This window comes from Calliopsis andreniformis, unplaced genomic scaffold (assembly GCF_051401765.1).
Source record: "Calliopsis andreniformis isolate RMS-2024a unplaced genomic scaffold, iyCalAndr_principal scaffold0041, whole genome shotgun sequence".
In the NCBI taxonomy this organism is placed as follows: Eukaryota; Metazoa; Arthropoda; class Insecta; order Hymenoptera; family Andrenidae; genus Calliopsis; species Calliopsis andreniformis.
Window position 1 is genome coordinate 5,057,982 of NW_027480450.1, and position 72,089 is coordinate 5,130,070.

Sequence of the window (72,089 nt, forward strand, 5' to 3'; positions counted from 1 at the left end):
CCTTCAATCCTCAATCCTCAATCCTCAATTCTCAATCCTCAATCCTCAATCCTCAGACCTCAAACATCAATACTCAACCCTCAGTCCTCGTCCTCAATCCACAACCCTCAATCCTCAGTCCTCAATCTTCAATCATCAATATTCAATCTTCAATCCTCAATCCTCAACCCTCAATCCTCAATTATCAATCCTCAACGTTCAATCCGCAATACACAATCCTCAATCTTCAATCTTCAATCCTCAATCCTGAATCCTCAATCCTCAATCCTCAATCCTCAATACTCAATCCTCAATCCTCAGCCCTCAAACCTCATCCTCAATTCTCAATTCTCAATCCTCAATCCTCAACCCTCAATCTTCAATCCTCAATACTCAATCCTCAATCTTCAAACCTCAGTCCCCAATCCTCAATTTTCAATCCTCCATCCTCAATCCTCAATACTCAATCCTCAATCTTCAATCCTCAATCCCCAGTCCTCAATCTTTAATCCTCAATGCTCAATCCTCCATCCTAAATCCTCAGTCCTCAATCCTCAATCCTCAAACCTCAAACATCAAACCTCAACCGTCAGTCCTCGTCCTCAATCCTCAACACTAAATTCTCAAACCTCAATCTTCAATCATCAATACTCAATCTTCAATCCTCAATCCTCAATCTTCAATCCTCAATCCTCAATTCTCAATCCTCAATACTCAATCCTCAATCGTCAATCCTCAATCCCCAATCCTCAATCTTCAATCCTCACTCCTCAATCCTCAATCCTCAATCCCCAATCTTCAATCCTCAATACTCAATGTTCAATCCTCATTCCTCAATCCTCAATCCTCAATCCTCAATCCTCAATCCTCAATCCTCAGTCTTCAATCCTCAATACTCAAACCTCAACCCTCAATCCTCAGTCTTCAATCCTCAATACTCAATCTGCAATCCTCAATCCCCAATCCTCAATCCTCAATACTCATTCTTCAATCCCCAATACCCAATCCTCAATCCTCAATCATCAATCCTCAATCATCAATACTCAATCCTCAATATTCAGTCTTCAGCCCTCAGTCCCCAACAATCAGTTGTCAATCCTCAATCGTCAATAGAATATCCTCAGTTCAGAGTTTTCAATACGCAATCCTCAATCTTCAATCCTCAATCCTCAATTCTCAATCCTCAATACTCAATCCTCAATCGTCAATCCTCAATCCCCAATGCTCAATCTTCAATCCTCACTCCTCAATCCTCAATCCTCAATCCCCAATCTTCAATCCTCAATACTCAATGTTCAATCCTCATTCCTGAATCCTCAATCCTCAATCCTCAATCCTCAATCCTCAATCCTCAGTCTTCAATCCTCAATACTCAATCTGCAATCCTCAATCCTCAATCTTCAATCCTCAATGATCAATCTCCAATCCTAGATCATCAATCCCCAATACTCAATCCTTAATCCTCAGTCTTCAATCCTCAATCCCCAGTACTCAATCTTCAATCCTCAATGCTGAATCCTCAATACTCAATCCTCAGTTCTCAATCCTCAATCCTCAATCCTCAAACCTCAATTCTCAACCGTCAGTCCTCGTCCTCAAACCTCAACCCTCAATCCCCAATCCTCAATCTTCAATCATCAATACTCAATCCTCAATCCTCATCCCTCAATCATCAGTCCTCAAACATCAATCCCGAATCCTCAATCCTGAATCCTCAATCTTCAGCCCTCAGTCCTCAATAATCAAATGTCAATCCACATTCCTCAATAGAATAAACTCAATTCACAGTTTTCAATACTCAATCTCCATTCTTCAATCTTTAAATCTCAATCCACAAACATCAATTCTCATCACTCAACCCTCAACACTCAGTCCTCAATCTTCAATCTTCAATCCTCAATCCTCAATCTTCAATCCTCAATACTCAATCTTCAATCCTCAATGCTCAATTCTCAATCATCAATCCTCAATCCTCAATCCTCAATCCTCAATCGTCAATCCTCAACCCCAATTCTCAATCTTCAATCCTCAACCCTCAATCCTCAATGCTCAATCGTCAATCTTCAATCCTCAATACTCAATCTTCAATCCTCAATCCTCAATCCTCAATTCTGATTCCTCAATCCTCAATCTTCAATCCTCAATCCTCAATCCTCAATGCTCAATCCTCAATCTTCGACCCTCAATACTCAATCTTCAATCCTCAATCCTCAATCCTCAATTCTCAATCCTCAATCCTCAATCCTCAATCTTCAATCCTCAATACTCAATCTGCAATCCTCAATCCTCAATCCTCAATCCTCAATCCTCATTCTTCAATCCTCAATACCGAATCCTCACTCTTCAATACTCAATCCTCAATCCTCAATTCTCAATCCTCAATCCTCAATCCTCAATGCTCAATCCTCAATGCTCAATCCTCAATCCGCAGTCCTCAGCCCTCAATCCTCAATCCTCAACCCTCAGCCCTCATCCTCCATCCTCAATCCTCAATCCTCAATCCTCAATCCTGAATCCTCAATCCTCAATCTTCAATCCTCAATACTCAATCTTCAATCATCAATCCTCAATCCTCAATCCTCAATTCTCAATCCTCAATCATCAATCCTTAATCTTCAATACTCAATCCACAATCATCAATCCTCAATCCTCAATCCTCAATTCTCAATCCTCAATCATCAATCCTCCATCTTCAATTCTCAATCCTCAATCCTCAACCCTCAATCTTCAATCCTCAATCCCCAGTCCTCAATCTTCAATCCTCAATCCTCAATCCTCAATCCTCAATCCTCAGTCCTCAATCCTCAATCCTCAAGCCTCAAACATCAATCCTCAACCGTCAGGCCTCGTCCTCAACCCTCAAACCTCAATCCTCAATCCTCAGTCTTCAATCATTAATACTCAATCTTCAATCCTCAATCCTCAATCCTAAATCCTCAATCCCCAATCCTCAATATTCAACATACAACCCTCAACCATCAATCCTCAATAATCAACCATCAATCCTCAATTCTCAATACTTAATAGAATATCCTGAATTCTCATGGTTCAATACTAAATCCACAATATTCAATAATCAAATCTCAATCCTCAAACATCAATTCTCATTACTCAATTCTCAACACTCAGCCCTCTCTCTTCAATCCTCCATCCTCAATCCTCAATCCTCAAGCGTCAATCCTCAATCCTCAATGCTCAACCCTCAAACCTCAGTCCTCAAACCTCAATCCCGAATCCTCAATCCTGAATCCTCAATCTTCAGCACTCAGTCCTCAACAATCAATTGTCAATCCTCAATCCTCAATAGAATATCCTCAATTCACAGTTTTCGATACTCAATACCCAATCTTCAATCTTCAAATCTCAATTCACAAACATCAATCCTCATCACTCAACCCTCAACACTCTGTCCTCAATCTTCAATCCTCAATCCTCAATCCTCAATCCTCAATCCTCAATCCTCAATTCTCAATCCTCAATCCTCAATCCTCAGACTTCAAACATCAATACTCAACCCTCAGTCCTCGACCTCAACCCTCAGTCCTTATCCTCAATTCTCAATTCTCAATCCTCAATCCTCAACCCTCAATCTTCAATCCTCAATCCCCAGTCCTCAATCTTCAATCCTCAATCCTCAATCCTCAATCCTCAATCCTCAGTCCTCAATCCTCAATCCTCAAACCTCAAACATCAATCCTCAACCGTCAGTCCTCGTCCTCAACCCTCAAACCTCAATCCTCAATCCTCAGTCTTCAATCATCAATACTCAATCTTCAATCCTCAATCCTCAATCCTAAATCCTCAATCCCCAATCCTCAATATTCAACATACAACCCTCAACCATCAATCCTCAATAATCAACCATCAATCCCCAATTCTCAATACTTAATAGAATATCCTGAATTCTCATGGTTCAATACTAAATCCACAATATTCAATAATCAAATCTCAATCCTCAAACATCAATTCTCAGCACTCAATTCTCAACACTCAGCCCTCTCTCTTCAATCCTCCATCCTCAATCCTCAATCCTCAAGCGTCAATCCTCAATCCTCAATCCTCAACCCTCAAACCTCAGTCCTCAAACCTCAATCCCGAATCCTCAATCCTGAATCCTCAATCTTCAGCACTCAGTCCTCAACAATCAATTGTGAATCCTCAATCCTCAATAGAATATCCTCAATTCACAGTTTTCAATACTCAATCCCCAATCTTCAATCTTCAAATCTCAATTCACAAACATCAATCCTCATCACTCAACCCTCAACACTCAGTCCTCAATCTTCAATTCTCAATCCTCTATCCTCAATCTTCAATCCTCAATACTCAATCTTCAATCCTCAGTCCTCAATTTTCAATCCTCAATCCTCAATCCTCAATCCTCAATCCTCATTCCTCAAACCTCAATCCTCAACCCTCAGTCCTCATCCTCAATTCTCAATTCTCAATCCTCAATCCTCAACCCTCAATCTTCAATCCTCAATCCCCAGTCCTCAATCTTCAATCCTCAATGCGCAATCCTCAATCCTCAATCCTCAGTCCTCAATCCTCAATCCTCAATCCTCAATCCACAATCCTCAGTCCACAATCCTAAATCCTCAATCCTCAGTCCTCTAACCTCAACCCTCAACCGTCAGTCCTCGTCCTCAAACCTCAACCCTCAATCCTCAATCCTCAATCTTCAATCATCAATACTCAATCTTCAATCCTCAGTCCTCAATTCTCAATCCTCAATCCTCAATCCTCAATCCTCTATCCTCAATGCTCAATCCTCAATCCTGAATCCTCAGTCCACAATCCTCAATCTTCAAACCTCAGTCCCCAATCCTCAAGTTTCAATCCTCCATCCTCAATCCTCAATACACAATCCTCAATCTTCAATCCTCAATCCCCAGTCCTCAATCTTTAATCCTCAATGCTCAATCCTCCATCCTAAATCCTCAGTCCTCAATCCTCAATCCTCAAACCTCAAACATCAATCCTCAACCGTCAGTCCTCGTCCTCAATCCTCAACACTCAATTCTCAAACCTCAATCTTCAATCATCAATACTCAATCTTCAATCCTCAATCCTCAATCTTCAATCCTCAATCCTCAATTCTCAATCCTCAATACTCAATCCTCAATCGTCAATCCTCAATCCCCAATCCTCAATCTTCAATCCTCACTCCTCAATCCTCAATCCTCAATCCCCAATCTTCAATCCTCAATACTCAATGTTCAATCCTCATTCCTCAATCCTCAATCCTCAATCCTCAATCCTCAATCCTCAATCCTCAGTCTTCAATCCTCAATACTCAATCTGCAATCCTCAATCCTCAATCCTCAATCCTCAATACTCATTCTTCAATCCCCAATACCCAATCCTCAATCTTCAATCCTCAATCCTCAATCATCAATTCTCAATCCTCAATCCTCAATCCTCAGACCTCAAACATCAATATTCAGCACTCAGTCCTCGTCCACAATCCACAACCCTCAATCCTCAACCCTCAATCTTCAATCATCAATATTCAATCTTCAATCCTCAATCCTCAATCCTCAATCCTCAATCCTCAATCCTCAATCCTCAATCTTCAATCCTCAATCCTCAATCCTCAATCCTCAATCATCAATCCTCCATCTTCAATTCTCAATCCTCAATCCTCAACCCTCAATCTTCAATCCTCAATCCCCAGTCCTCAATCTTCAATCCTCAATCCTCAATCCTCAATCCTCAATCCTCAGTCCTCAATCCTCAATCCTCAAACCTCAAACATCAATCCTCAACCGTCAGTCCTCGTCCTCAACCCTCAAACCTCAATCCTCAATCCTCAGTCTTCAATCATCAATACTCAATCTTCAATCCTCAATCCTCAATCCTAAATCCTCAATCCCCAATCCTCAATATTCAACATACAACCCTCAACCATCAATCCTCAATAATCAACCATCAATCCTCAATTCTCAATACTTAATAGAATATCCTGAATTCTCATGGTTCAATACTAAATCCACAATATTCAATAATCAAATCTCAATCCTCAAACATCAATTCTCAGCACTCAATTCTCAACACTCAGCCCTCTCTCTTCAATCCTCCATCCTCAATCCTCAATCCTCAAGCGTCAATCCTCAATCCTCAATCCTCAACCCTCAAACCTCAGTCCTCAAACCTCAATCCCGAATCCTCAATCCTGAATCCTCAATCTTCAGCACTCAGTCCTCAACAATCAATTGTGAATCCTCAATCCTCAATAGAATATCCTCAATTCACAGTTTTCAATACTCAATCCCCAATCTTCAATCTTCAAATCTCAATTCACAAACATCAATCCTCATCACTCAACCCTCAACACTCAGTCCTCAATCTTCAATTCTCAATCCTCTATCCTCAATCTTCAATCCTCAATACTCAATCTTCAATCCTCAGTCCTCAATTTTCAATCCTCAATCCTCAATCCTCAATCCTCAATCCTCATTCCTCAAACCTCAACCCTCAACCGTCAGTCCTCGTCCTCAAACCTCAACCCTCAATCCTCAATCCTCAATCTTCAATCATCAATACTCAATCTTCAATCCTCAGTCCTCAATTCTCAATCCTCAATCCTCAATCCTCAATCCTCTATCCTCAATGCTCAATCCTCAATCCTGAATCCTCAGTCCACAATCCTCAATCTTCAAACCTCAGTCCCCAATCCTCAAGTTTCAATCCTCCATCCTCAATCCTCAATACACAATCCTCAATCTTCAATCCTCAATCCCCAGTCCTCAATCTTTAATCCTCAATGCTCAATCCTCCATCCTAAATCCTCAGTCCTCAATCCTCAATCCTCAAACCTCAAACATCAATCCTCAACCGTCAGTCCTCGTCCTCAATCCTCAACACTCAATTCTCAAACCTCAATCTTCAATCATCAATACTCAATCTTCAATCCTCAATCCTCAATCTTCAATCCTCAATCCTCAATTCTCAATCCTCAATACTCAATCCTCAATCGTCAATCCTCAATCCCCAATCCTCAATCTTCAATCCTCACTCCTCAATCCTCAATCCTCAATCCCGAATCTTCAATCCTCAATACTCAATGTTCAATCCTCATTCCTCAATCCTCAATCCTCAATCCTCAATCCTCAATCCTCAATCCTCAGTCTTCAATCCTCAATACTCAATCTGCAATCCTCAATCCCCAATCCTCAATCCTCAATACTCATTCTTCAATCCCCAATACCCAATCCTCAATCCTCAATCATCAATCCTCAATCATCAATACTCAATCCTCAATATTCAGTCTTCAGCCCTCAGTCCCCAACAATCAGTTGTCAATCCTCAATCGTCAATAGAATATCCTCAGTTCAGAGTTTTCAATACGCAATACTCAATCTGCAATCTTCAAATCTCTATTCACAAACATCAACACTCATCACTCAACCCTCAACACTCAGTCCCCAATCCTGAATCTTCAATCCTCAATCCTCAGTCCTCAATCCTCAATCCTCAATTTTGAATCCTCAATACTCAATCTTCAATACTCAATCCTCAATCCTCAAACCTCAATCTTCAATCCTCAATCCTCAATCCTCAATCCTCAATCCTCAATCCTCATTCTTCAATCATCAATACCCAATCCTCAGTCTTCAATCCTCAATCCTCAATCCTCAGTTCTCAATCCTCAACCCTCAGTCCTCAGTCCTCAAACCTCAATCCTCAACCCTCAGTCTTCAATCATCAATACTCAACCTTCAATACTCAATCCTCAATCCTCAATCCTCAATCCTCAATCCTCAATATTCAACACACAACCCTCAACCATCAATCCTCAAACGTCAGCCATCAATCCTCAATTCTCAATACTCAATAGAATATGCTGAATTCTCATGGTTCAATACTCAATCCACAATATTCAATAATCAAATCTCAATCCTCAAACATCAATTCTCAATCTTCAATACTCAATACTGTATCTTCAATCCTCAACCCTCAATTCTCAATCCTCTATCCTCAATCGTGAATCTTCAATCCTCAGTCCCCAATTCTCAGCCTTCGATCCTCATTCCTCAATCCTCAATCCTCAATCCTCAATCCTCAATCCTCAGTCATCAGTACTCAATCTTCAATCCTCAATCCCCAGTCCTCAATCTTCCATCCTCAATGCTCCATCCTCCATCCTCAATCATCAGTCCTCAGTCCGCAACCCTCAATCCTCAAACTTCAATCCACAAACGTCAGTCCTCGTCCTCAACCCTCAACCCTCAATCCTCAATCCTCAATCTTCAATCCTCAATACTCAATCCTCAATATTCAACACACAACCCTCAACCATCATTCCTCAATACTCAACCATCAATCCTCATTTCTCAATACTCAATAGAATATCCTGAATTCTCATGGTTCAATACTCAATCCACAATATTCAATGATCAAATCTCAATTCTCAAACATCAATTCTCAACACTCAATCCTCAACACTCAAACCTCAGTCCTCAAACCTCAATCCCGAAACCTCAATCTTCAATCCTCAATACTCAATCTTCAATCCTCAGTCCTCAACCCTCAATCTTCAATCCTCAATCCCCAGTCCTCAATCTTCAATCCTCAATGCGCAATCCTCAATCCTCAATCCTCAGTCCTCGATCCTCGATCCTCAATCCTCAATCCACAATCCTCAGTCCACAATCCTCAATCCTCAATCCTCAGTCCTCTAACCTCAACCCTCAACCGTCAGTCCTCGGCCTCAAACCTCAACCCTCAATCCTCAATCCTCAATATTCAATCATCAATACCCAATCTTCAATCCTCAGTCCTCAATTCTCAACCCTCAATCCTCAATCCTCAAATCTCTATACTCAATGCTCAACCCTCAATCCTGAATCCTCAGTCCACAATCCTCAATCCTCAACTGTCAGTCCTCGGCCTCAAACCTCAACCCTCAATCCTCAATCCTCAGTCTTCAACCATCAATACTCAATCCTCAATCCTCTACCCTCAGCCCTCATCCTCAATCCTCAGTCATCAAACCACAATCCCGAATCCTCAATCCTGAATCCTCAATCTACTGCCCTCAGTCCTCAATAATCAATTGTCAGTCCTCAATCCTCAATAGAATATCCTCAATTCACAGTTTTCAATACTCAATCCCCATTCTTCAATCTTCAAATCTCAATCCACAAACATCAATTCTCATCACTCAGCCCTCAACTCTCAGTCCTCAATCCTCAATCCTCACTCCTCAGTCCTCAACCTTCAATCCTCATTACTCAATCAGCAATCCTAAATCCTCAATCCTCAATCCTCAATCCTCTATTCTCAATCCTCAATCCTCAATCCTCAGACCTCAAACATCAATACTCAAACCTCAGTCCTCGTCCTGAATCAACAACCCTCAATCCTCAATCCTCAATCTTCAATCATCAATATTCAATCTTCAATCGTCCATCCTCAGTCCTCAATCCTCAATCCTCAATCCTCAATCCACAATCCTCAGTCCTCAATCCTCAATCCTCAATCCTCTAACTTCAGTCCTCAACAGTCAGTCCTCGTCCTCAAACCTCAACCCTCAATCCACAATCCTCAATCCTCAATACCCAATCCTCAATCTTCAATCCTCAGTCCTCAATCCTCAATCATCAATCCTCAATCCTCAATCCTCAATCTTCAATCATCAGTCCCAAATCCTCAAACTTCAATCCACAATCCTCAACACTCAACCTTCAATCCTCAATACTCAATATTCAATCCTCAATCCTCAATCATCAATCCTCGATCCTCATTCTTCAATCCTCAATACCCAATCCTCAACCTTCAATCCTCAATCCTCAATCCTCAATTCTCAATCCTCAATCCTCAATCCTCAGACCTCAAACATCAATACTCAACCCTCAGTCCTCGTCCTCAATCCACAACCCTCAATCCTCAGTCCTCAATCTTCAATCATCAATATTCAATCTTCAATCCTCAATCCTCAACCCTCAATCCTCAATTATCAATCCTCAACGTTCAATCCGCAATACACAATCCTCAATCTTCAATCTTCAATCCTCAATCCTGAATCCTCAATCCTCAATCCTCAATCCTCAATACTCAATCCTCAATCCTCAGCCCTCAAACCTCATCCTCAATTCTCAATTCTCAATCCTCAATCCTCAACCCTCAATCTTCAATCCTCAATACTCAATCCTCAATCTTCAAACCTCAGTCCCCAATCCTCAATTTTCAATCCTCCATCCTCAATCCTCAATACTCAATCCTCAATCTTCAATCCTCAATCCCCAGTCCTCAATCTTTAATCCTCAATGCTCAATCCTCCATCCTAAATCCTCAGTCCTCAATCCTCAATCCTCAAACCTCAAACATCAATCCTCAACCGTCAGTCCTCGTCCTCAATCCTCAACACTAAATTCTCAAACCTCAATCTTCAATCATCAATACTCAATCTTCAATCCTCAATCCTCAATCTTCAATCCTCAATCCTCAATTATCAATCCTCAATACTCAATCCTCAATCGTCAATCCTCAATCCCCAATCCTCAATCTTCAATCCTCACTCCTCAATCCTCAATCCTCAATCCCCAATCTTCAATCCTCAATACTCAATGTTCAATCCTCATTCCTCAATCCTCAATCCTCAATCCTCAATCCTCAATCCTCAATCCTCAGTCTTCAATCCTCAATACTCAATCTGCAATCCTCAATCCTCAATCCTCAATCCTCAATACTCATTCTTCAATCCCCAATACCCAATCCTCAATCTTCAATCCTCAATCCTCAATCATCAATTCTCAATCCTCAATCCTCAATCCTCAGACCTCAAACATCAATATTCAGCACTCAGTCCTCGTCCACAATCCACAACCCTCAATCCTCAACCCTCAATCTTCAATCATCAATATTCAATCTTCAATCCTCAATCCTCAATCCTCAATCCTCAATCCTCAATCCTCAATCCTCAATCTTCAATCCTCAATCCTCAATCCTCAATCCTCATTCCTCAAACCTCAATCCTCAACCCTCAGTCCTCATCCTCAGTTCTCAATTCTCAATCCTCAATCCTCAACCCTCAATCTTCAATCCTCAATGATCAATTTCCAATCCTAGATCATCAATCCCCAATACTCAATCCTTAATCCTCAGTCTTCAATCCTCAATCCCCAGTACTCAATCTTCAATCCTCAATGCTGAATCCTCAATACTCAATCCTCAGTTCTCAATCCTCAATCCTCAATCCTCAAACCTCAATTCTCAACCGTCAGTCCTCGTCCTCAAACCTCAACCCTCAATCCCCAATCCTCAATCTTCAATCATCAATACTCAATCCTCAATCCTCATCCCTCAATCATCAGTCCTCAAACCTCAATCCCGAATCCACAATCCTGAATCCTCAATCTTCAGCCCTCAGTCCTCAATAATCAAATGTCAATCCACATTCCTCAATAGAATAAACTCAATTCACAGTTTTCAATACTCAATCCCCATTCTTCAATCTTCAAATCTCAATCCACAAACATCAATTCTCATCACTCAACCCTCAACACTCAGTCCTCAATCCTCAATCCTCAATCCTCAATCTTCAATCCTCAATACTCAACCTTCAACCCTCAATCCTCAATCCTCAATCCTCAATCCTCATTCTTCAATCCTCAATACCCAATCCTCAATCTTCAGTCCTCAATCCTCAATCCTCAATTCTCATTCCTCAATCCTCAGTCCTCAAACCTCAATCCTCAAACCTGAGCCCTCATACTCAATCCTCAATCCTCATTCCTCAATCCTGAACCTTCAGTTCTCAATACTCAATCTTCAATCTTCAATCCTCAATTCTTAATCCTCGATCCTCATTCTTGAATCCTCAATACCCAATCGTCAACATTCAACCCCCAATCCTGAATCCTCAATTCTCAATCCTCAATCTTCAATCCTCAATACTGAATCTACAATCCTCAATCCTTAACCCTCAGTCCTCAACTCTCATTCCAGAATCTTCAATCCTCAGTCCCCAATCCTCAATCTTCAATCCTCAATCCTCAATCATCAATCCTCAATCCTCAGTCCTCAGTCCTCAGTCCTCAAACCTCAATCCTCAATCCTCAATCCCCAATCCTCAATCCTCAATCCTCAATCATCGATCCTCAATCTTCAATACTCAATCCTTAATATTCAATCTTCAGCCCTCAGTCCTCAACAATCAGTTGTCAATCCTCAATCCTCAATAGAATATCCTCAGTTCAGAGTTTTCAATACGCAGTACTCAACCTGCAATCTTCAAATCTCTATCCACAAACATCAACTCTCATCACTCAACCCTCAACACTCAGTCCCCAATCCTCAATCTTCAATCCTCAATCCTCAGTCCTCAATCCCCAATCCTCAATTTTGAATCCTCAATACTCAATCTTCAATGCTCAATCCTCAATCCTCAAACCTCAATCTTCAATCCTCAATCCTCAATCCTCAATCCTCAATCCTCAATCCTTATTCTTCAATCATCAATACACAATTCTCGGTCTTCAATCCTCAATCCTCAATCCTCAATTCTCAATCCTCAACCCTCAGTCCTCAGTCCTCAAACCTCAATCCTCAACCCTCAATCTTCAATCATCAATACTCAATCTTCAATCCTCAATCCTCAATCCTCAATCCTCAATCCTCAATCCTCAATATTCAACACACAACCCTCAACCATCAATCCTCAATAGTCAGACATCAATCCTCAATTCTCAATACTCAATAGAATATCCTGAATTCTCATGGTTCAATACTCAATCCACAATACTCAATAATCAAATCTCAATCCTCAAACACCAATTCTCAATCTTCAATCCTCAATACTGTATCTTCAATCCTCAACCCTCAGTTCTCAATCCTCTATCCTCAATCGTGAATCTTCAATCCTCAGCCTCAATCCTCAGCCTTCAATCCTCAATCCTCAATCCACAATCCTCAATCCTCAGTCATCAGTACTCAATCTTCAGTCCTCAATCCCCAGTACTCAATCTTCAATCCTCAATGCTCCATCCTCCATCCTCAATCATCAGTCCTCAGTCCTCAACCCTCAATCCTCAAACTTCAATCCTCAACCGTCAGTTCTCGTCCTCAACCCTCAACACTCAATCCTCAATCCTCAATCCTCAATCCTCAATACTCAATCCTCAATATTCAACACACAACACTCAACCATCAATCCTCAATACTCAACCATCAATCCTCATTTCTCAATACTCAATAGAATATTTTGAATTCTCATGGTTCAGTACTCAATCCACAATATTCAATAATCAAATCTCAATCCTCAAACATCAATTCGCAGCACTCAATCCTCAACACTCAGCACTCTCTCTTCAATCCCCCATCCTCAATAATCAATCCTCAATCTTCAATCCTCAATACTCAATCTCCAATCCTCAATCCTCAGTCCTCAATCCTCAATTCTGAGTCCTCAATCCTGAATCCTCAATCTTCAGCCCTCAGTTCTCAACAATCAGTTGTCCATCCTCAATCCTCAATAGAATATCCTCAATTCACACTATTCAATACTCGATACTCAATATGCAATCTACAAATCTCTATCCACAAACATCAATTCTCATCACTCAACCCTCAACACTCAGTCCCCAATCCTCAATCTTCAATCCTGAATCTTCAATCCTCAATCCTCAATCCCAATACTCAATCCTCAATCTTCAATCCTCAATCCTCAATCCTCAATTCTCAATCCTCAATCCTCAGACCTCAGTCCTCAAACCTCAATCCTCAACCCTCAGCCCTCATACTCAATCCTTAATCCTCATTCCTCAATCCTGAACCTTCAATTCTCAATACTCTATCTTCGTTTCTCAATCCTCTATCATCAATCCTCAATCCTCAATCCTCAATCCTCAATCCTCAAACCACAGTCCTCAGTCCTCAAACCTCAATCCTCATCCCTCAGCCCTCATACTCAATCCACAACCCTCATTCCTCAATCCTCAATCTTCAATTCTCAATCCTCAATCTTCAATCCTCAATACTGAATCTTCAATACTCAATCCTTAATCCTCAGTCCTCAGTCCTCAGTCCTCAAACCTCAATCCTCAATCCTCAATCCCCAATCCTCAATCCTCAATCCTCAATCATCAATCCTCAATCATCAATACTCAATCCTCAATATTCAGTCTTCAGCCCTCAGTCCTCAACAATCAGTTGTCAATCCTCAATCGTCAATAGAATATCCCCAGTTCAGAGTTTTCAATACGCAATACTCAATCTGCAATCTTCAAATCTCTATTCACAAACATCAACACTCATCACTCAACCCTCAACACTCAATCCCCAATCCTGAATCTTCAATACTCAATCCTCAGTCCTCAATCCTCAATCCTCAATTTTGAATCCTCAATACTCAATCTTGAATACTCAATCCTCAATCCTCAAACCTCAATCTTCAATCCTCAATCCTCAATCCTCAATCCTCAATCCTCAATCCTCATTCTTCAATCATCAATACCCAATCCTCAGTCTTCAATCCTCAATCCTCAATCCTTAGTTCTCAATCCTCAACCCTCAGTCCTCAGTCCTCAAACCTCAATCCTCAACCCTCAGTCTTCAATCATCAATACTCAACCTTCAATCCTCAATCCTCAATCCTCAATCCTCAATCCTCAATCCTCAATATTCAACACACAACCCTCAACCATCAATCCTCAATCGTCAGCCATCAATCCTCAATTCTCAATAATCAATAGAATATGCTGAATTCTCATGGTTCAATAATCAATCCACAATATTCAATAATCAAATCTCAATCCTCAAACATCAATTCTCAATCTTCAATACTCAATACTGTATCTTCAATCCTCAACCCTCAATTCTCAATCCTCTATCCTCAATCGTGAATCTTCAATCCTCAGTCCCCAATTCTCAGCCTTCGATCCTCATTCCTCAATCCTCAATCCTCAATCCTCAATCCTCAATCCTCAGTCATCAGTACTCAATCTTCAATCCTCAATCCCCAGTCCTCAATCTTCAATCCTCAATGCTCCATCCTCCATCCTCAATCATCAGTCCTCAGTCCGCAACCCTCAATCCTCAAACTTCAATCCACAAACGTCAGTCCTCGTCCTCAACCCTCAACCCTCAATCCTCAATCCTCAATCTTCAATCCTCAATACTCAATCATCAATATTCAACACACAACCCTCAACCATCATTCCTCAATACTCAACCATCAATCCTCATTTCTCAATACTCAATAGAATATCCTGAATTCTCATGGTTCAATACTCAATCCACAATATTCAATGATCAAATCTCAATTCTCAAACATCAATTCTCAACACTCAATCCTCAACACTCAGTACTCTCTCTACAATCCTCCATCCTCAATCCTCAATCCTCAATTTTCAATCCTCAATACTCAATCTTCAATCCTCAATCCTCAGTCCTCAATCCTCAATTCTGAATCCTCAATACTGAATCCTCAATCTTCAGCCCTCAGTCCTCAGCAATCAGTTGTCAATCCTCAATCCTCAATAAAATATCCCCAATTCACTGTTTTCAATACACGGTACTCAATATGCAATCCTCAAATCTCTATCCACAAACATCAATTCTCATCACTCAACCGTCAACACTCAGTCCCCAATCCTCAATCTTCAATCCTGAACCCTCAATCCTCAATACTCAATCCTGAATCTTCAATCCTCGATAATCAATATTCAATACTCAATCCTCAATCCTCAATACAGAATCCTCAATCCTCAATCCTCAATCCTCAATCTTCAATCCTCAATACTCAACTTTCAATCCTCAATCCTCAATCCTCAATCCTCAATCTTCATTCTTCAATCCTCAATACCCAATCCTCAATCTTCAGTCCTCAATCATCAATCCTCAATCCTCAGTCCTCAGTCCTCAGTCCTCAAACCTCAATCCCCAATCCTCAATCTTCAATCCTCAATCCTCAGTCCTCAATCCCCAATCCTCAATTTTGAATCCTCAATACTCAATCTTCAATGCTCAATCCTCAATCCTCAAACCTCAATCTTCAATCCTCAACCCTCAATCCTCAATCCTCAATCCTCAATCCTTAATCTTCAATCATCAATACCCAATTCTCGGTCTTCAATCCTCAATCCTCAATCCTCAATTCTCATTCCTCAACCCTCAGTCCTCAGTCCTCGTCCTCAATCCTCAATACTCAATCTTCAATCATCAATACTCAATCTTCAATCCTCAATCCTCGACCCTCAATCCTCAAACCTCAATCCTCAATCTTCAATCCTCAATCCTCAATCCTCAGTCCCCAATCCTCAATCCTCAACCCTCAAACCTCAATCCTCAACCGTCAGTCCTCGTCCTCAATCCTCAACCCTCAATCCTCAATCGTCAATCTTCAATCATCAATACTCAATCTTCAATCCTCAATCCTCAATCCTCAATCCTCAGTCCTCAATCCTCAGTCCTCAATCCTCAATCGTCAATCCTCAATCCTCAATCCTCAATCCTCATTCCTCAAACCTCAATCCTCAACCCCCAGTCCTCATCCTCAATTCTCAATTCTCAATCCTCAGTCCTCAATCCTCAATCTTCAATCCTCAATAATCAATTTTCAATCCTAGATCCTCAATCCCCAAGCCTCAATCCTTAATCCTCAATCTTCAATCCTCAATCCCCAGACCTCAATCTTCAATCCTCAAACCTCAATCCTCAACCGTCGGTCCTCGTCCTCAATCCTCAACCGTCAATCCTCAATCCTCAAACTTCAATCAACAATACTCTATCTTCAATCCTCAATCCTCAATTCTTAATCCTCAATACTCAATCCTCAATCTTCAATCCTCAATAGGCAATCTCCAATCCTAGATCCTCAATCCCCAATCCTCAATCCTTAATCCTCAATCTTCAACCCTCAATCCCCAGTCCTCAATCATCAATCCTCAATACCCAATCCTCAATGTTCAATCCGCAATACAGAATCCTCAATCTTCAATCCTCAATCCTCAATCCTCAATCCTCAATCCTCAATCCTCAATCATCAGTCCTCAAACCTCAATCCTGAATCCACAATCCTGAATCCTCAATCTTCAGCCATCAGTCCTCAACAATCAGTTGTCAATCCTCCATCCTCAATAGAATATCCTCAGTTCAGAATTTTCAATACGCAATACTTAATCTGCAATCTTCTAATATCTATCCACAAACATCAATTCTCATCACTCAACCCTCAACACTCAGTACCCAATCCTCAATCTTCAATCCTGAATCTTCAATCCTCAATCCTCAATCCTCAATCCTCAATCCTCAATCCTCAATCCTCAATTCTCAATCCTCAATCCTCAGTCCTCAAGCCTCAGTCCTCAATCATCAAACCTCAATCCTCAACCGTCAATACTCAAGCCTCAACCATCAATCCTCAATCCTCAGTTCTCTACACTCAAGCCTCAATATTCAATCCTCAATCCTCAACCATCAATCCTCAATCATCAACCTTCAGTCCTCAATCCTCAACCCTCAATCCTCAATCCTCAAATCTGAATCCTCTATACTCAATCGTCAATCTTCAATAGAATATCGTCAATCCTCAGTTTTCAATACTCAACCCTCAATCTTCAATCTTCAAATCTCAATCCTCAAATGTCAACGCTCACTGTTCAATCCTCAATCCCCAATGCTCAATCCTCTATCCTCAATCCTCAGTAAAATAACCTTAATCCTCAGTTTTCAATACTCAATCGTCAATCTTCGAATCCTAATCTACAAACAACAATCCAAAACACTCAATCCTGAACACTCAGCCCTCCTACATCAATACTCAATATTCTGTCCTCAATCTTCAATCCTCAAAACTGAACCCTCAATCCTCAATCCTCAATCCTCAATCCTCAATCCTCAATTATCAAACCTCAATCGTCAAACCGCAGTCCACAATCCTCAGTCCTTAAGCCTCAATCATCAATCCTCAATCCTCAATCCTCAATACTCAATCATCAATGCTCAATCCCCAAGCTTCAATCCTCAATCCGCAATACTCAATCCTCAATCCTCAAACCTCAATCCTCAATAAAATAACCTCAATTCTCAGTTTTCAATATTCAAACGTCATCCTTCAAATCCTAATATACAAACAACAATTCTCAACACTCAATCGTGAACCCTCAGTTCCCAACCTTCAATCCTCAATATTCTGTCCTCAATCTTCAATCCTCAATCCTCAATCTTGAATCCTCAATACTCAATCTTCAATCCTCAATCCTCAATCCTCAAACCTCAACCTTCAACCCTCAATCCCCAATCCTCAATCCTCAATCCTCAACCTTCAATCCTCAACACTCAATTTTCAATCCTCAATGCTCAATCCTCAATCCTCAATCCTCAATCCTCAATCCTCAGTCATCAATCCTCAGCCTTCAATAATCAATCCACAATCCTCAATCCGAAGTCCTCAATACTGAATCCTCATTCCTCAAACCTCAATCCTCAAACCTCAGTCCGTATCCTCAATTCTCAATCCTCAATCCTCAATCCTCAAACCTCAATCCTCAACCGTCGGTCCTCGTCCTCAATCCTCAACCCTCAATCCTCAATCCTCAAACTTCAATCAACAATACTCTATCTTCAATCCTCAATCCTCAATTCTTAATCCTCAATACTCAATCCTCAATCTTCAATCCTCAATAGGCAATCTCCAATCCTAGATCCTCAATCCCCAATCCTGAATCCTTAATCCTCAATCTTCAACCCTCAATCCCCAGTCCTCAATCATCATCCTCAGTACCCAATCCTCAATGTTCAATCCGCAATACAGAATCCTCAATCTTCAATCCTCAATCCTCAATCCTCAATCCTCAATCCTCAAACCTCAATCATCAGTCCTCAAACCTCAATCCTGAATCCTCAATCCTGAATCCTCAATCTTCATCCATCAGTCCTCAACAATCAGTTGTCAATCCTCCATGCTCAATAGAATATCCTCAGTTCAGAATTTTCAATACGCAATACTTAATCTGCAATCTTCTAGTTTTTAGTCTAGTCTTTCCACAAACATCAATTCTCATCACTCAACCCTCAACACTCAGTACCCAATCCTCAATCTTCAATCCTGAATCCTCAATCCTCAGTCCTCAATCCTCAATCTGCAATCCTCAATACTCAATCTTCAATCCTCAATCCTCAATCCTCAATCCTCAATCCTCAATCATCAATCCTCAATCCTCAATCCTCAACCTTCAATCCTCAATCCTCAATCCTCAATCCACAACCCTCATTCTTCAATCCTCAATACCCAATCTTCAATCTTCAATCCTCAATCTGCAATCCTCAATTCTCAATCCTCAATCCTCCGACCTCAGTCCTCAATCCTCAACCCTCAGCCCTCATCCTCAATCCTCAATCCTCAATGCCCAATCCTCATTCTTCAACCCTCAATACCCAATCCTCAATCTTCAATCTTCAATCCTCTATCCTCAATGATCAATCCTCAGTCGTCAATCCTCAATGCTCAATCCTCAATACTCAATCCTCAATATTGAACACAAAACCCTCAACCATCAACCCTCAATAGTCAACCATCAATCCTCAATTCTCAATACTCAATAGAATATCCTGAATTCTCATGGTTCAATACTCAATCCACAATAATCAATAATCAAACCTCAATCCTCAAACATCATTTCTCAATCTTCAATCCTCAATCCTGAATCTTCAATCCTCAATCCTCAATCCTCAATCCTCAATCCTCAACACTCAACCTTCAGTCCTCAACACTCAATCTTCAATCCTCAATCCTCAATCTTCAATCCTCAATCCTCAAACCTCAATCCTCAATCCTCAGTCATCAATCCTCAACCTTCAATACTCAATCCTCAATCCTCAATCCTCAATCCCCAATCCTGAATCCTCATTCCTCAAACCTCAGTCCTCAAACCTCAGTCCGCTTCCTCAATTCTCAACACTCAATCCACAACACTCAGTCCTCTCTCTTCAATCCTCCATCCTCAATCCTCAATCCTCAAGCGTCAAGCGTCAATCCTCAATCCTCAATTCTCAGAACTCAATCCTCAGTCCTCAAACCTCAATCTTCAATACCCAATCCTCCATCCTCAATCCTCAATCCTCTACCCTCAATCATCAATCCTCAATCTTCAATACTCAATCCTCAATCCTCAATCTTCAATCCTCAATACTAAACCGTCAATCCTCAATTCGCAATACTCAAGAGAATATACTGAATTCTCAGGATTCAATACTCAAACCTCAATCCTCAACCCTCAGCCCTCATCCTCCATCCTCAATCCTCAATCCTCAATCCTCAATCCTCAGTCCTCAGTCCTCAGTCCTCAAACCTCAATCCTCAATCCTCAATCTACAATTCTCAATCCTGAATCATCAATCCACAATCTTCAATACTCAATCCTCAATCCTCAATCCTCAATCCTCAATCCCCAATCATCAATCCTCAATCTTCAATACTCAATCCTCAATCCTCAATCTTCAATCCTCAATACTCAACCGTCAATCCTCAATTCGCAATACTCAATAGAATATCCTGAATTCTCAGGATTCAATAGTCAAACCTCAATCCTCAACCCTCAGCCCTCATCATCCATCCTCCATCCTCAATCCTCAATCCTCAATCGTCAATCTTCAATCCCCAATACTCAATCTTCAATCCTCAATCCTCAGGCCTCAATCCTCAATCCTGAATCCTCAGTCATCAATACTCAATCTTCAATACTCAATCCTCAATCCTCCATCCTCAATCCTCAATCCTCAATCGTCAATCTTCAATCCCCAATACTCAATCTTCAATCCTCAATCCTCAGGCCTCAATCCTCAATCCTGAATCCTCAGTCATCAATACTCAATCTTCAATACTCAATCCTCAATCCTCAATCCTCAATCCCCAATCCTCATTCTTCAATCCTCAAATACCCAATCCTCAATCTTCAATCCTCAATCCTCAATCCTCAATCCTCAATTCTCAATCTTCAATCCTCAATGCTCAATCCTCAATCCTCAATCCTCAATATTGAACACAAAACCCTCAACCATCAATCCTCAATAGTCAACCATCAATCCTCAATCCTCAATCCTCAATCCTCAATCCTCAATCCTCAATCCTCAGTCATCAATCCTCAACCTTCAATAATCAATCCTCAATCCTCAATCCTCAATCCCCAATCCTGAATCCTCATTCCTCAAACCTCAATCCTCAAACCTCAGTCCGCATCCTCAATTCTCAATCCTCAATCCTCAATCCTCAAACCTCAATCCTCAGCCGTCAGCCCACGCCCTCAGTTCTCAACCCTCAATCATCAATCCTCACTCTTCAATCACCAATACTCAATCTTCTATCCTCAATCCTCAATTCTTAATCCACAATACTCAATCCTCAATCTTCGATACTCAATAGTCAATCTCCAATCCTAGATCCTCAATCCCCAATCCTCAATCCTTAATCCCCAATCTTCAATGCTCAATCCCCAGTCCTCAATCTTCAATCCTCAACGCTCCATCCTCAATCCTCAATCCTCAGTCCCCAATCCTCAATCCTCGATCCTCAAACCTCAATCCTCAACCGTCAGTCCTCGTCCTCAATCCCTAACCCTCAACCCTCAGTCCTCGATCCTAAATCCTCAATCCTCGATCCCAAATCTTCAATCCTCTATCCGCAACCATCAATCCTCAATCCTCAATCCTCAATCCTCAATTCTCAATCCTCAATGGAATATCCTCAATTCTCGGTTTTCAATACTCAATCATCCATCTTCATATCTCAATCTACAAACAACAATTCTCAACATTCAATCCTCAACCCTCAGTACTCAATCTTCAATCCTCAACCCTCAGTCCTCAATCCTGAATCATCAATCGTCAATCCTCAAACCTCCATCCTCAATCGTCAATTCTCAATCCTGGATCCTCAACCCTCAATCCTCAATAGAATATCCTCAATTCTCAGTTTTCAATACTCAACCCACAATCTTCAATCTTCAAATCTCAATCCTCAAACATCAATTCTCAACACTCGATCCTCAACACTCAGTCCTCAATCTTCAATCCTCAATCCTCAATCCTCGATACTCAATCCTTAATCCTCAATCCTCAATCCTCAATCCTCAGTCCTCCGACCTCAATCCTCAATTCTCTGTATTCAGTGCGAAACCCTCAATTCTCGATCCTGAACCCTCAATCCTCAATCCTCAATCCCCTATAGAATATCCTCAATCCTCAGATTTCAATACTAAATCCTCAATCTTCAATATTCAAATCTCAATCCTCAAACCTCAATCCTCAATGCTCAACCCTCAATCCTCAATACTCAATCATGAACCCTCAGTCCTCAATATTCAATCCTCAATCCTTAATCCTCAATCTAAAATCCTCAGTCCTCTATCCTCAATCCGCAGTCCTCAATCCTCAATCCTCAATCCTCCATCGTCAATCCTCAATCCTCGATACTCAATCCTCAATCCTCAGTCTAAAATCATCAATCCTCAATACTCAATCCTCAATCCTCAATCCTCAATCCTCAATCCTCCATCCTCAATCAAAGTCCTCAATCCTCAATCATCAATTCTCAATCCTCAATCTTCAATCCTCAATCCTCAATCCTAAATCTACCATCCTCAATCCTCAATCCTCCATCCTCAATAGTCAATCCTCAATTCTCAACCCTCTATATAGTGTCCTCAATTCACAGTTTTCAATTCCCAATACTCAATCTTCAATATTCAGTCCTCAACACTCAATACTCAATCCTCAACCCTCAGACCTCAATCCTCAGTTCTCAATCCTCAATCCTCAATCCTCTATCCTCAATCCTCAATCCTCAATCCTCAGTCCTCAAGCCTCAGTCGTCAATACTCGATTGTCAATCCTCAATTCTCAAACCTCAATCCTCAATCCTCGGTCCACAATCCTCAATCCTCAATCCTCAATACTCAATCCTCAATCCTCAATCCTCAATCCTCAATCCTCAGTCCTCAATCCTCAATCCTCAATCCTCAGTCCTCAAGCCTCAGTCGTCAATATCCGATTGTCAGTCCTCAATTCTCAAACCTAAATCCTCAGCCCTCGGTCCACAATCCTCAATCCTCAGTCCTCAATCCTCAATCGTCAATCCTCAGTCCTCAACCGTCAATCCTCAATTCTCAATCCTCAATACTCAATTGTCAAGAGAAAATTTTCAATTCCCAGTTTTCAATACTCAACCCTCAACCTTCAATTTTCAAATCTCAGTTCACAAGCATCACTTCTCAACACTCTGTCCTGAACACTCAATCCTCAATCTTCAATCCTCGATCCTCAATCCTCAATCATCAATCCTCAATCCTCTATCCTCAATCCTCAACCCTTATTCCTCAATCTTCTATCCTTTGTCCTCAAGCCACAATCGTCAATATTCAGTTGTCAATCCTCAATTCTGAAACCTCAATACCCAACACTCAGTGTACTATCCTCAAGCCTCAATCCTCAATCCTCAATCCTCAGTACTCAATCTTCAATCCTCAGTGTTCAATTCTCAATCTTCAATTCCCAACACTCAATACTCAAATATCAGTACTCAATCCTCAATCCTGAATCCTGAATCCTCAATCTTCAATCCTCAATCCTCAATACTCAATCATCAACTCTCAGTCCTCAACCCTCTATCGTCAATGATCAACCCTCAGTCGTCAAACATCAGTAGTCAATCCTCAAACCTCAACCCTCAATACTCAATCCCCAATTCTCAATTCTCAATCCTCAACCTTCTATCCTCTATCCTGAACCCTCAATCCTCAATCCTCAATCCTCAACCGTCAATTCTCAATGCTCAATCTTCAATCTTCAATCCTCAATCCTCAATCCTCAATCCTCAGTCCTCAAGCCTCAATCCTCAATACTCAATTGTCAATCCTCAATTGTCAAACCTCAATCCTCAGTCCTTAAGCCTAAATCCTCTATCCTCAATAGAATATCCTGAATTCTCAGATTTCAACACTCAGTCCTCAGTCTTCAATCCTCAATCCCTAATCCTCAATCTTCAATCCGAAATCCTCAATACTCAACAGAATATCCTCAATTCTCAGTTTTCAATACTCAAAACAAAATCTTCAACCTTGAAATCTCAATCCTCAAATATCAATTCTCAACACCCAGTCCTCAACCCACAATCCTCAATCTTCAAACCTGAATACTCAAACCTCAGTCTTCAATCCTCAATCCTCAATCCTCAATCCTCATACCTCAATCCTCAATCCTCAGTCTTCAGACCTCAATCCTCAATCCACAATCCTCAACCATCAATCCTCAATCCTCAGTCTTCAGGCCTCAACACTCAATATTCAATTGTCAACCCTCAATTCACAGCACTCAACCCACAACACTCAGTCCTCAATCCTCAGTCGTCAACCTTCAATCCTCAATCCTCAACAATCAATCCTCAATCCTCAATCCTCAATCCACAATACTCAATTCTCAATCCTCAATCCTCAACCCTCAATCCTCAATTATCAATCCTCAACGTTCAATACGCAATACACAATCCTCAATCTTCAATCCTCAATCCTCAATCCTCAATCCTCAATCCTCAATCCTCAATACTCAATCCTCAATCCTCAGCCCTCAAACCTCATCCTCAATTCTCAATTCTCAATCCTCAATCCTCAACCCTCAATCTTCAATCCTCAATACTCAATCCTCAATCTTCAAACCTCAGTCCCCAATCCTCAATTTTCAATCCTCCATCCTAAATCCTCAATACTCAATCCTCAATCTTCAATCCTCAATCCCCAGTCCTCAATCTTTAATCCTCAATGCTCAATCCTCCATCCTAAATCCTCAGTCCTCAATCCTCAATCCTCAAACCTCAAACATCAATCCTCAACCGTCAGTCCTCGTCCTCAATCCTCAACACTAAATTCTCAAACCTCAATCTTCAATCATCAATACTCAATCTTCAATCCTCAATCCTCAATCTTCAATCCTCAATCCTCAATTCTCAATCCTCAATACTCAATCCTCAATCGTCAATCCTCAATCCCCAATCCTCAATCTTCAATCCTCACTCCTCAATCCTCAATCCTCAATCCCCAATCTTCAATCCTCAATACTCAATGTTCAATCCTCATTCCTCAATCCTCAATCCTCAATCCTCAATCCTCAATCCTCAATCCTCAATCCTCAGTCTTCAATCCTCAATACTCAATCTGCAATCCTCAATCCTCAATCCTCAATCCTCAAAACTCATTCTTCAATCCCCAATACCCAATCCTCAATCTTCAATCCTCAATCCTCAATCTTCAATCCTCAATCCTCAATCATCAATCCTCAATCCTCAGTCCTCAGTCCTCAGTCCTCAAACCTCAATCCTCAATCCTCAATCCCCAATCCTCAATCCTCAATCCTCAATCATCGATCCTCAATCTTCAATACTCAATCCTCAATATTCAATCTTCAGCCCTCAGTCCTCAACAATCAGTTGTCAATCCTCAATCCTCAATAGAATATCCTCAGTTCAGAGTTTTCAATACGCAGTACTCAATCTGCAATCTTCAAATCTCTATCCACAAACATCAACACTCATCACTCAACCCTCAACACTCAGTCCCCAATCCTCAATCTTCAATCCTCAATCCTCAGTCCTCAACCCCCAATCCTCAATTTTGAATACTCAATACTCAATCTTCAATGCTCAATCCTCAATCCTCAAACCTCAATCTTCAATCCTCAACCCTCAATCCTCAATCCTCAATCCTCAATCCTTAATCTTCAATCATCAATACCCAATTCTCGGTCTTCAATCCTCAATCCTCAATCCTCAATTCTCATTCCTCAACCCTCAGTCCTCAGTCCTCGTCCTCAATCCTCAATCCTCAATCCTCAATCCTCAATCCTCAGTCATCAATCCTCAGCCTTCAATAATCAATCCACAATCCTCAATCCGAAGTCCTCAATCCTGAATCCTCATTCCTCAAACCTCAATCCTCAAACCTCAGTCCGTATCCTCAATTCTCAATCCTCAATCCACAATCCTCAAACCTCAATCCTCAACCGTCGGTCCTCGTCCTCAATCCTCAACCCTCAATCCTCAATCCTCAAACTTCAATCAACAATACTCTATCTTCAATCCTCAATCCTCAATTCTTAATCCTCAATACTCAATCCTCAATCTTCAATCCTCAATAGGCAATATCCAATCCTAGATCCTCAATCCCCAATCCTCAATCCTTAATCCTCAATCTTCAACCCTCAATCCCCAGTCCTCAATCATCATCCTCAGTACCCAATCCTCAATGTTCAATCCGCAATACAGAATCCTCAATCTTCAATCCTCAATCCTCAATCCTCAATCCTCAATCCTCAAACCTCAATCATCAGTCCTCAAACCTCAATCCTGAATCCTCAATCCTGAATCCTCAATCTTCATCCATCAGTCCTCAACAATCAGATGTCAATCCTCCATCCTCAATAGAATATCCTCAGTTCAGAATTTTCAATACGCAATACTTAATCTGCAATCTTCTAGTTTTTAGTCTAGTCTTTCCACAAACATCAATTCTCATCACTCAACCCTCAACACTCAGTACCCAATCCTCAATCTTCAATCCTGAATCCTCAATCCTCAGTCCTCAATCCTCAATCTGCAATCCTCAATACTCAATCTTCAATCCTCAATCCTCAATCCTCAATCCTCAATCATCAATCCTCAATCCTCAATCCTCAACCTTCAATCCTCAATCCTCAATCCTCAATCCACAACCCTCATTCTTCAATCCTCAATACCCAATCTTCAATCTTCAATCCTCAATCTGCAATCCTCAATTCTCAATCCTCAATCCTCCGACCTCAGTCCTCAATCCTCAACCCTCAGCCCTCATCCTCAATCCTCAATCCTCAATGCCCAATCCTCATTCTTCAACCCTCAATACCCAATCCTCAATCTTCAATCTTCAATCCTCTATCCTCAATGATCAATCCTCAGTCGTCAATCCTCAATGCTCAATCCTCAATACTCAATCCTCAATATTGAACACAAAACCCTCAACCATCAACCCTCAATAGTCAACCATCAATCCTCAATTCTCAATACTCAATAGAATATCCTGAATTCTCATGGTTCAATACTCAATCCACAATAATCAATAATCAAACCTCAATCCTCAAACATCATTTCTCAATCTTCAATCCTCAATCCTGAATCTTCAATCCTCAATCCTCAATCCTCAATCCTCAATCCTCAACACTCAACCTTCAGTCCTCAACACTCAATCTTCAATCCTCAATCCTCAATCCTCAATCCTCAATCCTCAAACCTCAATCCTCAATCCTCAGTCATCAATCCTCAACCTTCAATACTCAATCCTCAATCCTCAATCCTCAATCCCCAATCCTGAATCCTCATTCCTCAAACCTCAGTCCTCAAACCTCAGTCCGCTTCCTCAATTCTCAACACTCAATCCACAACACTCAGTCCTCTCTCTTCAATCCTCCATCCTCAATCCTCAATCCTCAAGCGTCAAGCGTCAATCCTCAATCCTCAATTCTCAGAACTCAATCCTCAGTCCTCAAACCTCAATCTTCAATACCCAATCCTCAATCCTCAATCCTCAATCCTCTACCCTCAATCATCAATCCTCAATCTTCAATACTCAATCCTCAATCCTCAATCCTCAATTCTCAATCCTCAATGGAATATCCTCAATTCTCGGTTTTCAATACTCAATCATCCATCTTCATATCTCAATCTACAAACAACAATTCTCAACATTCAATCCTCAACCCTCAGTACTCAATCTTCAATCCTCAACCCTCAGTCCTCAATCCTGAATCATCAATCGTCAATCCTCAAACCTCCATCCTCAATCGTCAATTCTCAATCCTGGATCCTCAACCCTCAATCCTCAATAGAATATCCTCAATTCTCAGTTTTCAATACTCAACCCACAATCTTCAATCTTCAAATCTCAATCCTCAAACATCAATTCTCAACACTCGATCCTCAACACTCAGTCCTCAATCTTCAATCCTCAATCCTCAATCCTCGATACTCAATCCTTAATCCTCAATCCTCAATCCTCAATCCTCAGTCCTCCGACCTCAATCCTCAATTCTCTGTATTCAGTGCGAAACCCTCAATTCTCGATCCTGAACCCTCAATCCTCAATCCTCAATCCCCTATAGAATATCCTCAATCCTCAGATTTCAATACTAAATCCTCAATCTTCAATATTCAAATCTCAATCCTCAAACCTCAATCCTCAATGCTCAACCCTCAATCCTCAATACTCAATCATGAACCCTCAGTCCTCAATATTCAATCCTCAATCCTTAATCCTCAATCTAAAATCCTCAGTCCTCTATCCTCAATCCGCAGTCCTCAATCCTCAATCCTCAATCCTCCATCGTCAATCCTCAATCCTCGATACTCAATCCTCAATCCTCAGTCTAAAATCATCAATCCTCAATACTCAATCCTCAATCCTCAATCCTCAATCCTCAATCCTCCATCCTCAATCAAAGTCCTCAATCCTCAATCATCAATTCTCAATCCTCAATCTTCAATCCTCAATCCTCAATCCTAAATCTACCATCCTCAATCCTCAATCCTCCATCCTCAATAGTCAATCCTCAATTCTCAACCCTCTATATAGTGTCCTCAATTCACAGTTTTCAATTCCCAATACTCAATCTTCAATATTCAGTCCTCAACACTCAATACTCAATCCTCAACCCTCAGACCTCAATCCTCAGTTCTCAATCCTCAATCCTCAATCCTCTATCCTCAATCCTCAATCCTCAATCCTCAGTCCTCAAGCCTCAGTCGTCAATACTCGATTGTCAATCCTCAATTCTCAAACCTCAATCCTCAATCCTCGGTCCACAATCCTCAATCCTCAATCCTCAATACTCAATCCTCAATCCTCAATCCTCAATCCTCAATCCTCAGTCCTCAATCCTCAATCCTCAATCCTCAGTCCTCAAGCCTCAGTCGTCAATATCCGATTGTCAGTCCTCAATTCTCAAACCTAAATCCTCAGCCCTCGGTCCACAATCCTCAATCCTCAGTCCTCAATCCTCAATCGTCAATCCTCAGTCCTCAACCGTCAATCCTCAATTCTCAATCCTCAATACTCAATTGTCAAGAGAAAATTTTCAATTCCCAGTTTTCAATACTCAACCCTCAACCTTCAATTTTCAAATCTCAGTTCACAAGCATCACTTCTCAACACTCTGTCCTGAACACTCAATCCTCAATCTTCAATCCTCGATCCTCAATCCTCAATCATCAATCCTCAATCCTCTATCCTCAATCCTCAACCCTTATTCCTCAATCTTCTATCCTTTGTCCTCAAGCCACAATCGTCAATATTCAGTTGTCAATCCTCAATTCTGAAACCTCAATACCCAACACTCAGTGTACTATCCTCAAGCCTCAATCCTCAATCCTCAATCCTCAGTACTCAATCTTCAATCCTCAGTGTTCAATTCTCAATCTTCAATTCCCAACACTCAATACTCAAATATCAGTACTCAATCCTCAATCCTGAATCCTGAATCCTCAATCTTCAATCCTCAATCCTCAATACTCAATCATCAACTCTCAGTCCTCAACCCTCTATCGTCAATGATCAACCCTCAGTCGTCAAACATCAGTAGTCAATCCTCAAACCTCAACCCTCAATACTCAATCCCCAATTCTCAATTCTCAATCCTCAACCTTCTATCCTCTATCCTGAACCCTCAATCCTCAATCCTCAATCCTCAACCGTCAATTCTCAATGCTCAATCTTCAATCTTCAATCCTCAATCCTCAATCCTCAATCCTCAGTCCTCAAGCCTCAATCCTCAATACTCAATTGTCAATCCTCAATTGTCAAACCTCAATCCTCAGTCCTTAAGCCTAAATCCTCTATCCTCAATAGAATATCCTGAATTCTCAGATTTCAACACTCAGTCCTCAGTCTTCAATCCTCAATCCCTAATCCTCAATCTTCAATCCGAAATCCTCAATACTCAACAGAATATCCTCAATTCTCAGTTTTCAATACTCAAAACAAAATCTTCAACCTTGAAATCTCAATCCTCAAATATCAATTCTCAACACCCAGTCCTCAACCCACAATCCTCAATCTTCAAACCTGAATACTCAAACCTCAGTCTTCAATCCTCAATCCTCAATCCTCAATCCTCATACCTCAATCCTCAATCCTCAGTCTTCAGACCTCAATCCTCAATCCACAATCCTCAACCATCAATCCTCAATCCTCAGTCTTCAGGCCTCAACACTCAATATTCAATTGTCAACCCTCAATTCACAGCACTCAACCCACAACACTCAGTCCTCAATCCTCAGTCGTCAACCTTCAATCCTCAATCCTCAACAATCAATCCTCAATCCTCAATCCTCAATCCACAATACTCAATTCTCAATCCTCAATCCTCAACCCTCAATCCTCAATTATCAATCCTCAACGTTCAATACGCAATACACAATCCTCAATCTTCAATCTTCAATCCTCAATCCTCAATCCTCAATCCTCAATCCTCAATCCTCAATACTCAATCCTCAATCCTCAGCCCTCAAACCTCATCCTCAATTCTCAATTCTCAATCCTCAATCCTCAACCCTCAATCTTCAATCCTCAATACTCAATCCTCAATCTTCAAACCTCAGTCCCCAATCCTCAATTTTCAATCCTCCATCCTAAATCCTCAATACTCAATCCTCAATCTTCAATCCTCAATCCCCAGTCCTCAATCTTTAATCCTCAATGCTCAATCCTCCATCCTAAATCCTCAGTCCTCAATCCTCAATCCTCAAACCTCAAACATCAATCCTCAACCGTCAGTCCTCGTCCTCAATCCTCAACACTAAATTCTCAAACCTCAATCTTCAATCATCAATACTCAATCTTCAATCCTCAATCCTCAATCTTCAATCCTCAATCCTCAATTCTCAATCCTCAATACTCAATCCTCAATCGTCAATCCTCAATCCCCAATCCTCAATCTTCAATCCTCACTCCTCAATCCTCAATCCTCAATCCCCAATCTTCAATCCTCAATACTCAATGTTCAATCCTCATTCCTCAATCCTCAATCCTCAATCCTCAATCCTCAATCCTCAATCCTCAATCCTCAGTCTTCAATCCTCAATACTCAATCTGCAATCCTCAATCCTCAATCCTCAATCCTCAAAACTCATTCTTCAATCCCCAATACCCAATCCTCAATCTTCAATCCTCAATCCTCAATCTTCAATCCTCAATCCTCAATCATCAATCCTCAATCCTCAGTCCTCAGTCCTCAGTCCTCAAACCTCAATCCTCAATCCTCAATCCCCAATCCTCAATCCTCAATCCTCAATCATCGATCCTCAATCTTCAATACTCAATCCTCAATATTCAATCTTCAGCCCTCAGTCCTCAACAATCAGTTGTCAATCCTCAATCCTCAATAGAATATCCTCAGTTCAGAGTTTTCAATACGCAGTACTCAATCTGCAATCTTCAAATCTCTATCCACAAACATCAACACTCATCACTCAACCCTCAACACTCAGTCCCCAATCCTCAATCTTCAATCCTCAATCCTCAGTCCTCAACCCCCAATCCTCAATTTTGAATACTCAATACTCAATCTTCAATGCTCAATCCTCAATCCTCAAACCTCAATCTTCAATCCTCAACCCTCAATCCTCAATCCTCAATCCTCAATCCTTAATCTTCAATCATCAATACCCAATTCTCGGTCTTCAATCCTCAATCCTCAATCCTCAATTCTCATTCCTCAACCCTCAGTCCTCAGTCCTCGTCCTCAATCCTCAATCCTCAATCCTCAATCCTCAATCCTCAGTCATCAATCCTCAGCCTTCAATAATCAATCCACAATCCTCAATCCGAAGTCCTCAATCCTGAATCCTCATTCCTCAAACCTCAATCCTCAAACCTCAGTCCGTATCCTCAATTCTCAATCCTCAATCCACAATCCTCAAACCTCAATCCTCAACCGTCGGTCCTCGTCCTCAATCCTCAACCCTCAATCCTCAATCCTCAAACTTCAATCAACAATACTCTATCTTCAATCCTCAATCCTCAATTCTTAATCCTCAATACTCAATCCTCAATCTTCAATCCTCAATAGGCAATATCCAATCCTAGATCCTCAATCCCCAATCCTCAATCCTTAATCCTCAATCTTCAACCCTCAATCCCCAGTCCTCAATCATCATCCTCAGTACCCAATCCTCAATGTTCAATCCGCAATACAGAATCCTCAATCTTCAATCCTCAATCCTCAATCCTCAATCCTCAATCCTCAAACCTCAATCATCAGTCCTCAAACCTCAATCCTGAATCCTCAATCCTGAATCCTCAATCTTCATCCATCAGTCCTCAACAATCAGATGTCAATCCTCCATCCTCAATAGAATATCCTCAGTTCAGAATTTTCAATACGCAATACTTAATCTGCAATCTTCTAGTTTTTAGTCTAGTCTTTCCACAAACATCAATTCTCATCACTCAACCCTCAACACTCAGTACCCAATCCTCAATCTTCAATCCTGAATCCTCAATCCTCAGTCCTCAATCCTCAATCTGCAATCCTCAATACTCAATCTTCAATCCTCAATCCTCAATCCTCAATCCTCAATCATCAATCCTCAATCCTCAATCCTCAACCTTCAATCCTCAATCCTCAATCCTCAATCCACAACCCTCATTCTTCAATCCTCAATACCCAATCTTCAATCTTCAATCCTCAATCTGCAATCCTCAATTCTCAATCCTCAATCCTCCGACCTCAGTCCTCAATCCTCAACCCTCAGCCCTCATCCTCAATCCTCAATCCTCAATGCCCAATCCTCATTCTTCAACCCTCAATACCCAATCCTCAATCTTCAATCTTCAATCCTCTATCCTCAATGATCAATCCTCAGTCGTCAATCCTCAATGCTCAATCCTCAATACTCAATCCTCAATATTGAACACAAAACCCTCAACCATCAACCCTCAATAGTCAACCATCAATCCTCAATTCTCAATACTCAATAGAATATCCTGAATTCTCATGGTTCAATACTCAATCCACAATAATCAATAATCAAACCTCAATCCTCAAACATCATTTCTCAATCTTCAATCCTCAATCCTGAATCTTCAATCCTCAATCCTCAATCCTCAATCCTCAATCCTCAACACTCAACCTTCAGTCCTCAACACTCAATCTTCAATCCTCAATCCTCAATCCTCAATCCTCAATCCTCAAACCTCAATCCTCAATCCTCAGTCATCAATCCTCAACCTTCAATACTCAATCCTCAATCCTCAATCCTCAATCCCCAATCCTGAATCCTCATTCCTCAAACCTCAGTCCTCAAACCTCAGTCCGCTTCCTCAATTCTCAACACTCAATCCACAACACTCAGTCCTCTCTCTTCAATCCTCCATCCTCAATCCTCAATCCTCAAGCGTCAAGCGTCAATCCTCAATCCTCAATTCTCAGAACTCAATCCTCAGTCCTCAAACCTCAATCTTCAATACCCAATCCTCAATCCTCAATCCTCAATCCTCTACCCTCAATCATCAATCCTCAATCTTCAATACTCAATCCTCAATCCTCAATCTTCAATCCTCAATACTAAACCGTCAATCCTCAATTCGCAATACTCAAGAGAATATCCTGAATTCTCAGGATTCAATACTCAACCCTCAATCCTCAACCCTCAGCCCTCATCCTCCATCCTCAATCCTCAATCCTCAATCCTCAATCCTCAGTCCTCAGTCCTCAAACCTCAATCCTCAATCCTCAATCTACAATCCTCAATCCTGAATCATCAATCCTCAATCTTCAATACTCAATCCTCAATCCTCAATCCTCAATCCTCAATCCCCAATCATCAATCCTCAATCTTCAATACTCAATCCTCAATCCTCAATCTTCAATCCTCAATACTCAACCGTCAATCCTCAATTCGCAATACTCAATAGTATATCCTGAATTCTCAGGATTCAATAGTCAAACCTCAATCCTCAACCCTCAGCCCTCATCATCCATCCTCCATCCTCAATCCTCAATCCTCAATCGTCAATCTTCAATCCCCAATACTCAATCTTCAATCCTCCGTCCTCAGGCCTCAATCCTCAATCCTGAATCCTCAGTCATCAATACTCAATCTTCAATACTCAATCCTCAATCCTCAATCCTCAATCCCCAATCCTCATTCTTCAATCCTCAAATACCCAATCCTCAATCTTCATTCCTCAATCCTCAATCCTCAATCCTCAATTCTCAATCTTCAATCCTCAATGCTCAATCCTCAATCCTCAATCCTCAATATTGAACACAAAACCCTCAACCATCAATCCTCAATAGTCAACCATCAATCCTCAATCCTCAATCCTCAATCCTCAATCCTCAATCCTCAATCCTCAGTCATCAATCCTCAACCTTCAATAATCAATCCTCAATCCTCAATCCTCAATCCCCAATCCTGAGTCCTCATTCCTCAAACCTCAATCCTCAAACCTCAGTCCGCATCCTCAATTCTCAATCCTCAATCCTCAATCCTCAAACCTCAATCCTCAGCCGTCAGCCCACGCCCTCAGTTCTCAACCCTCAATCATCAATCCTCACTCTTCAATCACCAATACTCAATCTTCTATCCTCAATCCTCAATTCTTCATCCACAATACTCAATCCTCAATCTTCGATACTCAATCCCCAGTCCTCAATCTTCAATCCTCAACGCTCCATCCTCAATCCTCAATCCTCAGTCCCCAATCCTCAATCCTCGAACCTCAAACCTCAATCCTCAACCGTCAGTCCTCGTCCTCAATCCCTAACCCTCAACCCTCAGTCCTCGATCCAAAATCCTCAATCCTCGATCCCAAATCTTCAATCCTCTATCCGCAACCATCAATCCTCAATCCTCAATCCTCAATCCTCAATTCTCAATCCTCAATGGAATATCCTCAATTCTCGGTTTTCAATACTCAATCATCCATCTTCATATCTCAATCTACAAACAACAATTCTCAACATTCAATCCTCAACCCTCAGTACTCAATCTTCAATCCTCAACCCTCAGTCCTCAATCCTGAATCATCAATCGTCAATCCTCAAACCTCCATCCTCAATCGTCAATTCTCAATCCTGGATCCTCAACCCTCAATCCTCAATAGAATATCCTCAATTCTCAGTTTTCAATACTCAACCCACAATCTTCAATCTTCAAATCTCAATCCTCAAACATCAATTCTCAACACTCGATCCTCAACACTCAGTCCTCAATCTTCAATCCTCAATCCTCAATCCTCGATACTCAATCCTTAATCCTCAATCCTCAATCCTCAATCCTCAGTCCTCCGACCTCAAACCTCAATTCTCTGTATTCAGTGCGAAACCCTCAATTCTCGATCCTGAACCCTCAATCCTCAATCCTCAATCCCCTATAGAATATCCTCAATCCTCAGATTTCAATACTAAATCCTCAATCTTCAATATTCAAATCTCAATCCTCAAACCTCAATCCTCAATGCTCAACCCTCAATCCTCAATACTCAATCATGAACCCTCAGTCCTCAATATTCAATCCTCAATCCTTAATCCTCAATCTAAAATCCTCAGTCCTCTATCCTCAATCCGCAGTCCTCAATCCTCAATCCTCAATCCTCCATCCTCAATCCTCAATCCTCGATACTCAATCCTCAATCCTCAGTCTAAAATCCTCAATCCTCAATACTCAATCCTCAATCCTCAATCCTCAATCCTCAATCCTCCATCCTCAAGCGTCAATCCTCAGTCCTCAACCGTCAATCCTCAATTCTCAATCCTCAATACTCAATTCTCAAGAGAAAATTTTCAATTCCCAGTTTTCAATACTCAACCCTCAACCTTCAATTTTCAAATCTCAGTTCACAAGCATCACTTCTCAACACTCTGTCCTGAACACTCAATCCTCAATCTTCAATCCTCGATCCTCAATCCTCAATCATCAATCCTCAATCCTCTATCCTCAATCCTCAACCCTTATTCCTCAATCTTCTATCCTTTGTCCTCAAGCCACAATCGTCAATATTCAGTTGTCAATCCTCAATTCTGAAACCTCAATACCCAACACTCAGTGTACTATCCTCAAGCCTCAATCCTCAATCCTCAATCCTCAGTACTCAATCTTCAATCCTCAGTGTTCAATTCTCAATCTTCAATTCCCAACACTCAATACTCAAATATCAGTACTCAATCCTCAATCCTGAATCCTGAATCCTCAATCTTTAATCCTCAATCCTCAATACTCAATCATCAACTCTCAGTCCTCAACCCTCTATCGTCAATGATCAACCCTCAGTCGTCAAACATCAGTAGTCAATCCTCAAACCTCAACCCTCAATACTCAATCCCCAATTCTCAATTCTCAATCCTCAACCTTCTATCCTCTACCCTGAACCCTCAATCCTCAATCCTCAATCCTCAACCGTCAATTCTCAATGCTCAATCTTCAATCTTCAATCCTCAATCCTCAATCCTCAATCCTCAGTCCTCAAGCCTCAATCCTCAATACTCAATTGTAAATCCTCAATTGTCAAACCTCAATCCTCAGTCCTTAAGCCTCAATCCTCTATCCTCAATAGAATATCCTGAATTCTCAGATTTCAACACTCAGTCCTCAGTCTTCAATCCTCAATCCCTAATCCTCAATATTCAATCCTCAATCCTTAATCCTCAATCTAAAATCCTCAGTCCTCTATCCTCAATCCGCAGTCCTCAATCCTCAATCCTCAATCCTCCATCCTCAATCCTCAATCCTCGATACTCAATCCTCAATCCTCAGTCTAAAATCCTCAATCCTCAGTCTAAAATCCTCAATCCTCAATACTCAATCCTCAATCCTCAATCCTCAATCCTCAATCCTCCATCCTCAAGCGTCAATCCTCAGTCCTCAACCGTCAATCCTCAATTCTCAATCCTCAATACTCAATTCTCAAGAGAAAATTTTCAATTCCCAGTTTTCAATACTCAACCCTCAACCTTCAATTTTCAAATCTCAGTTCACAAGCATCACTTCTCAACACTCTGTCCTGAACACTCAATCCTCAATCTTCAATCCTCGATCCTCAATCCTCAATCATCAATCCTCAATCCTCTATCCTCAATCCTCAACCCTTATTCCTCAATCTTCTATCCTTTGTCCTCAAGCCACAATCGTCAATATTCAGTTGTCAATCCTCAATTCTGAAACCTCAATACCCAACACTCAGTGTACTATCCTCAAGCCTCAATCCTCAATCCTCAATCCTCAGTACTCAATCTTCAATCCTCAGTGTTCAATTCTCAATCTTCAATTCCCAACACTCAATACTCAAATATCAGTACTCAATCCTCAATCCTGAATCCTGAATCCTCAATCTTCAATCCTCAATCCTCAATACTCAATCCCCAATTCTCAATTCTCAATCCTCAACCTTCTATCCTCTATCCTGAACCCTCAATCCTCAATCCTCAATCCTCAACCGTCAATTCTCAATGCTCAATCTTCAATCTTCAATCCTCAATCCTCAATCCTCAATCCTCAGTCCTCAAGCCTCAATCCTCAATACTCAATTGTAAATCCTCAATTGTCAAACCTCAATCCTCAGTCCTTAAGCCTCAATCCTCTATCCTCAATAGAATATCCTGAATTCTCAGATTTCAACACTCAGTCCTCAGTCTTCAATCCTCAATCCCTAATCCTCAATCTTCAATCCGAAATCCTCAATACTCAACAGAATATCCTCAATTCTCAGTTTTCAATACTCAAAACAAAATCTTCAACCTTGAAATCTCAATCCTCAAATATCAATTCTCAACACCCAGTCCTCAACCCACAATCCTCAATCTTCAAACCTGAATACTCAAACCTCAGTCTTCAATCCTCAATCCTCAATCCTCAATCCTCATACCTCAATCCTCAATCCTCAGTCTTCAGACCTCAATCCTCAATCCACAATCCTCAACCATCAATCCTCAATCCTCAGTCTTCAGGCCTCAACACTCAATATTCAATTGTCAACCCTCAATTCACAGCACTCAACCCACAACACTCAGTCCTCAATCCTCAGTCGTCAACCTTCAATCCTCAATCCTCAACAATCAATCCTCAATCCTCAATCCTCAATCCACAATACTCAATTCTCAATCATCTATAGAGTGTCCTCAATTTTCAGTTTTCAATTCCCAATCCTCAATCTCCATTCCTCAATCCTCAATCCTAAATATACCATCCTCAATCCTCAATTCTCTATCCTCAATCATCAATCCTCAATTCTCAATCCTCTATATAATGTCCTCAATCCTCAATCATCAATTCTCAATCCTCAATTCTCAATCGTCAGTCCTGAATCCTCAATCTTCAATCCTCAACCCTCAATCCTCAGTTATCAATCCTCAATCCTCAAACTTCAAACTCAATCCTCAACCTTGAAACACCAATTCGCAATCCTCAATCTTCAATCCTCAATCCTCAATCCTAAATATACCATCCTCAATCCTCAATCCTCAATCCACAATCTTCAATCCTCAATCCTCAATCCTCAATCCTCAATCCTCAATTCTCAATCGTCAGTCCTGAATCCTCAATCTTCAATCCTCAACCCTCAATCCTCAGTTATCAATCCTCAATCCTCAAACTTCAAACTCAATCCTCAACCTTGAAACACCAATTCGCAATTCTCAATCTTCAATCCTCAAACCTCAATCATCAGACCTCAATCTTCAATTCTCAGTGCTCAATCCTCAAACCTCAGTCCCCAATCCTCAGTCCTCAACCCTCAATCCTCAATATTCAATCCTCAATCATCAATCCTCAACCTTCAGTCTTTAATCCTCAATACTCAATTCTCAACCCTCAATCCGCATTCCTCATCACACGAGAACGCTAGATCCATATTCCTGATCGTTGAGGCACACTAAAACTATTAGGCTGTTCTGCTCTCAGATTCCCGTGGACCGAGAGAACGAGGCATATCGGAGCGATCGTGTCGCTCCGGAGTCCGAGCGAAAATATTCCAAGTCCCCGTTCGCGTCGCCCGGAGCCCGAGCGAAAATATTCCAAGTCCCCGTTCTTGTCGCTCCGGAGCCCAAGCGAAAAAATTCTAAGTCCCCGTTCGTGTCGCTCCGGAACCAAATGTCGCCGGAACGAAGGGGCAACGGTAGATCCTTATTCCTGGTGATCGTGGCTCTCTAAAACCATACACTTGTTGTCCTCTGTCTCTTACCTGTGTCGAGATAATCGAGAATCATGGAGCGTTCGTGTCGCTCCGGAACCGAAAGTCGTCGGTTCGAAACGAGAACGTTAGATCCATATTCCTGATCGTTGAGGCACTCTAAAACTATTAGGCTGTTTTGCTCTCTGATGCCCGTGGACCGAGAGAACGTTGCATATCGGAGCGATCGTGTCGCTCCGGAGTCCGAGCGAAAATATACTAAGTCCCCGTTCGTGTCGCTCCGGAGCCCGATCGAAAAGATTCTAAGTCACCGTTCGTGTCGCTCCGGAACCGAATGTCGCCGGAACGAAGGGACAACGGTAGATCCTTATTCCTGGTGCTCGTGGCTATCTAAAACCATACACTTGCTGTCCTCTGTCTCTCACCTGTGTCGAGATAATCGAGAATCATGGAGCGTTCGTGTCGCTCCGGAACCGAAAGTCGTCGATTCGAAACGAGAACGTTAGATCCATATTCCTGATCGTTGAGGCACTCTAAGACTATTAGGCTGTTTTGCTCTCTGATGCCCGTGGACCGAGAGAACGTAGCATACCGGAGCGATCGTGTCGCTCCGGAGTCCGAGCGAGAATATCCTAACTCCCCGTTCGTGACGCTCCTGAGCACGAGCGAAAAAATTCCAAGTCACCGTTCGTGTCGCTCCGGAACCGAATGTCGCCGGAACGAAGGGACAACGGTAGATCCTTATTCCTGGTGCTCGTGGCTCTCTAAAACCATACACTTGTTGTCCTCTGTCTCTTACCTGTGTCGAGATAATCGAGAATCATGGAGCGTTCGTGTCGCTCCGGAACCGAAAGTCGTCGCTTCGAAACGAGAACGTTAGATCCATATTCCTGATCGTTGAGGCACTCTAAGACTATTAGGCTGTTTTGCTCTCTGATGCCCGTGGACCGAGAGAACGTTGCATATCGGAGCGATCGTGTCGGTCCGGAGTCCGAACGAAAATATTCTAAGTCCCCGTTCGTGTCGCTCCGGAGCCCGAGCGAAAAAATTCTAAGTCACCGTTCGTGTCGCTCCGGAACCGAATGTCGCCGGAACGAAAGGACAACGGTAGATCCTTATTCCTGGTGCTCGTGGCTCTCTAAAGCCATACACTTGTTGTCCTGTGTCTCTTACCTGTGTCGAGATAATCGAGAATCATGGAGCGTTCGTGTCGCTCCGGAACCGAAAGTCGTCGGTTGGAAACGAGAACGTTAGATCCATATTCCTGATCGTTGAGGCACTCTAAAACTATTAGGCTGTTTTGCTCTCTGATTCCCGTGGACCGAGAGAACGTAGCATATCGGAGCGATCGCGTCGCTCCGGAGTCCGAGCGAAAATATTCTAAGTCCCCGTTCGTGTCCCTCCGGAGCCCGAGCGAAAAAATTCTGAGTCCCCGTTCGTGTCGCTCCGGAGCCCGATCGAAGAGATTCTAAGTCCCCGTTCGTGTCGCTCCGGAACCGAATGTCGCCGGAACGAAGGGACAACGGTAGACCCTTATTTCTGGTGCTCGTGGATCTCTAAAACCATGCACTTGTTGTCCTGTGTCTCTTACCTGTGTCGAGATAATCGAGAATCATGGAGCGTTCGTGTCGCTCCGGAACCGAAAGTCGTCGCTTCGAAACGAGAACGTCAGATCCATATTCCTGATCGTTGAGGCACTCTAAAACTATTAGGCTGTTTTGCTCTCTGATGCCCGTGGACCGAGAGAACGTTGCATATCGGAGCGATCGTGTCGCTCCGGAGTCCGAGCGAAAATATAGTAAGTCCCCGTTCGTGTCGCTCCGGAGCCCGAGCGAAAAGATTCTAAGTCACCGTTCGTGTCGCTCCGGAACCGAAAGTCGTCGCTTCGAAACGAGAACGTTAGATCCATATTCCTGATCGTTGAGGCACTCTAAGACTATTAGGCTGTTTTGCTCTCTGATGCCCGTGGACCGAGAGAACGTAGCATACCGGAGCGATCGTGTCGCTCCGGAGTCCGAGCGAGAATACTCTAAGTCCCCATTCGTGACGCTCCTGAGAACGAGCGAAAAAATTCTAAGTCCCCGTTCGTGTCGCTCCGGAACCGAATGTCGACGGAACGAAGGGACAACGGTAGACCCTTATTTCTGGTGCTCGTGGATCTCTAAAACCATACACTTGTTGTCCTGGGTCTCTTACCTGTGTCGAGATAATCGAGAATCATGGAGCGTTCGTGTCGCTCCGGAACCGAATGTCGACGGAACGAAGGGACAACGGTAGACCCTTATTTCTGGTGCTCGTGGATCTCTAAAACCATACACTTGTTGTCCTGGGTCTCTTACCTGTGTCGAGATAATCGAGAATCATGGAGCGTTCGTGTCGCTCCGGAACCGAAAGTCGTCGCTTCGAAACGAGAACGTTAGATCCATATTCCTGATCGTTGAGGCACTCTAAGACTATTAGGCTGTTTTGCTCTCTGATGCCCGTGGACCGAGAGAACGTAGCATACCGGAGCGATCGTGTCGCTCCGGAGTCCGAGCGAGAATATTCTAAGTCCCCGTTCGTGACGCTCCTGAGAACGAGCGAAAAAATTCTAAGTCCCCGTTCGTACCGCTCCGGAACCGAATATCGACGGAACGAAGGGACAACGGTAGACCCTTATTTCTGGTGCTCGTGGATCTCTAAAACCATACACTTGTTGTCCTGTGTCTCTTACCTGTGTCGAGATAATCGTGAATCATGGAGCGTTCGTGTCGCTCCGGAACCGAAAGTCGTCGCTTCGAAACGAGAACGTTAGATCCATATTCCTGATCGTTGAGGCACTCTAAGACTATTAGGCTGTTTTGCTCTCTGATGCCCGAGGACCGAGAGAACGTAGCATACCGGAGCGATCGTGTCGCTCCGGAGTCCGAGCGAGAATATTCTAAGTCCCCGTTCGTGACGCTCCTGAGAACGAGCGAAAAAATTCTAAGTCCCCGTTCGTGTCGCTCCGGAACCGAATGTCGACGGAACGAAGGGACAACGGTAGACCCTTATTTCTGGTGCTCGTGGATCTCTAAAACCATACACTTGTTGTCCAGGGTCTCTTACCTGTGTCGAGATAATCGAGAATCATGGAGCGTTCGTGTCGCTCCGGAACCGAAAGTCGTCGCTTCGAAACGAGAACGTTAGATCCATATTCCTGATCGTTGAGGCACTCTAAGACTATTAGGCTGTTTTGCTCTCTGATGCCCGTGGACCGAGAGAACGTAGCATACCGGAGCGATCGTGTCGCTCCGGAGTCCGAGCGAGAATATTCTAAGTCCCCGTTCGTGACGCTCCTGAGAACGAGCGAAAAAATTCTAAGTCCCCGTTCGTACCGCTCCGGAACCGAATATCGACGGAACGAAGGGACAACGGTAGACCCTTATTTCTGGTGCTCGTGGATCTCTAAAACCATACACTTGTTGTCCTGTGTCTCTTACCTGTGTCGAGATAATCGAGAATCATGGAGCGTTCGTGTCGCTCCGGAACCGATAGTCGTCGGTTCTAAGAAAGAACGTTAGATCCATATTCCTGATCGTTGAGGCACTCTAAAACTATTAGGCTGTTTTGCTCTCTGATGCCCGAGGACCGAGAGAACGTAGCATATCGGAGCGATCGTGTCGCTCCGGAGTCCGAGCGAAAATATTCTAAGTCCCCGTTCGTGTCCCTCCGGAGCCCGAGCGAAAAAATTCTGAGTCCCCGTTCGTGTAGCTCCGGAGCCCAAGCGAAAAAATTCTAAGTCCCCGTTCGTGTCGCTCCGGAACCGAATGTCGACGGAACGAAGGGGGAACGGTAGATCCTTATTCCTGGTGCTCGTGGCTCTCTAAAACCATACACTTGTTGTCCTCTGTCTCTTACCTGTGTCGAGATAATCGAGAATCATGGAGCGTTCGTGTCGCTCCGGAACCGAAAGTCGTCGGTTCGAAACGAGAACGTTCGATCCATATTCCTGATCGTTGAGGCACTCTAAAACTATTAGGCTGTTTTGCTCTCTGATGCCCGTGGACAGAGAGAACGTTGTATATCGGAGCGATCGTGTCGCTCCGGAGTACGAGCGAAAATATACTAAGTCCCCGTTCGTGTCGCTCCGGAGCCCGAGCGAAAGGATTCTAAGTCCCCGTTCGTGTCGCTCCGGAACCGAATGTCGACGGAACGAAGGGACAACGGTAGATCCTTATTCCTGGTGCTCGTGGCTCTCTAAAACCATACACTTGTTGTCCTCTGTCTCTTACCTGTGTCGAGATAATCGAGAATCATGGAGCGTTCGTGTCTCTCCGGAACCGAAAGTCGTCGCTTCGAAACGGGAACGTTAGATCCATATTCCTGATCGTTGAGGCACTCTAAGACTATTAGGCTGTTTTGCTCTCTGATGCCCGTGGATCGAGAGAACGTAGCATACCGGAGCGATCGTGTCGCTCCGGAGTCCGAGCGAAAATATTCTAAGTCCCCGTTCGTGTCGCTCCGGAGCCCGAGCGAAAAGATTCTAAGTCACCGTTCGTGTCGCTCCGGAACCGAAAGTCGTCGCTTCGAAACGAGAACGTTAGATCCGTATTCCTGATCGTTGAGGCACTCTAAGACTATTAGGCTGTTTTGCTCTCTGATGCCCGTGGACCGAGAGAACGTAGCATACCGGAGCGATCGTGTCGCTCCGGAGTCCGAGCGAGAATATTCTAAGTCCCCATTCGTGACGCTCCTGAGAACGAGCGAAAAAATTCTAAGTCCCCGTTCGTGTCGCTCCGGAGCCCGAGCGAAAGGATTCTAAGTCCCCGTTCGTGTCGCTCCGGAACCGAATGTCGACGGAACGAAGGGACAACGGTAGATCCTTATTCCTGGTGCTCGTGGCTCTCTAAAACCATACACTTGTTGTCCTCTGTCTCTTACCTGTGTCGAGATAATCGAGAATCATGGAGCGTTCGTGTCTCTCCGGAACCGAAAGTCGTCGCTTCGAAACGGGAACGTTAGATCCATATTCCTGATCGTTGAGGCACTCTAAGACTATTAGGCTGTTTTGCTCTCTGATGCCCGTGGATCGAGAGAACGTAGCATACCGGAGCGATCGTGTCGCTCCGGAGTCCGAGCGAAAATATTCTAAGTCCCCGTTCGTGTCGCTCCGGAGCCCGAGCGAAAAGATTCTAAGTCACCGTTCGTGTCGCTCCGGAACCGAAAGTCGTCGCTTCGAAACGAGAACGTTAGATCCGTATTCCTGATCGTTGAGGCACTCTAAGACTATTAGGCTGTTTTGCTCTCTGATGCCCGTGGACCGAGAGAACGTAGCATACCGGAGCGATCGTGTCGCTCCGGAGTCCGAGCGAGAATATTCTAAGTCCCCATTCGTGACGCTCCTGAGAACGAGCGAAAAAATTCTAAGTCCCCGTTCGTGTCGCTCCGGAGCCCGAGCGAAAAGATTCTAAGTCACCGTTCGTGTCGCTCCGGAACCGAATGTCGCCGGAACGAAGAAACAACGGTAGATCCTTATTCCTGGTGCTCGTGGCTATCTAAAACCATACACTTGTTGTCCTCTGTCTCTTACCTGTGTCGAGATAATCGAGAATCATGGAGCGTTCGTGTCGCTCCGGAACCGAAAGTCGTCGCTTCGAAACGAGAACGTTAGATCCATATTCCTGATCGTTGAGGCACTCTAAGACTATTAGGCTGTTTTGCTCTCTGATGCCCGTGGACCGAGAGAACGTAGCATACCGGAGCGATCGTGTCGCTCCGGAGTCCGAGCGAGAATATTCTAAGTCCCCGTTCGTGACGCTCCTGAGAACGAGCGAAAAAATTCTAAGTCCCCGTTCGTGTCGCTCCGGAACCGAATGTCGACGGAACGAAGGGACAACGGTAGACCCTTATTTCTGGTGCTCGTGGATCTCTAAAACCATACACTTGTTGTCCTGGGTCTCTTACCTGTGTCGAGATAATCGAGAATCATGGAGCGTTCGTGTCGCTCCGGAACCGAAAGTCGTCGGTTCGAAACGAGAACGTTAGATCCATATTCCTGATCGTTGAGGCACTCTAAGACTATTAGGCTGTTTTGCTCTCTGATGCCCGTGGACCGAGAGAACGTAGCATACCGGAGCGATCGTGTCGCTCCGGAGTCCGAGCGAGAATATTCTAAGTCCCCGTTCGTGACGCTCCTGAGAACGAGCGAAAAAATTCTAGGTCCCCGTTCGTACCGCTCCGGAACCGAATATCGACGGAACGAAGGGACAACGGTAGACCCTTATTTCTGGTGCTCGTGGATCTCTAAAACCATACACTTGTTGTCCTGTGTCTCTTACCTGTGTCGAGATAATCGAGAATCATGGAGCGTTCGTGTCGCTCCGGAACCGATAGTCGTCGGTTCGAAGCAAGAACGTTAGATCCATATTCCTGATCGTTGAGGCACTCTAAAACTATTAGGCTGTTTTGCTCTCTGATGCCCGAGGACCGAGAGAACGTAGCATATCGGAGCGATCATGTCGCTCCGGAGTCCGAGCGAAAATATTCTAAGTCCCCGTTCGTGTCCCTCCGGAGCCCGAGCGAAAAAATTCTAAGTCCCCGTTCGTGTCGCTCCGGAGCCCGAGCGAAAAGATTCTAAGTCCCCGTTCGTGTCGCTCCGGAACCGAATGTCGACGGAACGAAGGGACAACGGTAGATCCTTATTCCTGGTGATCGTGGCTCTCTAAAACCATACACTTGTTGTCCTGTGTCTCTTACCTGTGTCGAGATAATCGAGAATCATGGAGCGTTCGTGTCGCTCCGGAACCGAAAGTCGTCGCTTCGAAACGAGAACGTCAGATCCATATTCCTGATCGTTGAGGTACTCTAAAACTATTAGGCTGTTTTGCTCTCTGATGCCCGTGGACCGAGAGAACGTTGCATATCGGAGCGATCGTGTCGCTCCGGAGTCCGAGCGAAAATATACTAAGTCCCCGTTCGTGTCGCTCCGGAGCCCGAGCGAAAAGATTCTAAGTCACCGTTCGTGTCGCTCCGGAACCGAATGTCGCCGGAACGAAGGGACAACGGTAGATCCTTATTCCTGGTGCTCGTGGCTATCTAAAACCATACACTTGTTGTCCTGGGTCTCTTACCTGTGTCGAGATAATCGAGAATCATGGAGCGTTCGTGTCGCTCCGGAACCGAAAGTCGTCGCTACGAAACGAGAACGTCAGATCCATATTCCTGATCGTTGAAGTACTCTAAAACTATTAGGCTGTTTTGCTCTCTGATGCCCGTGGACCGAGAGAACGTTGCATATCGGAGCGATCGTGTCGCTCCGGAGTCCGAGCGAAAATATACTAAGTCCCCGTTCGTGTCGCTCCGGAGCCCGAGCGAAAAGATTCTAAGTCACCGTTCGTGTCGCTCCGGAACCGAATGTCGCCGGAACGAAGGGACAACGGTAGATCCTTATTCCTGGTGCTCGTGGCTAACTAAAACCATACACTTGTTGTCCTCTGTCTCTTACCTGTGTCGAGATAATCGAGAATCATGGAGCGTTCGTGTCGCTCCGGAACCGAAAGTCGTCGCTTCGAAACGAGAACGTCAGATCCATATTCCTGATCGTTGAGGTACTCTAAAACTATTAGGCTGTTTTGCTCTCTGATGCCCGTGGACCGAGAGAACGTTGCATATCGGAGCGATCGTGTCGCTCCGGAGTCCGAGCGAAAATATACTAAGTCCCCGTTCGTGTCGCTCCGGAGCCCGAGCGAAAAGATTCTAAGTCACCGTTCGTGTCGCTCCGGAACCGAATGTCGCCGGAACGAAGGGACAACGGTAGATCCTTATTCCTGGTGCTCGTGGCTATCTAAAACCATACACTTGTTGTCCTGGGTCTCTTACCTGTGTCGAGATAATCGAGAATCATGGAGCGTTCGTGTCGCTCCGGAACCGAAAGTCGTCGCTACGAAACGAGAACGTCAGATCCATATTCCTGATCGTTGAAGTACTCTAAAACTATTAGGCTGTTTTGCTCTCTGATGCCCGTGGACCGAGAGAACGTTGCATATCGGAGCGATCGTGTCGCTCCGGAGTCCGAGCGAAAATATACTAAGTCCCCGTTCGTGTCGCTCCGGAGCCCGAGCGAAAAGATTCTAAGTCACCGTTCGTGTCGCTCCGGAACCGAATGTCGCCGGAACGAAGGGACAACGGTAGATCCTTATTCCTGGTGCTCGTGGCTAACTAAAACCATACACTTGTTGTCCTCTGTCTCTTACCTGTGTCGAGATAATCGAGAATCATGGAGCGTTCGTGTCGCTCCGGAACCGAAAGTCGTCGCTTCGAAACGAGAACGTTAGATCCATATTGCTGATCGTTGAGGCACTCTAAGACTATTAGGCTGTTTTGCTCTCTGATGCCCGTGGACCGAGAGAACGTAGCATACCGGAGCGATCGTGTCGCTCCGGAGTCCGAGCGAGAATATTCTAAGTCCACGTTCGTGACGCTCCTGAGAACGAGCGAAAAAATTCTAAGTCCCCGTTCGTGTCGCTCCGGAACCGAATGTCGACGGAACGAAGGGACAACGGTAGACCCTTATTCCTGGTGCTCGTGGATCTCTAAAACCATACACTTGTTGTCCTGGGTCTCTTACCTGTGTCGAGATAATCGAGAATCATGGAGCGTTCCTGTCGCTCCGGAACCGAAAGTCGTCGCTTCGAAACGAGAACGTTAGATCCATATTCCTGATCGTTGAGGCACTCTAAGACTATTAGGCTGTTTTGCTCTCTGATGCCCGTGGACCGAGAGAACGTAGCATACCGGAGCGATCGTGTCGCTCCGGAGTCCGAGCGAGAGTATTCTAAGTCCCCGTTCGTGACGCTCCTGAGAACGAGCGAAAAAATTCTAAGTCCCCGTTCGTACCGCTCCGGAACCGAATATCGACGGAACGAAGGGACAACGGTAGACCCTTATTTCTGGTGCTCGTGGATCTCTAAAACCATACACTTGTTGTCCTGTGTCTCTTACCTGTGTCGAGATAATCGAGAATCATGGAGCGTTCGTGTCGCTCCGGAACCGAAAGTCGTCGCTTCGAAACGAGAACGTTAGATCCATATTCCTGATCGTTGAGGCACTCTAAGACTATTAGGCTGTTTTGCTCTCTGATGCCCGTGGACCGAGAGAACGTAGCATACCGGAGCGATCGTGTCGCTCCGGAGTCCGAGCGAGAATATTCTAAGTCCCCGTTCATGACGCTCCTGAGAACGAGCGAAAAAATTCTAAGTCCCCGTTCGTACCGCTCCGGAACCGAATATCGACGGAACGAAGGGACAACGGTAGACCCTTCTTTCTGGTGCTCGTGGATCTCTAAAACCATACACTTGTTGTCCTGTGTCTCTTACCTGTGTCGAGATAATCGAGAATCATGGAGCGTTCGTGTCGCTCCGGAACAGATAGTCGTCGGTTCTAAGCAAGAACGTTAGATCCATATTCCTGATCGTTGAGGTACTCTAAAACTATTAGGCTGTTTTGCTCTCTGATGCCCGTGGACCGAGAGAACGTTGCATATCGGAGCGATCGTGTCGCTCCGGAGTCCGAGCGAAAATATACTAAGTCCCCGTTCGTGTCGCTCCGGAGCCCGAGCGAAAAGATTCTAAGTCACCGTTCGTGTCGCTCCGGAACCGAATGTCGCCGGAACGAAGGGACAACGGTAGATCCTTATTCCTGGTGCTCGTGGCTATCTAAAACCATACACTTGTTGTCCTCTGTCTCTTACCTGTGTCGAGATAATCGAGAATCATGGAGCGTTCGTGTCTCTCCGGAACCGAAAGTCGTCGCTTCGAAACGGGAACGTTAGATCCATATTCCTGATCGTTGAGGCACTCTAAGACTATTAGGCTGTTTTGCTCTCTGATGCCCGTGGACCGAGAGAACGTAGCATACCGGAGCGATCGTGTCGCTCCGGAGTCCGAGCGAAAATATTCTAAGTCCCCGTTCGTGTCGCTCCGGAGCCCGAGCGAAAAGATTCTAAGTCACCGTTCGTGTCGCTCCGGAACCGAAAGTCGTCGCTTCGAAACGAGAACGTTAGATCCATATTCCTGATCGTTGAGGCACTCTAAGACTATTAGGCTGTTTTGCTCTCTGATGCCCGTGGACCGAGAGAACGTAGCATACCGGAGCGATCGTGTCGCTCCGGAGTCCGAGCGAGAATATTCTAAGTCCCCATTCGTGACGCTCCTGAGAACGAGCGAAAAAATTCTAAGTCCCCGTTCGTGTCCCTCCGGAGCCCGAGCGAAAAAATTCTAAGTCCCCGTTCGTGTCGCTCCGGAGCCCGAGCGAAAAGATTCTAAGTCACCGTTCGTGTCGCTCCGGAACCGAATGTCGCCGGAACGAAGGGACAACGGTAGATCCTTATTCCTGGTGCTCGTGGCTATCTAAAACCATACACTTGTTGTCCTCTGTCTCTTACCTGTGTCGAGATAATCGAGAATCATGGAGCGTTCGTGTCGCTCCGGAACCGAAAGTCGTCGCTTCGAAACGAGAACGTTAGATCCATATTCCTGATCGTTGAGGCACTCTAAGACTATTAGGCTGTTTTGCTCTCTGATGCCCGTGGACCGAGAGAACGTAGCATACCGGAGCGATCGTGTCGCTCCGGAGTCCGAGAGAGAATATTCTAAGTCCCCGTTCGTGACGCTCCTGAGAACGAGCGAAAAAATTCTAAGTCACCGTTCGTGTCGCTCCGGAACCGAAAGTCGTCGCTTCGAAACGAGAACGTTAGATCCATATTCCTGATCGTTGAGGCACTCTAAGACGATTAGGCTGTTTTGCTCTCTGATGCCCGTGGACCGAGAGAACGTAGCATACCGGAGCGATCGTGTCGCTCCGGAGTCCGAGCGAGAATATTCTAAGTCCCCATTCGTGACGCTCCTGAGAACGAGCGAAAAGATTCTAAGTCCCCGTTCGTGTCGCTCCGGAACCGAATGTCGACGGAACGAAGGGACAACGGTAGATCCTTATTCCTGGTGATCGTGGCTCTCTAAAACCATACACTTGTTGTCCTGTGTCTCTTACCTGTGTCGAGATAATCGAGAATCATGGAGCGTTCGTGTCGCTCCGGAACCGAAAGTCGTCGCTTCGAAACGAGAACGTCAGATCCATATTCCTGATCGTTGAGGTACTCTAAAACTATTAGGCTGTTTTGCTCTCTGATGCCCGTGGACCGAGAGAACGTTGCATATCGGAGCGATCGTGTCGCTCCGGAGTCCGAGCGAAAATATACTAAGTCCCCGTTCGTGACGCTCCTGAGAACGAGCGAAAAAATTCTAAGTCCCCGTTCGTACCGCTCCGGAACCGAATATCGACGGAACGAAGGGACAACGGTAGACCCTTATTTCTGGTGCTCGTGGATCTCTAAAACCATACACTTGTTGTCCTGTGTCTCTTACCTGTGTCGAGATAATCGAGAATCATGGAGCGTTCGTGTCGCTCCGGAACCGAAAGTCGTCGCTTCGAAACGAGAACGTTAGATCCATATTCCTGATCGTTGAGGCACTCTAAGACTATTAGGCTGTTTTGCTCTCTGATGCCCGAGGACCGAGAGAACGTAGCATACCGGAGCGATCGTGTCGCTCCGGAGTCCGAGCGAGAATATTCTAAGTCCCCGTTCGTGACGCTCCTGAGAACGAGCGAAAAAATTCTAAGTCCCAGTTCGTGTCGCTCCGGAACCGAATGTCGACGGAACGAAGGGACAACGGTAGACCCTTATTTCTGGTGCTCGTGGATCTCTAAAACCATACACTTGTTGTCCTGTGTCTCTTACCTGTGTCGAGATAATCGAGAATCATGGAGCGTTCGTGTCGCTCCGGAACCGAATGTCGACGGAACGAAGGGACAACGGTAGACCCTTATTTCTGGTGCTCGTGGATCTCTAAAACCATACACTTGTTGTCCTGGGTCTCTTACCTGTGTCGAGATAATCGAGAATCATGGAGCGTTCGTGTCGCTCCGGAACCGAAAGTCGTCGCTTCGAAACGAGAACGTTAGATCCATATTCCTGATCGTTGAGGCACTCTAAGACTATTAGGCTGTTTTGCTCTCTGATGCCCGTGGACCGAGAGAACGTAGCATACCGGAGCGATCGTGTCGCTCCGGAGTCCGAGAGAGAATATTCTAAGTCCCCGTTCGTGACGCTCCTGAGAACGAGCGAAAAAATTCTAAGTCACCGTTCGTGTCGCTCCGGAACCGAAAGTCGTCGCTTCGAAACGAGAACGTTAGATCCATATTCCTGATCGTTGAGGCACTCTAAGACGATTAGGCTGTTTTGCTCTCTGATGCCCGTGGACCGAGAGAACGTAGCATACCGGAGCGATCGTGTCGCTCCGGAGTCCGAGCGAGAATATTCTAAGTCCCCATTCGTGACGCTCCTGAGAACGAGCGAAAAAATTCTAAGTCCCCGTTCGTGTCCCTCCGGAGCCCGAGCGAAAAAATTCTAAGTCCCCGTTCGTGTCGCTCCGGAGCCCGAGCGAAAAGATTCTAAGTCCCCGTTCGTGTCGCTCCGGAACCGAATGTCGACGGAACGAAGGGACAACGGTAGATCCTTATTCCCGGTGATCGTGGCTCTCTAAAACCATACACTTGTTGTCCTGTGTCTCTTACCTGTGTCGAGATAATCGAGAATCATGGAGCGTTCGTGTCGCTCCGGAACCGAAAGTCGTCGCTTCGAAACGAGAACGTCAGATCCATATTCCTGATCGTTGAGGTACTCTAAAACTATTAGGCTGTTTTGCTCTCTGATGCCCGTGGACCGAGAGAACGTTGCATATCGGAGCGATCGTGTCGCTCCGGAGTCCGAGCGAAAATATACTAAGTCCCCGTTCGTGTCGCTCCGGAGCCCGAGCGAAAAGATTCTAAGTCACCGTTCGTGTCGCTCCGGAACCGAATGTCGCCGGAACGAAGGGACAACGGTAGATCCTTATTCCTGGTGCTCGTGGCTATCTAAAACCATACACTTGTTGTCCTGGGTCTCTTACCTGTGTCGAGATAATCGAGAATCATGGAGCGTTCGTGTCGCTCCGGAACCGAAAGTCGTCGCTACGAAACGAGAACGTCAGATCCATATTCCTGATCGTTGAAGTACTCTAAAACTATTAGGCTGTTTTGCTCTCTGATGCCCGTGGACCGAGAGAACGTTGCATATCGGAGCGATCGTGTCGCTCCGGAGTCCGAGCGAGAGTATTCTAAGTCCCCGTTCGTGACGCTCCTGAGAACGAGCGAAAAAATTCTAAGTCCCCGTTCGTACCGCTCCGGAACCGAATATCGACGGAACGAAGGGACAACGGTAGACCCTTATTTCTGGTGCTCGTGGATCTCTAAAACCATACACTTGTTGTCCTGTGTCTCTTACCTGTGTCGAGATAATCGAGAATCATGGAGCGTTCGTGTCGCTCCGGAACCGAAAGTCGTCGCTTCGAAACGAGAACGTTAGATCCATATTCCTGATCGTTGAGGCACTCTAAAACTATTAGGCTGTTTTGCTCTCTGATGCCCGAGGACCGAGAGAACGTAGCATATCGGAGCGATCGTGTCGCTCCGGAGTCCGAGCGAAAATATTCTAAGTCCCCGTTCGTGTCCCTCCGGAGCCCGAGCGAAAAAATTCTGAGTCCCCGTTCGTGTAGCTCCGGAGCCCAAGCGAAAAAATTCTAAGTCCCCGTTCGTGTCGCTCCGGAACCGAATGTCGACGGAACGAAGGGGGAACGGTAGATCCTTATTCCTGGTGCTCGTGGCTCTCTAAAACCATACACTTGTTGTCCTCTGTCTCTTACCTGTGTCGAGATAATCGAGAATCATGGAGCGTTCGTGTCGCTCCGGAACCGAAAGTCGTCGCTTCGAAACGAGAACGTCAGATCCATATTCCTGATCGTTGAGGTACTCTAAAACTATTAGGCTGTTTTGCTCTCTGATGCCCGTGGACCGAGAGAACGTTGCATATCGGAGCGATCGTGTCGCTCCGGAGTCCGAGCGAAAATATACTAAGTCCCCGTGCGTGTCGCTCCGGAGCCCGAGCGAAAAGATTCTAAGTCACCGTTCGTGTCGCTCCGGAACCGAATGTCGCCGGAACGAAGGGACAACGGTAGATCCTTATTCCTGGTACTCGTGGCTATCTAAAACCATACACTTGTTGTCCTCTGTCTCTTACCTGTGTCGAGATAATCGAGAATCATGGAGCGTTCGTGTCGCTCCGGAACCGAAAGTCGTCGCTTCGAAACGAGAACGTTAGATCCATATTCCTGATCGTTGAGGCACTCTAAGACTATTAGGCTGTTTTGCTCTCTGATGCCCGTGGACCGAGAGAACGTAGCATACCGGAGCGATCGTGTCGCTCCGGAGTCCGAGCGAGAATATTCTAAGTCCCCATTCGTGACGCTCCTGAGAACGAGCGAAAAAATTCTAAGTCCCCGTTCGTGTCCCTCCGGAGCCCGAGCGAAAAAATTCTAAGTCCCCGTTCGTGTCGCTCCGGAGCCCGAGCGAAAAGATTCTAAGTCCCCGTTCGTGTCGCTCCGGAACCGAATGTCGACGGAACGAAGGGACAACGGTAGATCCTTATTCCTGGTGATCGTGGCTCTCTAAAACCATACACTTGTTGTCCTGTGTCTCTTACCTGTGTCGAGATAATCGAGAATCATGGAGCGTTCGTGTCGCTCCGGAACCGAAAGTCGTCGCTTCGAAACGAGAACGTCAGATCCATATTCCTGATCGTTGAGGTACTCTAAAACTATTAGGCTGTTTTGCTCTCTGACGCCCGTGGACCGAGAGAACGTTGCATATCGGAGCGATCGTGTCGCTCCGGAGTCCGAGCGAAAATATACAAAGTCCCCGTTCGTGTCGCTCCGGAGCCCGAGCGAAAAGATTCTAAGTCACCGTTCGTGTCGCTCCGGAACCGAATGTCGCCGGAACGAAGGGACAACGGTAGATCCTTATTCCTGGTGCTCGTGGCTATCTAAAACCATACACTTGTTGTCCTCTGTCTCTTACCTGTGTCGAGATAATCGAGAATCATGGAGCGTTCGTGTCGCTCCGGAACCGAAAGTCGTCGCTTCGAAACGAGAACGTTAGATCCATATTCCTGATCGTTGAGGCACTCTAAGACTATTAGGCTGTTTTGCTCTCTGATGCCCGTGGACCGAGAGCGTAGCATACCGGAGCGATCGTGTCGCTCCGGAGTCCGAGCGAGAATATTCTAAGTCCCCGTTCGTGACGCTCCTGAGAACGAGCGAAAAAATTCTAAGTCCCCGTTCGTGTCGCTCCGGAACCGAATGTCGACGGAACGAAGGGACAACGGTAGACCCTTATTTCTGGTGCTCGTGGATCTCTAAAACCATACACTTGTTGTCCTGGGTCTCTTACCTGTGTCGAGATAATCGAGAATCATGGAGCGTTCGTGTCGCTCCGGAACCGAAATTCGTCGCTTCGAAACGAGAACGTTAGATCCATATTCCTGATCGTTGAGGCACTCTAAGACTATTAGGCTGTTTTGCTCTCTGATGCCCGTGGACCGAGAGAACGTAGCATACCGGAGCGATCGTGTCGCTCCGGAGTCCGAGCGAGAATATTCTAAGTCCCCGTTCGTGACGCTCCTGAGAACGAGCGAAAAAATTCTAAGTCCCCGTTCGTACCGCTCCGGAACCGAATATCGACGGAACGAAGGGACAACGGTAGACCCTTATTTCTCGTGCTCGTGGATCTCTAAAACCATACACTTGTTGTCCTGTGTCTCTTACCTGTGTCGAGATAATCGAGAATCATGGAGCGTTCGTGTCGCTCCGGAACCGATAGTGGTCGGTTCGAAGCAAGAACGTTAGATCCATATTCCTGATCGTTGAGGCACTTTAAAACTATTAGGCTGTTTTGCTCTCTGATGCCCGAGGACCGAGAGAACGTAGCATATCGGAGCGATCGTGTCGCTCCGGAGTCCGAGCGAAAATATTCTAAGTCCCCGTTCGTGTCCCTCCGGAGCCCGAGCGAAAAAATTCTAAGTCACCGTTCGTGTAGCTCCGGAGCCCAAGCGAAAAAATTCTAAGTCCCCGTTCGTGTCGCTCCGGAACCGAATGTCGACGGAACGAAGGGGGAACGGTAGATCCTTATTCCTGGTGCTCGTGGCTCTCTAAAACCATACACTTGTTGTCCTGGGTCTCTTACCTGTGTCGAGATAATCGAGAATCATGGAGCGTTCGTGTCGCTCCGGAACCGAAAGTCGTCGCTACGAAACGAGAACGTCAGATCCATATTCCTGATCGTTGAGGTACTCTAAAACTATTAGGCTGTTTTGCTCTCTGATGCCCGTGGACCGAGAGAACGTAGCATACCGGAGCGATCGTGTCGCTCCGGAGTCCGAGCGAGAATATTCTAAGTCCCCATTCGTGACGCTCCTGAGAACGAGCGAAAAAATTCTAAGTCCCCGTTCGTGTCCCTCCGGAGCCCGAGCGAAAAAATTCTAAGTCCCCGTTCGTGTCGCTCCGGAGCCCGAGCGAAAAGATTCTAAGTCCCCGTTCGTGTCGCTCCGGAACCGAATGTCGACGGAACGAAGGGACAACGGTAGATCCTTATTCCTGGTGATCGTGGCTCTCTAAAACCATACACTTGTTGTCCTGTGTCTCTTACCTGTGTCGAGATAATCGAGAATCATAGAGCGTTCGTGTCGCTCCGGAACCGAAAGTCGTCGCTTCGAAACGAGAACGTCAGATCCATATTCCTGATCGTTGAGGTACTCTAAAACTATTAGGCTGTTTTGCTCTCTGATGCCCGTGGACCGAGAGAACGTTGCATATCGGGGCGATCGTGTCGCTCCGGAGTCCGAGCGAAAATATACTAAGTCCCCGTTCGTGACGCTCCTGAGAACGAGCGAAAAAATTCTAAGTCCCCGTTCGTGTCGCTCCGGAACCGAATGTCGACGGAACGAAGGGACAACGGTAGACCCTTATTTCTGGTGCTCGTGGATCTCTAAAACCATACACTTGTTGTCCTGGGTCTCTTACCTGTGTCGAGATAATCGAGAATCATGGAGCGTTCGTGTCGCTCCGGAACCGAAAGTCGTCGCTACGAAACGAGAACGTCAGATCCATATTCCTGATCGTTGAGGTACTCTAAAACTATTAGGCTGTTTTGCTCTCTGATGCCCGTGGACCGAGAGAACGTAGCATACCGGAGCGATCGTGTCGCTCCGGAGTCCGAGCGAGAATATTCTAAGTCCCCATTCGTGACGCTCCTGAGAACGAGCGAAAAAATTCTAAGTCCCCGTTCGTGTCCCTCCGGAGCCCGAGCGAAAAAATTCTAAGTCCCCGTTCGTACCGCTCCGGAACCGAATATCGACGGAACGAAGGGACAACGGTAGACCCTTATTTCTGGTGCTCGTGGATCTCTAAAACCATACACTTGTTGTCCTGTGTCTCTTACCTGTGTCGAGATAATCGAGAATCATGGAGCGTTCGTGTCGCTCCGGAACCGAAAGTCGTCGCTTCGAAACGAGAACGTCAGATCCATATTCCTGATCGTTGAGGCACTCTAAAACTATTAGGCTGTTTTGCTCTCTGATGCCCGTGGACCGAGAAAACGTTGCATATCGGAGCGATCGTGTCGCTGCGGTGTCCGAGCGAAAATATACTAAGTCCCCGTTCGTGTCGCTCGGGAGCCCGAGCGAAAAGATTCTAAGTCACCGTTCGTGTCGCTCCGGAACCGAATGTCGCCGGAACGAAGGGACAACGGTAGATCCTTATTCCTGGTGCTCGTGGCTATCTAAAACCATACACTTGTTGTCCTCTGTCTCTTACCTGTGTCGAGATAATCGAGAATCATGGAGCGTTCGTGTCGCTCCGGAACCGAAAGTCGTCGGTTCGAAACGAGAAAGTTAGATCCATATTCCTGATCGTTGAGGCACTCTAAAACTATTAGGCTGTTTTGCTCTCTGATGCCCGTGGACCGAGAGAACGTTGCATATCGGAGCGATCGTGTCGCTCCGGAGTCCGAGGGAAAATATTCTAAGTCCCCGTTCGTGTCGCTCCGGAGCCCGAGCGAAAAAATTCTAAGTCCACGTTCGTGTCGCTCCGGAACCGAATGTCGACGGAACGAAGGGACAACGGTAGACCCTTATTCCTGGTGCTCGTGGCTCTCTAAAGCCATACACTTGTTGTCCTGTGTCTCTTACCTGTGTCGAGATAATCGAGAATCATGGAGCGTTCGTGTCGCTCCGGAACCGAAAGTCGTATGTTCGAAACGAGAAAGTTAGATCCATATTCCTGATCGTTGAGGCACTCTAAAACTATTAGGCTGTTTTGCTCTCTGATGCCCCTGGACCGAGAGAACGTTGCATATCGGAGCGATCGTGTCGCTCCGGAGTCCGAACGAAAATATTCTAAGTCCCCGTTCGTGTCGCTCCGGAGCCAGAGCGAAAAAATTCTAAGTCACCGTTCGTGTCGCTCCGGAGCCCGAGCGAAAAAATTCTAAGTCACCGTTCGTGTCGCTCCGGAACCGAATGTCGACGGAACGAAGGGACAACGGTAGATCCTTATTGCTGGTGCTCGTGGCTCTCTAAAACCATACACTTGTAGTCCTCTGTCTCTTACCTGTGTCGAGGTAATCGAGAATCATGGAGCGTTCGTGTCGCTCCGGAACCGAAAGTCGTCGCTTCGAAACGAGAACGTCAGATCCATATTCCTGATCGTTGAGGCACTCTAAAACTATTAGGCTGTTTTGCTCTCTGATGCCCGTGGACCGAGCGACGTTGCATATCGGAGCGATCGTGTCGCTCCGGAGTCCGAGCGAAAATATACTAAGTCCCCGTTCGTGTCGCTCCGGATCCCGAGCGAAAAGATTCTAAGTCACCGTTCGTGTCGCTCCGGAACCGAATGTCGCCGGAACGAAGGGACAACGGTAGATCCTTATTCCTGGTGCTCGTGGCTATCTAAAACCATACACTTGTTGTCCTCTGTCTCTTACCTGTGTCGAGATAATCGAGAATCATGGAGCGTTCGTGTCGCTCCGGAACCGAAAGTCGTCGGTTCGAAACGAGAAAGTTAGATCCATATTCCTGATCGTTGAGGCACTCTAAAACTATTAGGCTGTTTTGCTCTCTGATGCCCGTGGACCGAGAGAACGTTGCATATCGGAGCGATCGTGTCGCTCCGGAGTCCGAGCGAAAATATACTAAGTCCCCGTTCGTGTCGCTCCGGAGCCCGAGCGAAAAGATTCAAAGTCACCGTTCGTGTCGCTCCGGAACCGAATGTCGCCGGAACGAAGGGACAACGGTAGATCCTTATTCCTGGTGCTCGTGGCTATCTAAAACCCTGCACTTGTTGTCCTCTGTCTCTTACCTGTGTCGAGATAATCGAGAATCATGGAGCGTTCGTGCCGCTCCGGAACCGAAAGTCGTCGCTTCGAAACGGGAACGTTAGATCCATATTCCTGATCGTTGAGGCACTCTAAGACTATTAGGCTGTTTTGCTCTCTGATGCCCGTGGACCGAGAGAACGTAGCATACCGGAGCGATCGTGTCGCTCCGGAGTCCGAGCGAGAATATTCTAAGTCCCCGTTCGTATCGCTCCGGAGCCCGAGCGAAAAAATTCTAAGTCACCGTTCGTGTCGCTCCGGAACCGAATGTCGCCGGAACGAAGGGACAACGGTAGATCCTTATTCCTGGTGCTCGTGGCTATCTAAAACCATACACTTGTTGTCCTCTGTCTCTTACCTGTGTCGAGATAATCGAGAATCATGGAGCGTTCGTGTCGCTCCGGAACCGAAAGTCGTCGCTTCGAAACGAGAACGTTAGATCCATATTCCTGATCGTTGAGGCACTCTCAGAGTATTAGGCTGTTTTGCTCTCTGATGCCCGTGGACCGAGAGAACGTAACATATCGGAGCGATCGTGTTGCTCCGGAGTCCGAGCGAAAATATTCTAAGTCCCCGTTCGTGTCTCTCCGGAGCCCGAGCAAAAAAATTCTAAGTCCCCGTTCGTGTCGCTCCGGAGCCCGAGCGAAAAAATTCTAAGTCCCCGTTCGTGTCGCTCCGGAACCGAATGTCGACGGAACGAAGGGGCAACGGTAGATCCTTATTCCTGGTGCTCGTGGCTCTCTAAAACCATACACTTGTTGTCCTCTGTCTCTTACCTGTGTCGAGATAATCGAGAATCATGGAGCGTCCGTGTCGCTCCGGAACCGAAAGTCGTCGGTTCGAAACAAGAACGTCAGATCCATATTCCTGATCGTTGAGGCACTCTAAAACTATTAGGCTGTTTTGCTCTCTGATGCCCGAGGACCGAGAGAACGTAGCATATCGGAGCGATCGTGTTGCTCCGGAGTCCGAGCGAAAATATTCTAAGTCCCCGTTCGTGTCCCTCCGGAGCCCGAGCGAAAAAATTCTAAGTCACCGTTCGTGTCGCTCCGGAACCGAATGTCGCCGGAACGAAGGGACAACGGTAGATCCTTATTCCTGGTGCTCGTGGCTCTCTAAAGCCATAAACTTGTTGTCCTGTGTCTCTTACCTTTGTCGAGATAATCGAGAATCATGGAGCGTTCGTGTCGCTCCGGAACCGAAAGTCGTCGGTTGGAAACGAGGACGTTAGATCCATATTCCTGATCGTTGAGGCACTCTAAAGCTATTAGGCTGTTTTGCTCTCTGATGCCCGTGGACCTAGAGAACGTAGCATATCGGAGCGGTCGTGTTGCTCCGGAGTCCGAGCGAAAATATTCTAAGTCCCCGGTCGTGTCGCTCCGGAGCCCGAGCGAAAAAATTCTAAGTCACCGTTCGTGTCGCTCCGGAACCGAATGTCGCCGGAACGAAGGGACAACGGTAGATCCTTATTCCTGGTGCTCGTGGCTCTCTAAAACCATACACTTGCTGTCCTCTGTCTCTTACCTGTGTCGAGATAATCGAGAATCATGGAGCATTCGTGTCGCTCCGGAACCGAAAGTTGTCGCTTCGAAACGAGAACGTTAGATCCATATTCCTGATCGTTGAGGCACTCTAAAACTATTAGGCTGTTTTGCTCTCTGATGCCCGTGGACCGAGAGAACGTTGCATATCGGAGCGATCGTGTCGCTCCGGAGTCCGAGCGAAAATATACTAAGTCCCCGTTCGTGTCGCTCCGGAGCCCGAGCGAAAAGATTCTAAGTCACCGTTCGTGTCGCTCCGGAACCGAATGTCGCCGGAACGAAGGGACAACGGTAGATCCTTATTCCTGGTGCTCGTGGCTATCTAAAACCATACACTTGTTGTCCTCTGTCTCTTACCTGTGTCGAGATAATCGAGAATCATGGAGCGTTAGTGTCGCTCCGGAACCGAAAGTCGTCGGTTCGAAACGAGAAAGTTAGATCCATATTCCTGATCGTTGAGGCACTCTAAAACTATTAGGCTGTTTTGCTCTCTGATGCCCGTGGACCGAGAGAACGTTGCATATCGGAGCGATCGTGTCGCTCCGGAGTCCGAGCGAAAATATACTAAGTCCCCGTTCGTGTCGCTCCGGAGCCCGAGCGAAAAGATTCTAAGTCACCGTTCGTGTCGCTCCGGAACCGAATGTCGCCGGAACGAAGGGACAACGGTAGATCCTTATTCCTGGTGCTCGTGGCTCTCTAAAGCCATACACTTGTTGTCCTGTGTCTCTTACCTGTGTCGAGATAATCGAGAATTATGGAGCGTTCGTGTCGCTCCGGAACCGAAAGTTGTCGGTTGGAAACGAGGACGTTAGATCCATATTCCTGATCGTTGAGGCACTCTAAAACTATTAGGCTGTTTTGCTCTCTGATGCCCGTGGACCGACAGAACGTAGCATATCGGAGCGATCGTGTCGCTCCGGAGTCCGAGCGAAAATATTCTAAGTCCCCGTTCGTGTCGCTCCGGAGCCCGAGCGAAAAAATTCTAAGTCACCGTTCGTGTCGCTCCGGAACCGAATGTCGCCGGAACGAAGGGACAACGGTAGATCCTTATTCCTGGTGCTCGTGGCTATCTAAAACCATACACTTGTTGTCCTCTGTCTCTTACCTGTGTCGAGATAATCGAGAATCATGGAGCGTTCGTGTCGCTCCGGAACCGAAAGTCGTCGCTTCGAAACGAGAACGTTAGATCTATATTCTTGATCGTTGAGGCACTCTCAGACTATTAGGCTGTTTTGCTCTCTGATGCCCGTGGACCGAGAGAACGTAGCATACCGGAGCGATCGTGTCGCTCCGGAGTCCGAGCTGAAAATATTCTAAGTCCCCGTTCGTGTCCCTCCGGAGCCCGAGCGAAAAAATTCTAAGTCCCCGTTCGTGTCGCTCCGGAGCCCGAGCGAAAAAATTCTAAGTCCCCGTTCGTGTCGCTCCGGAACCGAATGTCGACGGAACGAAGGGACAACGGTAGGTCCTTATTCCTGGTGCTCGTGGCTCTCTAAAGCCATACACTTGTTGTCCTGTGTCTCTTACCTGTGTCGAGATAATCGAGAATTATGGAGCGTTCGTGTCGCTCCGGAACCGAAAGTCGTCGGTTGGAAACGAGGACGTTAGATCCATATTCCTGATCGTTGAGGCACTCTAAAACTATTAGGCTGTTTTGCTCTCTGATGCCCGTGGACCGAGAGAACGTTGCATATCGGAGCGATCGTGTCGCTCCGGAGTCCGAGCGAAAATATACTAAGACCCCGTTCGTGTCGCTCCGGAGCCCGAGCGAAAAGATTCTAAGTCACCGTTCGTGTCGCTCCGGAACCGAATGTCGCCGGAACGAAGGGACAACGGTAGATCCTTATTCCTGGTGCTCGTGGCTCTCTAAAGCCATACACTTGTTGTCCTGTGTCTCTTACCTGTGTCGAGATAATCGAGAATTATGGAGCGTTCGTGTCGCTCCGGAACCGAAAGTTGTCGGTTGGAAACGAGGACGTTAGATCCATATTCCTGATCGTTGAGGCACTCTAAAACTATTAGGCTGTTTTGCTCTCTGATGCCCGTGGACCGACAGAACGTAGCATATCGGAGCGATCGTGTCGCTCCGGAGTCCGAGCGAAAATATTCTAAGTCCCCGTTCGTGTCGCTCCGGAGCCCGAGCGAAAAAATTCTAAGTCACCGTTCGTGTCGCTCCGGAACCGAATGTCGCCGGAACGAAGGGACAACGGTAGATCCTTATTCCTGGTGCTCGTGGCTATCTAAAACCATACACTTGTTGTCCTCTGTCTCTTACCTGTGTCGAGATAATCGAGAATCATGGAGCGTTCGTGTCGCTCCGGAACCGAAAGTCGTCGCTTCGAAACGAGAACGTTAGATCTATATTCTTGATCGTTGAGGCACTCTCAGACTATTAGGCTGTTTTGCTCTCTGATGCCCGTGGACCGAGAGAACGTAGCATACCGGAGCGATCGTGTCGCTCCGGAGTCCGAGCTGAAAATATTCTAAGTCCCCGTTCGTGTCCCTCCGGAGCCCGAGCGAAAAAATTCTAAGTCCCCGTTCGTGTCGCTCCGGAGCCCGAGCGAAAAAATTCTAAGTCCCCGTTCGTGTCGCTCCGGAACCGAATGTCGACGGAACGAAGGGACAACGGTAGGTCCTTATTCCTGGTGCTCGTGGCTCTCTAAAGCCATACACTTGTTGTCCTGTGTCTCTTACCTGTGTCGAGATAATCGAGAATTATGGAGCGTTCGTGTCGCTCCGGAACCGAAAGTCGTCGGTTGGAAACGAGGACGTTAGATCCATATTCCTGATCGTTGAGGCACTCTAAAACTATTAGGCTGTTTTGCTCTCTGATGCCCGTGGACCGACAGAACGTAGCATATCGGAGCGATCGTGTCGCTCCGGAGTCCGAGCGAAAATATTCTAAGTCCCCGTTCGTGTCGCTCCGGAGCCCGAGCGAAAAAATTCTAAGTCACCGTTCGTGTCGCTCCGGAACCGAATGTCGCCGGAACGAAAGGACAACGGTAGATCCTTATTCCTGGTGCTCGTGGCTCTCTAAAGCCATACACTTGTTGTCCTGTGTCTCTTACCTGTGTCGAGATAATCGAGAATTATGGAGCGTTCGTGTCGCTCCGGAACCGAAAGTCGTCGGTTGGAAACGAGGACGTTAGATCCATATTCCTGATCGTTGAGGCACTCTAAAACTATTAGGCTGTTTTGCTCTCTGATGCCCGTGGACCGACAGAACATAGCATATCGGAGCGATCGTGTCGCTTCGGAGTCCGAGCGAAAATATTCTAAGTCCCCGTTCGTGTCGCTCCGGAGCCCGAGCGAAAAAATTCTAAGTCACCGTTCGTGTCGCTCCGGAACCGAATGTCGCCGGAACGAAGGGACAACGGTAGATCCTTATTCCTGGTGCTCGTGGCTATCTAAAACCATACACTTGTTGTCCTCTGTCTCTTACCTGTGTCGAGATAATCGAGAATCATGGAGCGTTCGTGTCGCTCCGGAACCGAAAGTCGTCGCTTCGAAACGAGAACGCCAGATCCATATTCCTGATCGTTGAGGCACTCTAAAACTATTAGGCTGTTTTGCTCTCTGATGCCCGTGGACCGAGAGAACGTTGCATATCGGAGCGATCGTGTCGCTCCGGAGTCCGAGCGAAAATATACTAAGTCCCCGTTCGTGTCGCTCCGGAGCCCGAGCGAAAAGATTCTAAGTCACCGTTCGTGTCGCTCCGGAACCGAATGTCGCCGGAACGAAGGGACAACGGTAGATCCTTATTCCTGGTGCTCGTGGCTATCTAAAACCATACACTTGTTGTCCTCTGTCTCTTACCTGTGTCGAGATAATCGAGAATCATGGAGCGTTAGTGTCGCTCCGGAACCGAAAGTCGTCGGTTCGAAACGAGAAAGTTAGATCCATATTCCTGATCGTTGAGGCACTCTAAAACTATTAGGCTGTTTTGCTCTCTGATGCCCGTGGACCGACAGAACGTAGCATATCGGAGCGATCGTGTCGCTCCGGAGTCCGAGCGAAAATATTCTAAGTCCCCGTTCGTGTCGCTCCGGAGCCCGAGCGAAAAAATTCTAAGTCACCGTTCGTGTCGCTCCGGAACCGAATGTCGCCGGAACGAAGGGACAACGGTAGATCCTTATTCCTGGTGCTCGTGGCTATCTAAAACCATACACTTGTTGTCCTCTGTCTCTTACCTGTGTCGAGATAATCGAGAATCATGGAGCGTTCGTGTCGCTCCGGAACCGAAAGTCGTCGCTTCGAAACGAGAACGTTAGATCTATATTCTTGATCGTTGAGGCACTCTCAGACTATTAGGCTGTTTTGCTCTCTGATGCCCGTGGACCGAGAGAACGTAGCATACCGGAGCGATCGTGTCGCTCCGGAGTCCGAGCTGAAAATATTCTAAGTCCCCGTTCGTGTCCCTCCGGAGCCCGAGCGAAAAAATTCTAAGTCCCCGTTCGTGTCGCTCCGGAGCCCGAGCGAAAAAATTCTAAGTCCCCGTTCGTGTCGCTCCGGAACCGAATGTCGACGGAACGAAGGGGCAACGGTAGATCCTTATTCCTGGTGCTCGTGGCTCTCTAAAATAATACACTTGTTGCCCTCTGCCTCTTACCTGTGTCGAGATAATCGAGAATCATGGAGCGTTCGTGTCGCTCCGGAACCGAAAGCCGTCGGTTCGAAACGAGAACGTTAGATCCATATTCCTGATCGTTGAGGCACTCTAAAACTATTAGGCTGTTTTGCTCTCTGATGCCCGTGGACCGAGAGAACGTTGCATATCGGAGCGATCGTGTCGCTCCGGAGTCCGAACGAAAATATTCTAAGTCCCCCTTCGTGTCGCTCCGGAGCCCGAGCGAAAAAATTCTAAGTCACCGTTCGTGTCGCTCCGGAACCGAATGTCGCCGGAACGAAGGGACAACGGTAGATCCTTATTCCTGGTGCTCGTGGCTCTCTAAAGCCATACACTTGTTGTCCTGTGTCTCTTACCTGTGTCGAGATAATCGAGAATTATGGAGCGTTCGTGTCGCTCCGGAACCGAAAGTCGTCGGTTGGAAACGAGGACGTTAGATCCATATTCCTGATCGTTGAGGCACTCTAAAACTATTAGGCCGTTTTGCTCTCTGATGCCCGTGGACCGACAGAACGTAGCATATCGGAGCGATCGTGTCGCTCCGGAGTCCGAGCGAAAATATTCTAAGTCCCCGTTCGTGTCGCTCCGGAGCCCGAGCGAAAAGATTCTAAGTCACCGTTCGTGTCGCTCCGGAACCGAATGTCGCCGGAACGAAGGGACAACGGTAGATCCTTATTCCTGGTGCTCGTGGCTATCTAAAACCATACACTAGTTGTCCTCTTTCTCTTACCTGTGTCGAGATAATCGAGAATCATGGAGCGTTAGTGTCGCTCCGGAACCGAAAGTCGTCGGTTCGAAACGAGAAAGTTAGATCCATATTCCTGATCGTTGAGGCACTCTAAAACTATTAGGCTGTTTTGCTCTCTGATGCCCGAGGACCGAGAGAACGTAGCATATCGGAGCGATCGTGTCGCTCCGGAGTCCGAGCTGAAAATATTCTAAGTCCCCGTTCGTGTCCCTCCGGAGCCCGAGCGAAAAAATTCTAAGTCCCCGTTCGTGTCGCTCCGGAGCCCGAGCGAAAAAATTCTAAGTCCCCGTTCGTGTCGCTCCGGAACCGAATGTCGCCGGAACGAAGGGACAACGGTAGATCCTTATTGCTGGTGCTCGTGGCTCTCTAAAACCATACACTTGTAGTCCTCTGTCTCTTACCTGTGTCGAGATAATCGAGAATCATGGAGCGTTCGTGTCGCTCCGGAACCGAAAGTCGTCGGTTGGAAACGAGAACGTTAGATCCATATTCCTGATCGTTGAGGCACTCTAAATCTATTAGGCTGTTTTGCTCTCTGATGCCCGTGGACCGAGAGAACGTAGCATATCGGAGCGATCGTGTTGCTCCGGAGTCCGAGCGAAAATATTCTAAGTCCCCGTTCGTGTCGCTCCGGAGCCCGAGCAAAAAATTCTAAGTCACCGTTCGTGTCGCTCCGGAACCGAATGTCGCCGGAACGAAGGGACAACGGTAGATCCTTATTCCTGGTGCTCGTGGCTCTCTAAAACCATACACTTGTTGTCCTCTGTCTCTTACCTGTGTCGAGATAATCGAGAATCATGGAGCGTTAGTGTCGCTCCGGAACCGAAAGTCGTCGGTTCGAAACGAGAAAGTTAGATCCATATTCCTGATCGTTGAGGCACTCTAAAACTATTAGGCTGTTTTGCTCTCTGATGCCCGTGGACCGAGAGAACGTTGCATATCGGAGCGATCGTGTCGCTCCGGAGTCCGAACGAAAATATTCTAAGTCCCCGTTCGTGTCGCTCCGGAGCCCGAGCGAAAAAATTCTAAGTCACCGTTCGTGTCGCTCCGGAACCGAATGTCGCCGGAACGAAGGGACAACGGTAGATCCTTATTCCTGGTGCTCGTGGCTCTCTAAAGCCATACACTTGTTGTCCTGTGTCTCTTACCTGTGTCGAGATAATCGAGAATTATGGAGCGTTCGTGTCGCTCCGGAACCGAAAGTCGTCGGTTGGAAACGAGAACGTTAGATCCATATTCCTGATCGTTGAGGCACTCTAAAACTATTAGGCTGTTTTGCTCTCTGATGCCCGTGGACCGACAGAACGTAGCATATCGGAGCGATCGTGTCGCTCCGGAGTCCGAGCGAAAATATTCTAAGTCCCCGTTCGTGTCGCTCCGGAGCCCGAGCGAAAAAATTCTAAGTCACCGTTCGTGTCGCTCCGGAACCGAATGTCGCCGGAACGAAGGGACAACGGTAGATCCTTATTCCTGGTGCTCGTGGCTATCTAAAACCATACACTTGTTGTCCTCTGTCTCTTACCTGTGTCGAGATAATCGAGAATCATGGAGCGTTCGTGTCGCTCCGGAACCGAAAGTCGTCGCTTCGAAACGAGAACGTTAGATCTATATTCTTGATCGTTGAGGCACTCTCAGACTATTAGGCTGTTTTGCTCTCTGATGCCCGTGGACCGAGAGAACGTAGCATACCGGAGCGATCGTGTCGCTCCGGAGTCCGAGCTGAAAATATTCTAAGTCCCCGTTCGTGTCCCTCCGGAGCCCGAGCGAAAAAATTCTAAGTCCCCGTTCGTGTCGCTCCGGAGCCCGAGCGAAAAAATTCTAAGTCCCCGTTCGTGTCGCTCCGGAACCGAATGTCGACGGAACGAAGGGGCAACGGTAGATCCTTATTCCTGGTGCTCGTGGCTCTCTAAAACCATACCCTTGTTGTCCTCTGCCTCTTACCTGTGTCGAGATAATCGAGAATCATGGAGCGTTCGTGTCGCTCCGGAACCGAAAGCCGTCGGTTCGAAACAAGAACGTTAGATCCATTTTCCTGATCGTTGAGGCACTCTAAAACTATTAGGCTGTTTTGCTCTCTGATGCCCGTGGACCGAGAGAACGTTGCATATCGGAGCGATCGTGTCGCTCCGGAGTCCGAACGAAAATATTCTAAGTCCCCCTTCGTGTCGCTCCGGAGCCCGAGCGAAAAAATTCTAAGTCACCGTTCGTGTCGCTCCGGAACCGAATGTCGCCGGAAGGAAGGGACAACGGTAGATCCTTATTCCTGGTGCTCGTGGCTCTCTAAAGCCATACACTTGTTGTCCTGTGTCTCTTACCTGTGTCGAGATAATCGAGAATTATGGAGCGTTCGTGTCGCTCCGGAACCGAAAGTCGTCGGTTGGAAACGAGGACGTTAGATCCATATTCCTGATCGTTGAGGCACTCTAAAACTATTAGGCTGTTTTGCTCTCTGATGCCCGTGGACCGACAGAACGTAGCATATCGGAGCGATCGTGTCGCTCCGGAGTCCGAGCGAAAATATTCTAAGTCCCCGTTCGTGTCGCTCCGGAGCCCGAGCGAAAAAATTCTAAGTCACCGTTCGTGTCGCTCCGGAACCGAATGTCGCCGGAACGAAAGGACAACGGTAGATCCTTATTCCTGGTGCTCGTGGCTCTCTAAAGCCATACACTTGTTGTCCTGTGTCTCTTACCTGTGTCGAGATAATCGAGAATTATGGAGCGTTCGTGTCGCTCCGGAACCGAAAGTCGTCGGTTGGAAACGAGGACGTTAGATCCATATTCCTGATCGTTGAGGCACTCTAAAACTATTAGGCTGTTTTGCTCTCTGATGCCCGTGGACCGACAGAACATAGCATATCGGAGCGATCGTGTCGCTTCGGAGTCCGAGCGAAAATATTCTAAGTCCCCGTTCGTGTCGCTCCGGAGCCCGAGCGAAAAAATTCTAAGTCACCGTTCGTGTCGCTCCGGAACCGAATGTCGCCGGAACGAAGGAACAACGGTAGATCCTTATTCCTGGTGCTCGTGGCTATCTAAAACCATACACTTGTTGTCCTCTGTCTCTTACCTGTGTCGAGATAATCGAGAATCATGGAGCGTTCGTGTCGCTCCGGAACCGAAAGTCGTCGCTTCGAAACGAGAACGCCAGATCCATATTCCTGATCGTTGAGGCACTCTAAAACTATTAGGCTGTTTTGCTCTCTGATGCCCGTGGACCGAGAGAACGTTGCATATCGGAGCGATCGTGTCGCTCCGGAGTCCGAGCGAAAATATACTAAGTCCCCGTTCGTGTCGCTCCGGAACCGAATGTCGCCGGAACGAAGGGACAACGGTAGATCCTTATTCCTGGTGCTCGTGGCTATCTAAAACCATACACTAGTTGTCCTCTGTCTCTTACCTGTGTCGAGATAATCGAGAATCATGGAGCGTTCGTGTCGCTCCGGAACCGGAAGTCGTCGGTTGGAAACGAGAACGTTAGATCCATATTCCTGATCGTTGAGGCACTCTAAAACTATTAGGCTGTTTTGCTCTCTGATGCCCGTGGACCGACAGAACATGGCATATCGGAGCGATCGTGTCGCTTCGGAGTCCGAGCGAAAATATTCTAAGTCCCCGTTCGTGTCGCTCCGGAGCCCGAGCGAAAAAATTCTAAGTCACCGTTCGTGTCGCTCCGGAACCGAATGTCGCCGGAACGAAGGGACAACGGTAGATCCTTATTCCTGGTGCTCGTGGCTATCTAAAACCATACACTTGTTGTCCTCTGTCTCTTACCTGTGTCGAGATAATCGAGAATCATGGAGCGTTCGTGTCGCTCCGGAACCGAAAGTCGTCGCTTCGAAACGAGAACGCCAGATCCATATTCCTGATCGTTGAGGCACTCTAAAACTATTAGGCTGTTTTGCTCTCTGATGCCCGTGGACCGAGAGAACGTTGCATATCGGAGCGATCGTGTCGCTCCGGAGTCCGAGCGAAAATATACTAAGTCCCCGTTCGTGTCGCTCCGGAGCCCGAGCGAAAAGATTCTAAGTCACCGTTCGTGTCGCTCCGGAACCGAATGTCGCCGGAACGAAGGGACAACGGTAGATCCTTATTCCTGGTGCTCGTGGCTATCTAAAACCATACACTAGTTGTCCTCTGTCTCTTACCTGTGTCGAGATAATCGAGAATCATGGAGCGTTCGTGTCGCTCCGGAACCGAAAGTCGTCGGTTGGAAACGAGAACGTTAGATCCATATTCCTGATCGTTGAGGCACTCTAAATCTATTAGGCTGTTTTGCTCTCTGATGCCCGTGGACTGAGAGAACGTAGCATATCGGAGCGATCGTGTTGCTCCGGAGTCCGAGCGAAAATATTCTAAGTCCCCGTTCGTGTCGCTCCGGAGCCCGAGCAAAAAATTCTAAGTCACCGTTCGTGTCGCTCCGGAACCGAATGTCGCCGGAACGAAGGGACAACGGTAGATCCTTATTCCTGGTGCTCGTGGCTCTCTAAAACCATACACTTGTTGTCCTCTGTCTCTTACCTGTGTCGAGATAATCGAGAATCATGGAGCGTTCGTGTCGCTCCGGAACCGAAAGTCGTCGCTTCGAAACGAGAACGTTAGATCTATATTCTTGATCGTTGAGGCACTCTCAGACTATTAGGCTGTTTTGCTCTCTGATGCCCGTGGACCGAGAGAACGTAGCATACCGGAGCGATCGTGTCGCTCCGGAGTCCGAGCTGAAAATATTCTAAGTCCCCGTTCGTGTCCCTCCGGAGCCCGAGCGAAAAAATTCTAAGTCCCCGTTCGTGTCGCTCCGGAGCCCGAGCGAAAAAATTCTAAGTCCCCGTTCGTGTCGCTCCGGAACCGAATGTCGACGGAACGAAGGGGCAACGGTAGATCCTTATTCCTGGTGCTCGTGGCTCTCTAAAACCATACACTTGTTGTCCTCTGCCTCTTACCTGTGTCGAGATAATCGAGAATCATGGAGCGTTCGTGTCGCTCCGGAACCGAAAGCCGTCGGTTCGAAACAAGAACGTTAGATCCATATTCCTGATCGTTGAGGCACTCTAAAACTATTAGGCTGTTTTGCTCTCTGATGCCCGTGGACCGACAGAACGTAGCATATCGGAGCGATCGTGTCGCTCCGGAGTCCGAGCGAAAATATTCTAAGTCCCCGTTCGTGTCGCTCCGGAGCCCGAGCGAAAAAATTCTAAGTCACCGTTCGTGTCGCTCCGGAACCGAATGTCGCCGGAACGAAAGGACAACGGTAGATCCTTATTCCTGGTGCTCGTGGCTCTCTAAAGCCATACACTTGTTGTCCTGTGTCTCTTACCTGTGTCGAGATAATCGAGAATTATGGAGCGTTCGTGTCGCTCCGGAACCGAAAGTCGTCGGTTGGAAACGAGGACGTTAGATCCATATTCCTGATCGTTGAGGCACTCTAAAACTATTAGGCTGTTTTGCTCTCTGATGCCCGTGGACCTACAGAACATAGCATATCGGAGCGATCGTGTCGCTTCGGAGTCCGTGCGAAAATATTCTAAGTCCCCGTTCGTGTCGCTCCGGAGCCCGAGCGAAAAAATTCTAAGTCACCGTTCGTGTCGCTCCGGAACCGAATGTCGCCGGAACGAAGGGACAACGGTAGATCCTTATTGCTGGTGCTCGTGGCTATCTAAAACCATACACTTGTTGTCCTCTGTCTCTTACCTGTGTCGAGATAATCGAGAATCATGGAGCGTTCGTGTCGCTCCGGAACCGAAAGTCGTCGGTTGGAAACGAGAACGTTAGATCCATATTCCTGATCGTTGAGGCACTCTAAATCTATTAGGCTGTTTTGCTCTCTGATGCCCGTGGACCGAGAGAACGTAGCATATCGGAGCGATCGTGTTGCTCCGGAGTCCGAGCGAAAATATTCTAAGTCCCCGTTCGTGTCGCTCCGGAGCCCGAGCAAAAAATTCTAAGTCACCGTTCGTGTCGCTCCGGAACCGAATGTCGCCGGAACGAAGGGACAACGGTAGATCCTTATTCCTGGTGCTCGTGGCTCTCTAAAACCATACACTTGTTGTCCTCTGTCTCTTACCTGTGTCGAGATAATCGAGAATCATGGAGCGTTCGTGTCGCTCCGGAACCGAAAGTCGTCGCTTCGAAACGAGAACGTCAGATCCATATTCCTGATCGTTGAGGCACTCTAAAACTATTAGGCTGTTTTGCTCTCTGATGCCCGTGGACCGAGAGAACGTAGCATATCGGAGCGATCGTGTTGCTCCGGAGTCCGAGCGAAAATATTCTAAGTCCCCGTTCGTGTCGCTCCGGAGCCCGAGCAAAAAAATTCTAAGTCACCGTTCGTGTCGCTCCGGTACCGAATGTCGCCGGAACGAAGGGACAACGGTAGATCCTTATTCCTGGTGCGCGTGGCTCTTTAAAACCATACACTTGTTGTCCTCTGTCTCTTACCTGTGTCGAGATAATCGAGAATCATGGAGCGTTCGTGTCGCTCCGGAACCGAAAGTCGTCGCTTCGAAACGAGAACGCCAGATCCATATTCCTGATCGTTGAGGCACTCTAAAACTATTAGGCTGTTTTGCTCTCTGATGCCCGTGGACCGAGAGAACGTTGCATATCGGAGCGATCGTGTCGCTCCGGAGTCCGAACGAAAATATTCTAAGTCCCCCTTCGTGTCGCTCCGGAGCCCGAGCGAAAAAATTCTAAGTCACCGTTCGTGTCGCTCCGGAACCGAATGTCGCCGGAACGAAGGGACAACGGTAG